This window comes from Lepidothrix coronata, unplaced genomic scaffold (assembly GCF_001604755.1).
Source record: "Lepidothrix coronata isolate B3197 unplaced genomic scaffold, Lepidothrix_coronata-1.0 Scaffold15, whole genome shotgun sequence".
NCBI classification, from domain to species: domain Eukaryota; kingdom Metazoa; phylum Chordata; class Aves; order Passeriformes; family Pipridae; genus Lepidothrix; species Lepidothrix coronata.
The window spans coordinates 2898203-2958851 of record NW_016690195.1 but is presented as its reverse complement, the minus strand read 5'-3'; the positions used below and the strand labels follow the sequence as shown (position 1 = coordinate 2958851).

Below are 60649 nucleotides of genomic sequence, written 5' to 3'. Positions count from 1 at the left end.
CACCTCCTAGATGGTAATGAAGAAGCGGATTATGGAAATTCTTAACTTTATTTAGATAACACCTGCTGTTAAGTTGGTAGCCTAGTTACCTTCTGGGGTTTATGTCGAGAGTATGAGCTGTCTGAAAGCTCCAGTCAAGTCACAGAATCACAGAATCATTAGGGTTGGAAGGGACTTCTGAAGATGACCTAGTCCAACCCCCAAGTCCTTGCATGAGAGGAGAGTACAATTTCTATCTCTGCTAACATAAATCCTGGCCTTAACAATTATCACAAGATTTCTGAGAGGCTTAAACCCTGATAAAGACTCCACAACTGAAAAAGAAACATTTTCAGGTTTTTAAATGGTTGTTATCCTGTCTTTGAAGTGCTGGATATCATGAGGGGAAAAAAAAAGCTAGGGATAGTTCTGAAAGTACAGGGCAGTGAGAAGAGTCTGCTAAAAAAGTTGATTCTCCCTCTAGCCACAGCAATAGCAGTTAAATTACTCCAACCTCTCTGGGCTTTGCTTCATAGCTGGGATTGAGATGGGATTTTTTCTAGGCTTGAACCACTGTGTTTGAAAGTTTTACACCCAGGGCTGCAGTGGAGGACAGACTGTTTGGGTCAGTCTGGCTAACATTCTGCTCCTGAACAATGCTGATCCTTTGCAATAGCATCCTGTAACTGAGTTTCAGTGAACAACTATTTTGAAGCAGGAGTTATAAAGACAGGTACAATTAACAGATTAAAGATGTACATCTTTCCTTAGGATGGAAATAGTAGAAACCTTGCCCTGTTCTGGGCAAGCTGGAGGCACTTTTTCGGTAGTGTGACTAAATATCTGGTCTTCTAAATGTACTCCTACACCAGCCACATCATTCTTTTGAAATCCTGTTGCAGAAATGAATCGGGCACATATTGAAACACAGCTGAGAGGAAGCTGAAGTAGCTAAACCTTTGAGAAGTTCATCCTTACATGCAGAAAAAGGTTCCAGCGGGCAATCCATATGGTTGGTGCTGCCCAGCTCACAGAGGCAGACCTAGAGGCTGCTGTGGTTGATGCAGTGCAGCATCCCGGGCAAAGTGAACTTACCGCGATCTTCCCCAGGTCGATGCCGTAGTTAAGTGCACTCCACGAACACTGTTTGAAGTTGGGTGTCCAGGACTCCTCGATGCTCTCACGCATGCACTCGCCCTTCTCCCCTTTCAGCCCATCCCGTCCTGGGATTCCAGGTGTCCCAGGGATCCCGTTGGCTCCTGGGTTTCCATCCCGTCCAGGAACGCCACTGGGGCCTTGCAAGCACATGCCATTATACTGAAACACAGAACAGACCTTGCTGCTTCCATCTCCCGACTCCCTTGGCAAACCAAATAAAATGCAAATGAACAACAAAACACAAAACCCTGCTGTGCCACAAATTAATGGGCTACTTCTGTATCACCAAGAAAATGATTCCATAGAAGAGGAAAATAGAAAAATGAGTTTTCAAAGATAAGCAACACCAGCAGAATTTGCTGTATATTAAGATGCCATTTTGTTATGAAAAGATACATAAATCCTAGAATTAAAACTTTACCTAGTCCAAGAATTAAAACCTGTTGGAACACATCAGAAGAGTCAAAACATTTCAATACTGAAAAAAAAAAGTCATATGTTAATTCTTTCTCCTAACCCACCATTGCTTGTATAATTGTCTCTGCTAATAAGATTTGATTATTATTTTTCCTTTTTTTTAAAATAGAGAAAATTTTTCATTCCATAGAGTGCAGAGGTTAACGCTGGTTTTCTTTCCTCTGTCGCTGCTCCTCTGGGACAGAACCACGTCGCAACAGTCAAGCCCCACAAGTCAGGCTCCAGAATGCACACACATCAGTGGTGATGCAGATGTGGGAAGCTGCACCCTGGAATAATCCTGAAGTCAGGATTCCCCCATAACAGTGGGAAGGCACACATGGGAGGATGCACAATGCACACTAACATCCTTCCTAACATCACAATATTATGAAAGGTCAAGTGTTGCTCTCCCAAACTGCACATTAACACGCTGCCTTCCTACTTTATGAAATTTGGGGTTGCCCTTCTTAGAGAGTAGGTTTGGGCTCCTTCCCCCAGCAGCCTGAGTGCTGGGATGTGGGAGGAGCACTGGTGTCAGCAGGCACGGAAATTCTAACCAGGAACCTGCAGGGTCTGGTGGTGGCTTCTACTTCAAGTGCTCTTTCCCATCTGGTGACTGACTGCTTGATCTAGTCTTCATCCCAAATCTTCACAGATAACCGTACTCTGCTCTTCCACTTTCTCACACTTTTTCATCTTCATCTTCTTTAAACCACCTAATCCTCCTCACCTGTTTCAAAAAGAAAGAGTGCTGCAACTATTGCCCCTCCTGCCAGCCATGCCCCTGCCTGCACTGCAGGAGCTGTAAACTACAGCCCCTGCCCTCTCTCCTTTGTCATACTGCTGAACTTTCTTAGTCTGACGTTGTGCCTTTTCACAGGCCTTGGTGCAAAATCCAGCATAGCTATCACAGGTTTGGCTGGAGCTGCAAAAATAAATCAGTGACTACATGGAGAGGTCTAGTAAGAAGTAAGATGAGAGCTGGACTAACAGTTGCTGGCTTTCCCTTACTACCTTCACCAAAGAACACTAGCTGGCTAAAAGCAGTGGAAACAGTGGAATATTTTAATCAAGAAGGCCACTTTTTAGAAAAGTTAGCTGAAGAGGAGTCTGGTTGGTAAAGCACACAGTGACCCAGGGGCCATTGGAATGATGGAATGGCATTTCTATTTCATGCAGCGCTGGTTATCTGCTTTTGCTGCTGCTTTCCCATTGGACTCTATTTGTAACAGTGACTGGCTCCTTCTTTTGCATGTGGTTACTCACCACAGAAGTCCTGGATGTGGAAATGGGCAAGAGCTGGGGAGTGGCCAAGGCTCAGGCCCGTTATCCCTCCCATCCCCAAGGACACCACAAGGGACTGGGCTGCCCTGACAGAGGGCCTGCCACCGCCGTGCCCCAGAGCTGCACAGCAGCCTTCCACGGAGAGCAGCTCAGCCATTGCACACCCCAAAAAATTGATGTGAGCACAAGAATTACCCAGGCTTTGGGCTCCATTCCAACTAAAGTCATCTGTCTTGCCAAATAAAGTCTTTTTCATGCTTTCTTAAGCTGGAAATGCATAAAACATATTTCAAAATGTCTGCTGAAGGCAGGATCCCTTCTTGAGCATACCTTCACTCTGTCCTGGCATGGCTTTAGCTGAAGCAGTCTGTACAACCGGGCGGTACCTGAGTCAGCTGCCATTGATTTACCTGCGTTTTGCTGCTCATTTTGTTACACCCAAAAGCATGGAGCAATGCCAGAGAAAAGAGAGACCCTCAAATACTGCTCCAACAGAAAATGTAAGCTCCTCAATGTGTACAGACTCCTTATTCTCAATACAATTCAACTTCCACAATGAAAGTGAAAAGGCAATGAAGTGGTGTGAAAGGGAAGGAGCTTTGCTATCAGTGGTGTTTCCAGCACATCACTTTAGGGGATCTCTCTGAAGATCATGAAAAAAAGGGGCATGCCACTGATTTTCTATAGGAGGTGAACAGCAGCCCAGCAGTTCACAGAAATACCTTCACATCTGCTTTCTACATACCAAGGACTGGAAAATCTCCCTCCTCTCAACTATCGCTGAGATAGGATAGTCCCAATGCATTCAGGTTTCTAGTTGCAGTGGAATTTCAAACAGTCGTATGCAGTCTCCACAGCCAAAGCGAGTAATGCATTCACACAACTCCAAGGAAAAGTGGGTTCGGGAAGCATGCAGATACGGTTTTCAGGGTGTCTGCTGAATAGCAGACCTTTTTTTCGTCTTGTTTTGTACTTCTCTCATTATTATTTATGCACTAACCCTTTAGGAACTAAACAGCATTTACTGCTTCTGTTGGAAGGGCTGTAGGATTTCGACGTTGCCCCTGCAGTGGCTGAGGGCAGGGTCCAGCCCACGGCGCTGCCTCGGGTCCCGCCGCGATGCCCCCCGGCACCGGGCACGGCGGGGAGCGGGGGCTCCGCCGGCTCCAGCCGCAGCCCCCGACTCTGGCCCGATGGGGAAAACGCCAAGACACGCACCCGGCCGCCGAAAACCTGCGGTTTCTGTCAAAGCCCGTCTAATCCCTTCTCGGCATTTTCCTGATTCAGCACAACCAGGGCGTAATTAACAGAACTCAAGAGAGAATTCCAGCGGCGCGGGACCAGCGCTGCCCTGCCCGGAGCGGCGGCGAGATTTTTCGAAACCCTCTGATTTTTCGCTTCTTTTCCCACATCTTTGCAGCAAACAAAAGCGTCCGCGCGGATCCTCCGGCCGCCGCCCCCCATCCGCACGGCGCCCCCAACACCTCCGTCAGCCGAGATCCCGGCCCCGCTCCCGGCCCCGCTCCCAGCCCCCGGCGCCGCCGCTCTCACCACGTCCACCACCTCCCGCTGGCGAAGCGCCTTCTGCTTCCCCTTGGGGCTGTCGGAGCCGGCGGGCGGCGGGGCCGCCAGCAGCAGCAGCAGCAGCAGCAGCGCCGGCAGCAGCAGCAGCGGCGGGGCGGCGGCGAACGGGGCGCGGGGCATCGTGCGGGGGGCGCGGGGTGGGAGGGGAGGCGGGGATGCGCCGGGGCCGGGGGGAGGCTGCGGCGCAGGAACCCGTGTCCGCCGCTCTGGGCGGCAGCGCGGGGATAAATGAGCCTTTCAGCGCGCGCAGCCCGAGCTCCCTCCCCGGGAGGCCGGGAATTTCCATCCTGTAACGGAGCGGGACGGCCAGGCAGAGCCATCCCCCCGCAGCCATTGGCACAGGGCCGGGGGCTCCCGCCCCCTCGGGCCGGCCCCGCCGAGCTTTCCCCGGGAGATGCTGGAGCCCCCGGGCGATGCTGAAGATCCCCGCGCCAGGCGGCGGGAGGGATGCGGAGACCCTCCCGGCTCTCCCGGAGCCCCAGGCAGCCCACTTCCAGGTCTTCAGGGATTTGCTCGGCAGATGGGAACTCCGTTCCGACGAAGGAGCTGTTTCGGTAAGAAACCGCGTAACGCCTCAGCGAGAGCCTGATGTACGTGAGGGGAAATGGTGTTAAAACAGCAGCTGGGCATCAATCACAAATTTCATTGTAACAGAAGTCAAGGTAAGGACACAAAATCCTTCTGAATAGCAGTGGATTTTGGACTTTATTGAAGAACCTAGTATTGTCAGAGTGAACATTGCCAATCTAATAACAGGAGGAAAGTTCTTGGCAACCCAGCGTAAACCATCTCATTTTGCTTTAATTTAAAATTTATACTTTACTTTTCATCACACCAGAAATGAAAGCACTATAAAATAAAGAATGCTGTATATCCTCAAGCATTCAAAATAGAAATAACATATATTTAATGGGTAGCTTCTGCATGCTGCAAACCTTGTGGGATTTGTAGAGGTAAAGTTTCCAGAAGGGGGAGATAAGCTTCAACACATATTTTTTTCTGAAGTATTTAACGAAACCACACATTTGTCCTGCAGGAAAGAATGCCACAAGACGTTGAGTCATTCACAATAGACTACACAGAACCAGATTTTTGTGTACATTAAACCCCTTCATGTGGCTCTGCACTTACTTGTCTTTCTTCCCTTTCCTTGTCTATACAGGTGGAACAATAGCAGTGAAGTGAGATTTGCACCCCAGGTCAGTCACACTGCTGTCATCAACCCTGTCACATGGTGTCCTGAGAACTGGGACTGACATCAGCCACGTTGCTGAGGTGAGTGTTCCTATCTTGAGAAGAAGGGAAACAATACACCCAGCCAACTTAAAAAAACAGCTGGCAAATAATAATGGTTCCCTAAACCAGCTGGGAAAATTTATAAAATTATGTAAATCCATAATTGCAGCAATTGCTTCAGTGACAGCCTCAGTCGACATCCATGAACATGCACACACAGAGGCTTCCTTGTGCAATCGTGCGTCGCTGCCAGCAAACCCTCCTGGCCCGGGCTGGTGGCAATACTGTGAAGGTGGTAATGTTTGTTTTCTGTGGCACCTGCGTGTTCACACAAGCATCGTTACCAAGGGCTGGGGATCCCCAGCATCAACAAAGGCTGTTGCTAAGGCATGTACCTTCACAGGCTGCCAAACCTATGCATTACAGAATGAATTTCTTCAGGCAGTCTGCAGTAGCTGAAGCACACAGCACAGCAGCACTGCATACCTTCGCAAGACAGTTGCTCGGTACTTTAGAGATAAAAAATTGCACATGCATCCGCATGCATTTCCCCACCTGGGTTTGCTCAGCCATTAATTCAAGTGTGGGTTAAAAGCTTTGAAATCAAAATTACTTTGCCAGGGGAAGCAAAGTGAGGAGTGCTGTAAAAGAATGTATTAGCAAACAATGTGGGACATCTTCTTTGAGCTCCAGTGAGAGCATTGTGCAATTCCTAGTTGACTTACAGCGTGTATTTCCATCTGGAAAACAGAAATGTCAACATCCTCCTTAGCCTGCATCAGTCCAAGCAAGCCTTGCCATCTGCTAGGTTTATGCTCTGTGGGCTTTTGATATATTTAAATGCTTCTGAGGACACCAACCATTGCTGAATGCTGGTGAGTTATTCAGATTGAATCAGAACTATTGATCTACTTTGCCTTAACTATTTCTCAGATAAAAGGAGCTGTGGTAATAAACTTGCCTGAGCATCCTCAGACCATGATCCATATTACATCAACTAGTGAATCCTTCATCTTACCCATACTGCCATATGATACAGACTTTATATTTTATGTGGCCTTACAAACACATCAGAAAAGATTATGAGTTGCTACCTCTACCACTTAAATGTTGCTAAAATCTCCCAGATGGTCAATCTGCTCCTGCACAGCCCAGGCAGGCTCACACGAGGTCACCGTGGCACTGCCAGCGCATCACACATAACAGATGTTTACACCACAAGGCTGATGCCATGAGTGCAATCTCTCTATTGCAGCTTGAGCTGTTTCCCCCTTCACATAACCTCTCACCATCCCAAAAATCCAGACACACAAGCCTGGAGAGGAGGATGTGCCCATACGCACACATGTTTCCATTCACCTCACATATTTAAATTCAAGGGACTGTCCACTGGGTCGTTGGGTCTCTCTGCTTTTCCTGTGCAAACTATTCCAGTTTATGAATACCATTTGTTAGAGCACTGGATGGAATTCAACCAGTAAATAATTGTTATTCAGTCCTTGGTCTTCATGGGGTGAAACAACTGCTGGGAACCAGGAAAACCAGACTTAGGGGTCTAAATATTGCCTGAGGTTTAAGGCTGAGGATCCTGAGCCAAAAGAGGCCCAGTAAGGTAAGTGCCAAGACCTGGACCTTTTGTCTGCTTTTAACTCTTATTGCTTTGTGCATTTCCCTGTTCTGGTGATGTCTGGGGATTTTGACTTTGGTTGGCAGCTCAATTTGTGCATAGCTTTGGGGAGCATGTACGCACCCCAGGGTAAGTAGCAGAGCTCAGGGGTAGCACTGCAGTGCTCAGCATCACAGCACTTGGGATCTCTGACAATCTATCCTCAGTGCTTTTAATTGTGGAGTTCATCATTTAGATCTTGTTCACGGTTACTGATATTTTAGGGTGAGTTGTAAGTTGGTGTAAAAGGCTGAGATCAGAGAAAATTTGGATTTCTCGAATGGCTATTTGCAGGCTGCCTGTCTGATCGAGGAGACAAAGAGCCGTCTGTACTGCTGTAGAAGAAAACCAAAGAACGAGCTATCGGGTAATTTATTACAGGTTTAAGAAATAGATTCCAGTTTCTTCCACAAAAAGCCTTTGGAACTGCATGAATATCAGTGGGATTGTGGCCTTGCCCACTTCTAACATCTTTTAATTTAAACATATGATATAGTATAGGATGTCTATTATTTTAAAATAATCCAAAACATCTCTCCCTCTGTTTTATTGCTATACCAGCACAGATACACCTATTTAAAAAAAATCTTCCAGTAGTTTCTACATAAAATGGTAAGCATTGTAGCCACAGCAGTGCTTTGCAGGTATACATATTAGCATTTGAATCTTAAAAACTCTTTTGGGGCCAATTTTTTAGTGGATTATAATATTCAGTGATGTCGTGTTTCTGCCTGTAAGAAAAGCTTAAAAGTGTAAATCGTATCAATATTCTCTTTGTTGAGACTCTACACCTTCAGGTGATACTCAGGTCATGCTAACAGTTCCCTATGCAAGCCATGAAAAAAATAATTGATCATCTGAATACCAGCCTGAAAAGACAGGCAGAGGTGAGAGCATAATAATGGAGTTGTCCAAGAGGGGCAGAACTGTTAGGAAAGCATGTGCTCACCCTTCAGATGCTTGTCTGCTGAAGAGAATTCCTACACCCATATACAGACAGATGGCATTTTTTGAGTGTGAGAAAAAAGGAGTTAAGCGTTAATTCTTTACTTCTGAATAAGCACATGGCAGATCTTAATGTTACTAGAGGCTATATTGTGTATTTGCACAATAGAAAACATTAGAGAGAGGATCAATGCTTTTTATTTTTCATATTAATTAAGTTTTCTATCAAGATTAATCCTTAACATTCTCTCCAACAAGTCAAGATGAGGACATAGGTCAAGTATCAGGAAGCTCAACTTACAGAAACAGCTCCTTCCATTGCCTGCTGGAGTTCCAGGCAGATCTGTTTTTTTCTGTCCAAGTCATCAGTTGACTTATAGTTGCATTTCTCTGCAGCTCCGTTACTACAATAATAATGGAAGCACCGAATATCTTAAACTAAACACCACTCACAGACAGTCAGACAGAGATAAACTTCAACAAAACTGTTTGGGAGAACAGTCTGCTCACTGATAAAGAATAACTCAGCACACACCCAGACATTTCCATAGTGTAAACATTATGATGAAAAGCCTGTACTGTTCTCATTGACTAGTGGTTGCAAATTTCAGACTCTGAAGGGGTCTGGTCTGTGCCTCTGCAAGTCTGCTCCCAAGAGCAGCTGGTGCAATCCTGGCTGCAGTCATGGAAACTTCTGAGTCTGAAGGGGCATCTGGACCACATCTGGTTGAAGCAGGTCTGCTTAGATTGGGTTATTCAAAGACTTGTGCATGTGGTAGAATGGGAAAATTAATTCAGTGCAGTTTTAAGTTAAATTCACTGTGCCTTCAGTGAATCATCATGTGCAAGGAGAGAGGTAAGGCTTAGGAGGAACATTTGCTCATTAATGAGTGGCTGTGAATTAATCAGTGGTAGGTGGTCTAGTGGTTAGGGTGCAGGACTCTCACCGCTGCGACCCGGGTTCGATTCCCGGCCCCCCGGGCAGATGGAGCTCGTTAGCCCTGTGAGGCAATCCATCTAAGAGAAGGTCACTCTAAACAAACCTATGTTCTGAGACCCTCACTGCCACTGTCTGAGTTTCACTCGGCCCCGGCAGATGAACCTCAGGATTAAAGGGTGGGCTCAGTTCAGCGCACGCTGTGTCTCACCTAAAAAAAAAAATCCACTGCGCAGGCTCGAAGGGTCAATGACCTTTCCCAAATCTTCGCTCGCAAAGACTGGCCATTATAAAAAGAAAAATCACTTGGCAGCCTCACGAATTCTCAATGAATAGACAGGCAGAACTGAAAAACTAACTTTCCTTAAATCCTGTGCTAATAAATGGTTATTAGGATGTGAAATACAGTGCTCCATTCAGACAGGATTCTTCAAATGAAGGGAACAATCACTCTTTTTCTACACCATTCATCAAGTGCACTACCACAGGTCTGTCCTTCCAGTTTTGGAATTAGCGATAATCCTAAAATTAAAGGAATAGACTCGAACTTTTAAATTTTTTATTTTATTTTATTTGTGTCCAACAAGCCCTTTGAAAAGGAGTTCCTCAGGATAAGCAAGGCAGCTATGAGCAGGGCTGAGGCAGGGCTGTATAGCCCTTCAAGGTGGCTTACAGAAACCAGAGGTCTGTAGCCACTGTAACAGGCACACACAAAATGCACAGAAGCCCATGGATGAAAGCAGCTTTGGTCTAAGAAGCAAACTAACTGGTCCAGGACACTCAACAGTTGCACAAAACTTCTGTCTCAGAAGAGAGAGAGAGGGGCAGAGCCACAACAACGAAGACGATGGAACACACAGTCACTGCAGTTCTGCCTCTTAGATGTAGTGGTGGAGCTTGAAGCCCATGGCATTCCTGAGATCCGGCTTCTGACACCCACACTGACCTCGGCAAAGAAGCACCACAGCTCGTGCCAAGCAGGGCTGTGGAGCCTCTGGGCAGCACCTCCTGCCTCTGGTCACTGATGACCCACTGTCATCAAAAGAGCAAAGGATGGACAGAGGCTGCCAGGTCAAGAGAGTGGTTCACCACAAGCAGTTCAGTGGGGGCATCCTTTAGCCCTGAGGATACTTCAACTCTTGCAATAAATTGTTTTATGTGCTAAAATAGGAATCTTATTTGATTTGCATCAACAACTGACTAGCGCAATGCTGCTGGAAAGGATCAAGCATCTGAATCCCTGGCTCACGGGGGGATGAAATTGTGTTTGGCCATAACAGCAAAATGTTCTGGTCAGGTTGCAAAATGTTCCTACCAGGTTGCTATGAAGAAAAATGTCTTTTTGAGTCCTTCTTTGAGTAATGTTTTTACAGCAGGTACTCATCTAACCACACTTTTGTGAGGCATTACTTTGTTTCTAATGTGGTTTCCTTCCTTCTATCCTTATAACTCTGCTGTAATTACAGCACCACTTGGTTGCCAAGTAGAGAAACTTTCAAAATGTGTGCCCTAAAAATATCGAATGCTGCTGAGGTTATATTAATTTAAAAGGCAGAGTCCTCCCTCTTTTTTTTTTTTTTTTTGGGTGTGCTTTCTTGTTTTTTTTCTACTGGTTGGGTGACTTTCCATTTCTCTTCGTAGGGAACCTCATCCCAATTATCAGCATCTCTCAGGGTCTTTTCTCACTGCCTACTAAATAATCTTGCCTACTAAAATCACATGTTAAGAAAAATAACTCAGATTAATTTCCATGGTGAGCCCTGACTTCAGCCAGCCCAACACATTTGCATCTTGTCTGCTCACTGGCACATCTCACCTCTCAGTGTCATTTCTTCACATTTAATGGAATGATATGTGTCTGGATTATTAATCCCAATAGTGCATTCACTTGTTCTTTAGTTGTAAGTCTGGATCACAGCCATGCCTGCAGGAATCTGGAAGGAGAGCAAGTCCCAGAGAGGACTATGTCCAGCAGGCAACATCAGTGACTCAAATCTAGTGCCAAGAAACCTGTTCAGCTGCTTCAGCATCCTCAAATCCTCCACCTTCAGTCATGCAAGAGTTGCACACAACCTTATACAGTAGGTATAATACTACTGAAGTTGGGCCTGGAGAGAATGCAGCTTAAGCCATCAACTAATTAACTAATTTATTAGTGATTTCCTCCAGGACCTTGCCTAGCAGTGATTTACTTCTGTACCCATGTAATTTCTTGTGATTCAGTTTCATATGATCAGGTAAAACATCAGGAAGATAAACTGGAATGCACATTCTCTTCATCATCCTTCATATACGACCAACATGGAACATAGTTTTTCTTGTTAAGCCCCCTTGGGTGGCTGTGTCTCATCATCCCACCCTCACCTCTGTAACCGACAAACCTACTCAATGGAAGTAAAATTGCTTCTTACTGTTTCTCTTCACCTTGTATGTTGATAGTGAGGCCCAAACTACCAGTGGTTTCCTCTTCCCTTAAAATACCTGATGTTCTCTCATGACTGTCCTGCTGTACCTGAGGGCGGCAGATCAGCGTCCCTCCACACCCCCTCCACCCAGTACCAAGGGCCTGTTTAGCACTTCCCTTCCACAAAAACTGCCTTCTTCCAAACAGCAGGAACTATTCCCCTCTCCAGCTCCTGTCTGTGCTAAGAAACCAGCTGTGACCCATTTAACGAAGGTAGACCTGTGTGTTTAAAGATCTCATTGGCCATCACTTCATTTTGAAAAGTAAGACCTGAAATAAAGCAAACTTTTATTTTAGATTTTGTTTCTGTGAACAAAGTTGAAATACAGGGAATAAGCATTAATGAAGAGCTTGGATATAAATGTCCTGGCATGTTTTTAATCTTTTAATTATACTTTGCATCTCAAATGGTTTTCAGTAGGAATTAAAATTCAGTTAATAAACAGAAATGGATTTCATGGTTGTACATCAGAAGTATACTCTGAGCTTCACTTCCAGATACAGAAAGCAGAGAGCTCACACACATGTGGTATAGGTTGCTTTAATTAAACTCTAGTCCATTAAAAAATTTAATTACGATAAGCAACAAAGGGTGAAAGAATAAGTGAAAAAAAAAGGTAATGCCCAGGAAATAACATTTATTCCCATGACACTCTCAAATACCTTTGGTGCCAGCCACCTCAATTACTGCAAATACCACTGGTTAATACTGGCAGTGAACTTTACCAGTGAAGAGAGCGCCAGATGCCTTCAAAGACTGATCCAACAAGCAGCCAGTGTGAAGGGAGGGATGTGGCATTTCTCCTTTGATATGCAGCCTTCTGAAACGGCACGTTGAGACTGGGTGGTCAGACTTCACAGGAAAACAGGGTTCTTCATCCTATTCAGCTACTGCAATTTTCAGTGTTTTGCAGAATGCTAAACTTATTTTCATTAAAGAAGCCCAACTTTTCATATTTGATTTCTTTTTCTATTTTGCTCTGAATTAAGACTGGATTTGANAAACCAAATATATTCTGCATCCTGTAAGGAAAAAGGAGATACAATCCTCTTGAATCTGTTGAACAGTTATCAAGGAGTCAGGTCAAAGAGTGCTAAGAGTTGGACTTGATAATCCTTATGGGTCTCTTCCAACTCAGCATATTCTGTGATTCTGCATTAATAGTACCTTTTAAAGGTTACAAGCATTATTTTGTTTATATTTGCCATGCTCTGGCTCAGATTTGCAAGCTTGGACAAATTTTTTTTTCAAATTTGTGCATAGATTTATACTCTGGGTAAACCTTATCCAGTTTTCACTAAAAGCATTTAGCAAAATAGGACAGTAAAATGCAGTATAAACAACAGGTACCATGAAACTACCATACTGCCAGTTTCAGGTGCTGTTTATATCACAAATCAAATATGATTAGGTATATTAAATTTATCTTGTCCTTTGAAAGATTTTATATGCAACTTGAAAACTCAGAGCAAAGCATAGTTTGAAGTGGTTTATGACAGCTCCAATAAGAGAAAAAGACCATTTGGCACACGCAGTTCCAGGTTTGCAAAAGTTGTCAGTATCCTTTATTCTAGCATCCTGCAAATAATGGCAGAAAAAAAACCTGAAATAGCTGTAGCCATGTAAATAGTTGGATTTATAGTGCATCTTCTAGAAGATTGTCAGCCTTGATTCAATGACTACAGCTAGTGGAGATGTCCCAGGGAGAAGTCATTGTCACAGGTTAAGAAAAGCCCTTTTAATATGAATGGTCTATTTGCAGTTTTAACTTTGGTCAGAAAACAAGAAGAAAGCAAAAAAATCCAAGTATCTTTTGTTAGAGAAGCTGTTTATGAGTTCTCCACTGCCCATCACTGTAAGGCAGTCAGTCTGCCGGGCCCTGACTCTTCTCTGAGCCCCTTTTCTTGCAGTTTCTTTCCCCCCACCATTTCCGAGAGCATTCAAATCGCTGTTTAACCTCCCATTTACTGCTGGGGCACTTCACGGTTAAAGCACCCAGAGATCACAGTCGCTTTAGTATAAGGATCACCCTGGGAATTCAGTCTGTTATTTCTGGTACAGCAGCAGTGGAACACACAAAGTGCTACAGTCTCTATCTACCACTGATGCAATTCACTGCTGGTGAACGTTACGATCACTGCTTCACATTTCCCACTTCTTTGAAAATGTATCTATTTTTAAGCCCACAGTATTGCTTTAACTTCAAAATTACTTCGCATTTATCTTTTTTAGAGCAAGTGACCACAAAAGATTTTTTTTCTGAACTACCTAAAAAAAGGGAATGACATTAAAAAAATTAAAAATCACTATTTAAAGAAGGTGGCAGCACAAGCACAGTGTGGAAATACGTATTCTATGTAACCTAAAGGAGGTCTTTAGAGGTCATGAAAGAAAGAATGCTCTAAATATTAGGATGAAAGAACAACTTCAAGTTTCTTACTCCTTCATAACTCTGTGTTCATGTGAACAATTCCCAGTGTTGTTCTGTCTCAGTTTCTCACATAGGAGGAATAAAAACATTGCAATACTTATTAACCCACAGAGCTCTACTAAGAAATACATTAGTGTTTTAGGTGCAAAATACTACAGTAGTAAAGTAACAAACATCTACACCTAGTTACTATGAAATACCGACTCGGAAGCTCTTACTATACAACAGTATATTTTATTACTAACAAATACAGTAATAACAAAACTACTGAACATGTGTATAAAGTTACCTGATTACAAACAGAATTAGAAAAATGAAGGTATTTATTGTGCATTTTCACAGGAGATTTTTCATCTTTCTCACTGTACTTCTCAGTAGCAAGAATTCTGTGTATTTTTAATGGAGAAAGTCTAAAAGAAAGAGCATATCCCATTTAAGGCAATAAGTTACAAATGCTAAAATGCAGATACTGTAATATAAAGACATTCCATTTTTAATGTATGACGGATAAAATCAGTAACTTTGGTTTATCAGAACTATAGTTCCTGTTGTTTCAGCATTTACATGCCTTTTGTACCATGCAATTTTCATTGTTCAAAGCATCACCATGAATGCTGCCCAAACTCAAACACAGTAATTTCCCTGCATACTATCAAAATATTGAGAAATATTCTTAGTTATCAAATGCAAGATGATGGACAGTCTTACAAAATGCATTGACATGTTTTGAAAACAGCACAATCCTGTTTCCAAATTATCTCAAGTAATAAATCCCATTGGCTCTTAAGAAATCTTGAGTCAATTGAAGCCAAGTGATGAAACTGTTATCCACATCAGTAGCTCTTGAGAACCACCCTATCATAAGAAAGGCTACATGTATTAAGGCCTTTTTGATTTAGAGAAAATACACTGCTGTAGCATATAGAAAACTAAGCTTTGTAGAAAAAGTATTAAGGCCATCTTCCGAGTAAACAGATTGTTAAACAAGTTTGCATATTAATAATACAACACATTATTTTCTGCAAGATATTTCTCTACAGAATATATAAAAAATTAAGTTACTCTCATAGAAACACCATGAAACGAGCTGTCACTGCAGCTCGGTACACAACCCCAAAGTGTGTGCTTCAGATTCTGCCCACCAAGGCCAGGGGTCTGAAGTGTTCCTTCGGCACAATGCTCTGGAACACCAGGCCAGCAGAGGCTCCAAGAGGCATTTTTCTGAAACAGTGCTGCCCCTGCTGCATCATCCCTGTGACAGGACACACAGGTGCCTGACCAGTGTCACCCCAGATAACGGTGCATGTCACAGATAAAGGTACAACCTGCTTTACTCAGAACTGACTCATGTTGTCTGATCACCAGGGGACACTCGGCTTCAGCAACCCCCTAACAGAAGCATGTGAACTTTCCCAAGTTTGTACAATACATACAAATACAGCAGTTCTAAAGATTGACCTTATGCAGTCAGTTATTTACAAAATTCATTTTTATGTACAAAATAAATTGCTATAATTCCAGATTCCCTTTCATATTCAGTGTACAAGCTACCATAAACCAGTGCTGTAATTGATACAACAGGACACAATTTAGAGAGTATTTATAAATTTGTGTATCCCTTATTTAAGAGACAGTAAAAAGACAAAAAAATTAACAAGTGTTAAAAAATATCGAAGAGGCGGATGGAATTTTTGTATCTTGAAAAGTAACAGTGCTTTCTAAGCATTACTTTAATGCAATTCATTATAAAATGTTTGTCTCTCATCTTTTTCTTACATTACTGCCATGTCCTACAGAACTTCAAATTCCATTATTCCTGGATAGGATTAAATACAGTACATTATTGTTAGCTGTTTCCACAACAAAACATACATTTTTTAAGTGCAAAGCAAGATATGTGTGTTTTTTAATAAGGCACAGAATATCCATTATTTCCAGTGTAACACAGAATTCATGTCAGTTTTATAAACTGCAAATGTTCATATAAAATTTCAATCTTTCAAGGATTTGAACTGTTTCCTGAATCCAACTCTCTTCTGGTGTCTGAAGCTGAGTAGACAAGTAGGGATATGGAAGCTGAGTGTGAGACATCAGGTATTTGGGAACAGCTGCTTTGTAGTGGAGGAGATTCACTAAAATCATTTTTAGGAATTATTCTGCAAGTAATGAAAAAAAACCACAGTAAATTTTAAGCACAGTGCATTACAATGGCAAAAAATTGAGCAATGAAATCATAATGTATTTTCAGTTGTATTCTTTTCAAGAGAATGCAATACAGTTCTGCAAACTTTTCCAAGCTTAGGGTCACTATTGTTGTTTTTCAGATCCATCACCATTGAAGTGCAGTCATAGATTTTTTGGAGCTGAAGCTCCAGCACTCAGCACTTACATGGAAAAGGAGAATCCTACAAATATACAAAATAGCCCATATGTTAAAGATACATGGCCACGTGGAGCAGTCTGTAAGTTCTCTTGACAGCTACTGTGGGTTAGCTGCATACTGAGAGTACACTGATTCTTCAGAGAAAAGGAACAGAAAACTTACAACAATAGTGGTAATGTGCATAAACAAGCAAATTATTGAGTTCAGGTGCCTTACCTTCCTTCACCTACTCTCTTCATACTCTCAGCCAAGCTACTCATATGACATGTGCTATCTGCTTTGTTTCTTCTTTCCACCTGATCCATGGTCAATTTAGAACCAGATAACATTTGATCTCCGCTGTTTTCACCTTCCTCGACTCTTCGGGCTGATGTTCCGTCTGCCTCTATCTCTTTCTCAGATGTCTCTGGAGAGGTTTTAATTTCTGCAACAGTTTCTTGGCTTAAGTAATCATGATTAGTGATTGCTACTGCAGAAGTTCCATGATTTGTTGCACCACCCGTACTGGTACCCATTGACTTTGAAATGACTTTAAGTCTGTGTGAAGTTGACTTGTAGTGCTTCTTTTTGTGTTTAACTTTGGAATTGTGTCTCAAGAAAAATTCACATGACTCTTGCAGCACTCTTCGACTCTCACTTATTGGACTAAAAGAGAACACAAGCAGGTAACTGAATGAAGAGGATAGCCTTGGCTATAATGTGATGAAGACTCAAACATAAAACCCTGACAGAACAGGAACCAGTGATGCAATCTGAGATGGATGTTAATGAACAAGAAAAAAAAATTATATGTGAAAAGAAGAGAAAAAAAGTCTGATCATAATAGCACCAAAGTAATTATGTTTGTCCAACAATTAAATAAAGCAGATTTCTACATATCTTACTTCTGCAAGTTGGTCTTAATGACTTCAGTACATTAATGATCTAAGAGAGGAAAGAAGGATTAGCTCATAAAGCAGCTACATTATCAAGTTAACTTTATATAAAGTAAACCTCATTCAAATGAAGAAAGGTAAGCATTATAAAAATTACTTCATTATTTTTAAATCCTTGTAACTGAAAGCAGTTAACATCTGAAATACAAGAAAAAATTACACAGGAAATGGAAAAAGAGGGTAGAGGGAAAGGAAGCCATAAGATGACCATTGAAGAATGTAAATGTAAAATAAAAGGAGCTTAAGGACTACTGCCTTGGGAAATCCAAAGAAATAAAACAATCTAAATCCACAGTATAATTTATAAGTAATAGATAATCTAAAAAGAAATAATCAAGGAATAAGAAAGAATTGAAAAATTACAACAAGAAATGGAGATGAAATTTATAAGTTGCTTAAATCCATAGATATAAATTTACTAAAATTAAGTAATAAAACTGAATACTTGTCTTTCAGAAAAAAATAAAGAACACTAGATTTTTACAATAAAAGTGACAGTAAGGAGAGTTCAATGAATATTAATTTTAAAACAAGATAAGCCTGGCAGAGAAGAAAAGCAAATGATATTATTATTGCACGACAGTAAACACCACGAAGTACTGTGTCAAATGAAGTGGTCACAACACATGAAAGGAACTAAACTGATGACTGAAATTATCTTCCCTCCTTCGACTCGAAACCAGAGATGTATTAGCCAATGCTAAACACAGCAACGTGCCTTCTGCTCTACAAAAGAGAAATCAGCAGAGGAAAAAAATTTCTATCTTCTGAGAATGTCAAAAAGTCACTGCATGTGTAAACCTTCCCCCGACTCCAATGGAATTTTGCTGATGCCCAAAGGCAGCATTTAAAGTCTGAAAAAGAAGTCTCAGGACAACATTTTGATTACCTGATCTATATATAAAGAAACATGCCTTAAAGCCAACTTTATAAGTATACACTTTAACAAACAGGAATAAAAAAATTTTTCTTACTCTCTTTTGCGGTTTCTGTTGAAGAAATTGGCCCATTCAGAACAGGTCTTTTTACTTCCCACCCAGAACACTGGAGATATGCCGACAATTAATGTCAGCAAATATTTCATCAGGAACAAAAATATTTCTGGTCTTGCCAGTGCCTTTGCCTAGAAGATAAAGTTTAATAAATGCAAAGAAAAAAATACACTTGTTGATTTACTTTTTTAAATGAAGAAAACAAATTACGTAAATGAGAGACCTTCTCCTTATGGCTGTTGCTCTTTGTTGAGGCTTGTACTGCGGGCAAATGTTAGACATGTACAGTCAAGTCAGACACGGTTCATGTCTACAGCTGAACACACACAGAGATTTTTCAGAGGGAAATATTTTTCTTTTAAATTGAAAGGAAAGGTAATTTGGGGAGCAATAATATTAATAAACATGTTCTTCAGAGGTAAGTATGTATATATAAGATTCATCCCTTCAACTTAAAAGAAACAGCCAGTGGATCACAGAATTACAGAATGGTTCAGATAGGAAGGGACCTTAGAGACCATCTACTTCCAACCACCTGCCATGGGCAGGGACACCTTCCACTAGACCAGGATGATCAAAGCCCCATCCAGCCTGGCCTTGAACATTTCCAGGGATGAGGCATCCACAACTTCTCTGGGCAACCTGTTCCAGGGCCTCACCACCATCAAAGTAAAGAATTTCTTCCTAATATCTAACATAAACCTACTCTCTTTCAGTTCAAAGCCATTCCACCTTGTCCTGTCACTGCATGCCCTTGTAAAAAGTCTCTCTCCATCCTTCCTGTAGGCTCCCTTCAGGTAGTGGAAGGATTAGTTGGGAGTTAATCAGATTAGACAGCATCTTCAAGGAGCCGCAGGGAACTACACAGTAGCTTTCTGTTTACTGCAAAATGAATCCACCTATTTGCAGAACTGTATCATAGGAGCTGAGACATTTAACTCAGTAAGAGATCATTATCTTCTGCTCCCATTCTGCAGATTTAATTTATGTTACCTGGCTTATCTGCCAGCCCATCTATGAAAGTCACTATTTTTGTTAGGCAGGTAACATTAGCCACTTAAACTGAAGTTTGTTTTCATTTGGTTTTGATCTGGCCAATGTAACAAGAGTCTACAAGCCAGCTCAGGTAAGCCAAAGCTGAGCATGCCACTTTAAGCTACTCCACAATTAGCACACACTGTCTACCATAGGGACAGATCCCATAAAACAGATCTTTGTTAACATTTCCTGTTGCTATTTCTTCTTTCCAATAGGCTAATTAAACGATGAAAATACATGCTCTTTCCTGTGTTATTATGCCAAGCTCTTACATTTAAGCACTACAAAACAATGTTGTTGATTTATTTTTTTTAACATAAGTGTCTTGTTTTCAACCTTGTATATTCTAAACCATTTAGGCTGATACAGAAATCAGAATAAAACCCACTGAAGTCAAAATATACTTGTTAAGAAACAGTATTGGAAGCACAAATAACCAAGTTGTCTGTGAACTGTGCTACTCTCAGCTTACACTGACTTCAATCCAGAGGATAATAAATAATGTTTAAGGATGTAAGAGACCAACCCTTATCATTTCATAATGCCTGTGTTTATATTCCTCATTTTAATGACATTTTATTGCAGCAAAAATATAGACGATAAGTGTAATGCAAAGAAAGATGACATGAGACACTTGCATTTCTCTTAGGGATGTTTGCTTGTATGTTTGTTCTTAAATGGAAGGAAACAAACCACAAATTACTTGTAAGTAATATTACAAATTACTTGTAGGTAATTTGTAATATAAAACTCCTCCCAATTGCAAGAGATTTAATCCACAGAGAGCACTGAACACAGGCAGATTTAATTTAAAAGCTTTTCCAAGGAAGTTTTTTAGGAGTCAAATATTAAATACAATCACCTCCATAATGTAAAGTGCTGTTGAGGTTTTTTTCTTTATTTGCTTTTTGTTTGGTTGTTTTTCATAAAGAATTCTTTGCATTTCTGAAAATCAGTCTGCAAATGACAACTATTGTGGAAAAAATATACTGGAAATTTGTTCTGTAATTTCAAGTGTTCTTGAACGCATTTCTACAGTTCGAAGAAAAAAAAGACAAAAGTGATTTTAAATCTCTGGTTATAAGCAGCACTTAAAATTCCATTTAGTCTGGATCTTCACGAATCACTATTTCAGCTTCAACGGAAATTGATGAAAATTCAACTTATGCACTTTGATACTGAGCTAGGCACCCAAGTACTGAGCAACTATTTAGGAACAAATATCGTGAAGAATGATCCTCCTCCAAGGCAAATTTGTAACATGAAGTTCAAAGAAAGGTTATATATTCTGTTAGAGCTGTGAGTTGGAATTTAATTGCTGAGTGCTACGAACTCAATTAGTGAAAATTTTCAAAACAAAAGTATCATTCCACTGATTTTGACTTAAAAAAGAATTAATCGCTCTATGTTCTTGAACTGATTACTAATGTGAAAATAACTTACTAATTGCATGGCAGATACAGTGAAGCATAAGGGGTTTTGTTAGTTAACTTTACAGTATTATTTATAAAGGAAACTGTTACTTGCCTGATAAGGACAAGGAATATGGTACTGGTCACAGTGGTCAAACACCCAAGTCGTTTCCCAGATTTTCCGGTTCACCAGTTCATAAACATAACATCCAAGAAGTGCTACCAGCGGCACCAAGTACAAACCACTAAAAACTCCAATTCTGATCATGAATTTCTTTAGCTTCTCCTGGTTCCTGCCATCGTGTTGGATGACTTGGCGCACGTGATTTAAAGAAATAATACCAGCTAAGAGAAGAGAGAGACCGAAAAACACACAAAGGCAAAGCGGCAAAAGCACAAAGTACAGAGAGGCATCCAGATCATAGAGACCCACAAAACAAACTCCACTGATATTGTCTCCTTCAACTTTGTTCATCGCAAGGAGCATAATGGTTAGAAAACCAGGTATTCCCCAGGCAACTGCATGGAACCACATGGCCTTCTGTGCAATAGCTTCACAGCTCCATTTTCTTCCCGCTGCAAGGAACCAAGTGATTGTAAGAATCACCCACCAAATAGTTCCTGCCATAGTGAAAAAGTACAAAACCATGAAAAGGACAGTACAGGCTTTGTTTTGGGAGCCAAGAACAACTGTTTCACCAATTTCTAACTTATCATCTGCCTCATTACAGGCAGTTTTGTTCCCAAGTAAAAATCCAATAAAGTACATCAGAGAGACTATGCTGTAACAGACAGAGTAATATATGATCGGTCTCTCCGGGTACCTAAACCTTTTAACATCAATCAGAAAAGTCAGGAATGTGAAAAGTGTAGCACAAAGACAAAAGATTGAAACTATTCCAATGAAGCTTTTTGCCACATCCAATTCATAATTTTTGAAGTACATATTGGGACATGGGGGTGCGCACTGATCGATTCCTAGAAACTTGTAGCCTTGTTCATTGGTAGTGTGGAGGTGCCGGGGACACCAGAATCCATAATCCCTTCGGATCTGGACTGGGGTCTTCCGAGTTCCATGTACGTTTGTGGTTACAGCAGCAGTGGCAGGAACGGTCTCATCACAATTAGTTAGTCTGAATAAATAAACAGAAGAGGAAATATCTCAATACCCCTCATTCTCAACTAGAATTACTTTCTAGAAATATGAAAAAAATCTGATTCTAAGCATTGTTAAATTTTACAGATAATGCAAACGTGCATTATATGAAAAAATAAATCAGATGGCACTATAAAAACCAAACTTAAAATTCAGAAGACTTCAAACACATTTATTTAACTGTTGCTCTGCAGCTGTTGTTTCATAAGCTATAAAACCACTACTCAAATTGCAACCATTCTTTTAGAGTTTTATATTCTATTGAACTTCTACATACTTATATCAAATGTATACAGCAGGGTTTTTTTTAAATTTGGATAACAATAGACTGTTGCAGACGCAAAAAATCTTGTCAAAACCCAAGCTGCAATCAATCAAGGAAGAAGGTTGACATCATTAATTGATGACTAGTACGTGATCATTATTATAATTTTTTGTGTTATACTGCTATCTCATTGTCAACAACAATAAAATATCTAACTGAAAAAAATATAAGTAGAAAATACAAGCACTGTAAAAAATTAACAATATTTTAGCAATTTTATAGCTCTATGATGTTCTTTTAAAAACTGCTCAAGACTCAATTGCTCCACAGTTTAATTTGACACAAGAGGTCATCTTTTTACACGGATAATATCATATTAGCAGTGCTGGACATATTCAGACTAGATTATATAACTCAAGCAGGTCAGCATTTGCTTACACTGGGATTTATGCTCATATGCATTCCAAGTTTAAGTGCACGTTTAAAAAGAACAAGTTTTGCATTCTAGCTTTTAAAGTAAGATTCTGTTATCTCAACAGTCTTTGTCAAACACTATTACAAGACTCAATTCAGTTTGCAAGCTCAGCTTGAGCTAAAAACCCCGTCAGTTCTTTGTTTCTCTGCATTATCATGCCATCCAAGTAAATCCAGCCTAATGAAGAAAACTGATTCTGTGGCAGACTCTTTCATTAACCACAGGCCAGAGCATGATGCATGGACACATTCACCCATGTCTTAATTGGCATTATGTATGTCTGTAAGAAAAGTACAAAGATCAGTGTTTACAGAGCCATTGTGCTGTCTACCCTCTTACGTGGTTCCGAATCATGGGTCATCTACTGTCACCACCTGCGACTCCTAGAACGCTTCCATCAACGCTGCCTCCGTACAATCCTAAACATCCACTGGTCAGATTATGTGACTAATACGTCTGTTCTAGAACAAACAGCAGTCACAAGAATTGAGGCCGTGTTGCTGAGAACGCAGCTGTGTTGGGCAGGGCATGTCTCCAGGATGAAGGACCACCGCCTCCCTAAGATCCTGCTCTATGGTGAACTTGCCACCGGCTGCTGCAAGAGAGGAGCCCCGAAGAGGAGATACAAGGACTCCCTGAAACAACATCTCAGCCTTGGCCATATTGATCACCACAACTGGTCTACTCTGGCCTCAAATCGGGAGGCCTGGAGACACACCATCTATAACGCTGCCGATGCCTTTGAGAACACATGCAGGATCACTCTCGAGGAGAAAAGGCAATGCAGAAAGAACCATGTTTTGCAGAATATACCACCTAAGGAGTCTTTCTGCTGTGCCTTTTGCAACCAGATGTGCCTGTCTTGTATCGGCCTTTTTAGCCACCAACGCGCTTGTAACAAACGTGGGTAGAGCCCTTCCCAAATCTTCATTCACGAAGCCTAGCCATGATGACTGTAAGAATACAGAAGTGTGAATCTCACTATTCCAGTTACTTCCCATCCTCATACCAGAAGGCTCCAGCAGCAGAATCTCTGCTGCTGTAACACCCTGCATTTCACGGACTTCTCAGTATTGGCTACCAGGGAGACATCCACTTCACATATGAACAGAGAAGCTTCATTTTCAGTAATAAAATAATTTAAAGCTGCAGTAAATCCAGCAAAAAAACATAATTTATTTTAAAATACCACATCTTGAGTAACTGGATTAATTTGTAATTTTCCTGATTTATCAAAACAATCCTTGAAGATATTTGCTGTGCCCCTTCAGGGCAGTACTGTTGCACAGAAGCTTACACTAGATGGGAAAAGTTGATGCCTTCTTGTTTTAAAACCCCACAACTTCTATTTTTCTGCAGAATTACGGGAAATGGCATTAATGCCACTTGTCATATTCACTCCAATACTGATTTCTATCACAGGTCATGCACAGGACTACTGTCCCAGCTTTCCCTCAGCCTTACCACAGATTAGCAACTGCATGGGGATTAGAAAAATTATTTGAGTTTCCAGTCTCTGCTCCTTTCCTTTACCTCTTGACCTGATGTGTGTTAAAAAAAAAAAATCTGGCCTCGATAATTTATAAATATCCACAGTTGAAGGTCAGAATCTCAAGAAAATTGCACTGGGGTGCTTTCAGTGGTTTCCATTTAAAATATATAGACATCTTTTCACCAAATATTGTATTATCTATCTGAAAAAGACACATGAACACCTTTGAGAAATAGCTGAAATTTTAAAAGAGAGTTTGGGCAGGCAGTACAGGAAAAGCAACACAAGATTAAGTTTGCACATTTAAGCAGCTAGGAGTGAGATAAGGCTTCTACTATTTAATGCTCAAATACAGAATATTCTGTATTTCATTATCTTACGAGCAGTTACTTCTAAACTCCTTAATGAAGTAAGCATGATCATCCCTAGTTTAGAGATCAGAAACCAAAGCAAAATCTAGGCGGTAACATATAATATTTTAAACTTTCAGAAATTTACAGTAAAAAAGCTTCCTTTTGCAGGGATCTGAATACTGGACTGTTGCAGAGCTTTGTTGCCAAAAAAGTCACAAGCAGAAAATGCAGGTGATCATTTGAATAATGAAAAAGTTTTAGTGACGAAATGGTCCCATGCATAAGCACTGCAGGGTCAGCGTAATAAGGAAGTTACAGCAAGGTGATATTTAACATTCTGCCTCAGATTTTAAACTCAGTCCAGGTCAAATATGAAAGTATCACTCCCACCACCTGTCAATACAAGAAATACCCCACCTGGTACATTCCAGCTCTTCAGGCCACGCAATTCCAAAAGTGTCCATCAACTGCTTACAGTCGGAATACACTTTCTCACAGAGGCTTCGACAAGGGTGAATCACATGAATTTGATCCAGGCAGGCAGGGACAAAGGCTCTACACAGAAATGTGTGGACGTCTGGTGAACAGTGAAGATTCATAAGAATAAGAAAAGGCTGCAGGGAAGAAAAAGGCTTTGGTTAGCAATCTAAAAAAGATAATTCAAGGCATTAAAACTAACTTTCATCACTGTGGCTCACATTTGATCCCCTGTACGTTTGAAAAGATACTAGAAAATAGTGTTTGTTCAGCAATTGCGAAAAAGCAAAACCTGCTGGTCTGAATAGCAAGAAGCTTCATTAGCACTTCCAGCCCAGCCCTTGCCCCAGGAATCTTGGCCAATCTGTGACTATTCCAACCTAATTTTTTCTACTTGTCAACATTAGAAATCTAAAAGGTATTGCGAAAGCCCAGGATTTTTAAAAAATAGGGTAAAACACTGAGCTCCTTTGTACACCAGTTAGCTTCTAAACAAGTGCCCTGAGATTTTTAAAGGTGTGTCTGTTCCAGTAGTTCCTGTTAGATTACATTTTCAGTCCTAAGTGCTGCGTTGTACTCATCTTCTCTCATGCTGGAGAAGTTTGGGGTTTTTTTGATTAATGAGGTCCAAATATCATTATTTCTCATTTTTGAAACATCTCATTTCAAATCTCTCTCAACATGACTGCAGTGAGTAACTGATGACTGTTCTTATTAGAGAATTCATAGAATGAAATTTAACCCAACCTTTTTCTGTCCAATGCATTCAATTCATTATTCACAGTCAGAGAGGTTTTTAAGGAAAAAAAAAAAGCCAACCTTCCTGCTCTACATTTTATCAGTTTTATTATTAGGGCAAATTGTTTTAGCCAAAATACTACCATGTGGTTAAATTTCAGACAAACCAGGAGTTGGTGGTCATTTTTGCAAGTGCTTCTGAGTTCAGAACAGCATCTTCACTTCCATCAGCTTTTCAGTATCCCAAACATACGCTTACCTGAAGAGCAAGTCTTACTACTGAACATGCAGTTTAAAAGAAAAGACATTGACAAATAAATTTACACTTTCAAACTGGAGTATCTACAAGTCCTCAAAGGACCTTGGTAATAAACACACGAATGTGTGGGGAGAGGGGAAGAAAAGATCAGGCAGAGCAAGAATGACATAAAAGTGCTTTATGAAAAAAAAAACAAAAAAATTGTTGGCACTACCCTTCAGAGCACTCCAGCTGTGTTCTGCATCTGCAGACGCCATGACAGCAGGCACACAGAAGTTTAATCCCCTCTCTGAACGTCTGCTCTGGAGCTGCCTTTGTAGGAACCCAAGATCTGAATATTTCATGACAAGGAGAGAAATGTTGCCCTGGTATACTGTGTTCCAGTTCTGTAAGTTGGATTATTTCCTCAACACTGCATGGCTTCACAGGAAAAAGTAGTCAGGCGCTAACCCTAAATGAATTAAATTCCCTCTGCATAATTATGATGCTTCTTTTCTTTTCAATTGTTAATTTATATTTGCTCTGTTCTTCCTGGCACTTAGGATAAAATAAAGACAATAGCCTAGGTAGTCATATTCAACTCCTATAGAAATTTTGTTTACTTTTGACATTAAGTCTTGCACAGATTGTCTTGATTGTTTTGAATTCTTTCTTTTTGTCACCCATAGTTCATCTCAGTTGATAAAATGTAATTCTCTAGAGCAAGTTTTGGGCTGCCAGTCAAAAACTTTCACAGAATTCAGTAAAACAGAAATACCTTCTCTAGAAAAGTAAGGATTTTTAAAAAACACAATATTTTTATCTATAAAAACAATTTTACCAGCTCTTTTCATAAGCAACTAACAGTTTTTAAATAGAATTTTCCAACATAACTAATACAGCTATGTATTGTAAGCTCGCTCCTTTGATATAGAAAATGAGTATAAAGAAAGCATTGGCTGGTAAAGAAAGTCAGGGCATAAAACCAACCTTTACCATTTTAACAGAGTTTCTGCTGTATAAAGCCACTTAAAAGCTAAAATATCACAAGAATCACTACACAGTGATACTGTATATCAGAGGTAGACAACGACAAGCAAAAATAAAACGTTTCCAAGACTTTTACTAAAGCATGTTGTTATTGGCTAAACACTGCTGTTTAAAGAACATATTTTATTTAAACCCAAAACCACCTTAACAGATAAGTTGAAAAATGCAAATTTTTAGGAAGAAAGCTGTGCTTAGCCTGTAATGTAATCAGAGTAGAATTCCGAGGACTCAGCTGCCAAAAGTAATTGTTGTTACAATGTTTCTTTCAGCTAAAAATACTTACCTTTTGACACCTGAAAGTACAAACACAAGAGCAAGAAGTCTGATGTTCTGAAAACACAAGCCAACCTTACAAGTCAGACCATTTAGCTGGACACCCCATTCTCACCCTGTCTGGTAAAAAGGGGGATGTAACCAATCTGACATCTCTCCCAGTTTCCTACAACCAGTGGTTTAGGAAACAAGCTGCAGATTATAACACGACCACTGTGTTGAAAAGACATTCACAAACCTTTCTTCCTGAAATGCATCTAATCCCTTTTTCAACCATTTAAGCTTAAACATTTTGTAAAATATAATAGTAGTAAGTTATCTTGCATAATTTAGGCAGGCACCGCTGAAAGATACTGCATTTTATTTGTTTATTGTAACTCTTGGTTTTGCAACCTAATTTGTGTTTTGACAAACAGCTAACAGATTGCACTCTACTTTTTCCATATATTTATACGTTAGTATAGTAATACTTTCAGTTTTGATTTCTATTCCTTTCATATTATACTCTGCCTTCTATTTACTTTGACTACATTCGAAGACTGACCTCACATTTGTACACTGACAAAAACTCTTTCTGAGTGACAGCAACCAATTTAATACTGTGCCCACCCACTTGTACAGATAGTGGGAGTTCTTTTTCCTCATACTTATTACTCTGGGAGTAATTTTTTTCCCATATGCATTACTCTGCATTTTCCAACCCTAAATCCCACCTACCATTTTATTGTCCAGTTGAATCTAGCAGATTCAACTGCTGAAAGAATCTGCAATTCTTTCACCAATTTTGTTTTCTCAAAATTAGGGATTATCTATCCCTCTTCTAGGTCCATTTATGAATTAGCTGTGTATCAGAGGTTTCTGTACAGATAAGTAGGGGGAACCACTCTAGTTACTTATTTGGTATAGCATGAAACTATCAGCTCATGATTTAATAACCCTTACTGTGCAAAAACATTTATTTATTCATACTTTTCTTCTTAGGCAGGGAGGCATTGGAAAATAAAGTCCCCAATGGGTTACCAGCAGAGTTTCTTTAAAAAAAACATAGGTTATGACCATGTCAAAACCTTTTTGAAAACTGAAGTATAACATACTGTCTGAATTACCCCTTTCAACAAATGCATTGAGTCCCTCAAAAAACTCTTAACAGATTTTACAGCCAATGAGTTCCCGCAACCAAAAAAAAACCTCTATAAAATGTAAAACTTTGCCTCAAGCACACACAAATGGGATTTGTAAAATACAAATTTATTTTCAGCAACAGCCTACTTTTACCATTTAAGAACAGCAGAAGTAGTAGGGAACTGTGTCTGGAACTCTGCTAACAATGAGGTATCTTTAAATGTGGGCTTCACTTCCAGTTGGCCAATTTGGAAAAGTTTCATCAGAGAAAATAGCATGTCTGCAGTTCCTGATGGACCATAAAAGCAAAATCTTACCAAAACCAAAGTATTTTCTCCCCCAGCTGCATCGTTTGGAAGGAAAAAGTGTAAAGCCAAGATCACAAGCTCACTGACAGTAAAAGTCAGTTGCTTCAAGACCACTTTATCTGAACCATGGATGTCCCAACGACAAACCATTTTTTATCCAAGTGATTAGCTGGGTAAGCTGCACGCATGCACACACTGGTGTCCTGAGTATTCAAGTCTGGGATTAAACTCAGAATCTTGTACCATAGTCCTCCCCTCTTCAGGAAGTTCAGGGTCTGCCCGTGGCACAATCAAACAACATAGGCTCTTTCAGGAAACTAGGGCACTTGACATTTCTAGCATTAGCAACCACTGCCCTGTCATATGAAGAAGAGAGATGAAAATCTGCAGATTTGGTGATGGCAATGCTAAAAATAGAGTGAAGGCAGACTCTTTAAAAACCAGAAACACGGCTAATGTAAGTCCTAAAATAAAAATTCTCATCTTCTTAACAATGGGAAACAGAACTCAGTAAACATAAGGCAAACTAGAATATAGCAACAATCTAAAACCAACCAACCAACCAAAACCCCAAACAAACAAAAACCCAAAATCCAAACCAACAAACTAATAGCAACTGTAAAGTCAATGATGATGTAGTCTTTAACAGCAGGAGGGGCACTGCCTCAAGCAGTATTAGTGAAGAACTGAGGACTGTGGGACGCAAACTTTCCACTAACAAAAGTCAACATCTGACTTAGTAAATTCTAGATTCCTTATGAGGTGTGTCTATGTTATATCTTCTCCAGAGGCAAAGCCAAACTATCTCAGAAATCCAGTTACAGTGTGGTCCTACAAACAGTAACACAACTAAGACAAGCAAAAACAAATGTTACAAAATACAGAATAAAGGTCTAGGTGCAAACGTGTTCTTAAACGAGCTTTACCAACAAGCAAATTGCAATCTAGAACTGTACATGGATCTTGTACTCAGGATGCTTCTGTTTTGTGCTTAGCAGACTTACAATTCCAAGACACAAGAAAAACAAGCTCATTATTGCAGGTAGACAATGAAAATGCTCTCTTGTACCTCATTTCAGTTTTATCCTGGAGAAAAGCATTACCAGAAATGATCGGACGTCTCTGGGGTTGGGATGTATGATAACTACCAAGATATGTCAAAAAAAGTAAGGGAAAATATTCTTCTGTACTCTGCTGATTAATGTCACAGAGATACTCAGATAATATAGAAAACATTGGATCGAAATATCAAGGTCTTTGTTAGAATCAGCCACAGCAAACCCTGATTGTAAGAGACAGGAAATATCTTGAATTGCTGAGATATACAGAGGATTAGAGCCTTTGTTCAGCCACTGGAGCCAGGTATCTAAGAGAGTAACAACCTATTTTCCTAACTACTGAGGTCTAACTACAAGTTAAAACATTTAGCTTAGTTAACCCAGTTAACACTGAGGTTTAGTAAGTTAAACAAGGACAGACACCAACTGTCTCAGTGTTAAGCAATGTCACCTCTTTCTTGGTTTCATACAAATCTTGTGACCTAAAGCAACAGCATTACAACCTTGTTGGTTACATAACCGTGTATTTCAGCCTCTGAAGCAAAGGCAGGCTTCAATCTGTATTTCTACAATTATACTACACTGTGTACCAGAGATTCCTACCTATATTAAAGATACACACTGTTATTCACGAAACTGTATATCTGCTTTACAGGAAATAACACCTACCTAAATAATGGAGTCATAGAGTATCTCAAATTGGAAGGGATGCATAAGGATCACCAAGTTCAACTCCTTTGCTCCTCACAGGACACTTTCATGATTAATAATTAAAAATTAATTATTAATAATTTACAGTACAAACACGCTTACTGTCTAGGAAGTGTCACTATAGAATTGAAGTACAGCCCCAAGCCCCAACCCAAGTATATGTGTATACATATATGTTTTCAGATGTGATAGTTAGGAAATACAGCCACTGTCAATCATAGTGTACATAAATGGTCTCAGAATAAGAGACGGTAATTACTCTTTATATTCACAGAACTATACTAACAATTAATCTTCACAGTATCCCTAGTCACTTTTACAATGATAATCTGTTTCAATTAAAAACAGCAGAACAAGTATGGCACGGTTGATTTAATCCTACACTGTTGTTACAACAGAGTTATTCTGGACTGGATGCAAACAGGATTAGCATCATGCCCAGAGAGATTAATGCCTTCATATAGTATTCCTAGATGGGCTGGCAAGGGTGGCAATTTGCTGATGGTCACAGTGAATCACCTGCCAAGAATCTCTGACTCCTAGTTCATGCACAATTAACTAAGTCATGATAAATAAACATCCCAACACATGAAATTAAATGAAGGATGAAAATTTCAAGTTCAATTAGATTCAAAGCAAGGTTGAGAAAAGAGTAGGTTCTTCCCATTGGAAGTTACATTGATGGATTTAGATCAAAGGCAAGTTAAAGACACTTTTAATTTCGTATGTAAGGATTTTGCAGGAGGCCAAGGCAGTTTAAGTGTCAGTGTCTTGTTGCTACATGTCTGCTAAAAGTTGCTACTTAACAGCAGAACCGCAAAACAGAAACATGGTGCGGCTCATGAAAGTTAGTGCAATGTCAACCATCCTTTAAATTACCACGGAACATGGTATAAACTCATGGGGGGGGGGCATATATTCCATGTCCTACCTGAGTTGTGGGTAATAATCAACTACTGCTGGCAGCAGCAAGTATCACTCATAATGTATGTTTTACATGGGTAAAACAACAAAAGTTTTCAGGACTAAAATTCACTGACAGGAACAAAATATTTTAGATATGAATATATAAAATATATACATTATAAATTTGAATATATATAAGCTTAATATACATTATTAGCGCATCCTAATTTGACAGAAGTGAAAAAAAAACAAACATTGAAAGCACATGAATTTGACTTTTATTTTAATAAGCTGCTTTTAAACAAAGCAGCAATACTTTCTGCAGCTTTTACAATAGAATAAAGGCATATGAAGTCGTGTTTAATTTAAAAGCTTGTCAAACATTTTTAAGACGTAAGCAATTTAACATTTACATAAATAAGAATGAAGTATTCTGTTAAAGTACAAAGTAGGTTGCCTCGTAGTTTAAAAGAAAAAATAGTTCAATTTCCTAATCAAGTTAAATCTAGAGTTTAAGGAGCTGGTAGAGGATGACGCAGAGAAAGAAGATAGTAAACAAGCAAGTGGGCCAAACAGTGCTGCTCTGCAATGAAAGATGTTTGCAAAGATACGAGCCTATTTTTGTCCTTCAACTGAACAGCAAAGCCAAACATGTACTTGGACTTTCAAAGGGCTCTAAACAAAGCAGCTCAACATGCAACAGCTGATAAGCCAGACTGTTCCCAGCAGTCCTCTCCTCCCACAGCCATGTGGGGCAGGAGCTGCCCACCAGTCAGCACCTGAAGCATCGCTGTTTAGAAGGCAAAGTAGGATGGCAGCTGATCTTAAAAAAACCCTGTGCTATAAACTGCAGAGGCTCGGGGACTGGCCAGCAAGCAGCCAGGTGCCCCTGCTTGGTGGGCCTCAACTTCATCACTTCATCAAGCTGAACTATCCAGGCAACAGTTCAGATCCCGGGCTGTGCAACTGCTGAGGGAGCTGAATTACTCATCACCTACATGTTCAACATACTTGCAACAAGAACAAATGTATCTGCAAAGTCTTCACCATGCAAGTCTTCACCCCTATACATGCAATAAACATATATATATATACATATATACACACACACATATATATGTATGCATATACAGATATATTCAGGTCTGAACTTTCATACTAGCTTTTCAAAGTTGAAGGGAATATTAATCAGAAATCCAAAGAGGGTAAGGAATAAGGCATGTGGGGGAAGGATTTTCAAAGGTCAGTAGGATAGTAAAACTTTAAGGAAAAAAATAAAGCAAACTCCAAAAAACTACTCCAGCACCACACCTGGGCACTAAACTTGCCATTGACAGTATAAACAAACACAGACAAAGAAATATAAAGAAGGCTATTCTGCTTTTTACTTTATCTATATACAGTCAGAATATTCTGAGTTGGAAGGGACTCAACAGGATCATCAGATCCAACTCCTAAGTGAATGGCCCACACGGGGATCTAGCAACTACAGAATTCCTTTCTGTAGTAAAACAACATAGTTCCATGCTTCCCCTCTAAGTATTTTCACGTGCAAAATAAAAATACATATATCTGTGTCTTTTTTAACTGTAAAAAAGGTTATAAACAATGTAACAGGAATATTACATCTCACTAAGAAGTTATTCTGAAGCAAACTAAAGTACAAGTATTCCCAATACTTTCCAAAATAGCTTATTACCAAAATTCACTGCATTTTTTTGGTTCTAACCTAAATTATAGCTTGACCTAAATTATAGATATTCCAGCCTCTGCAATCTACAGTCCATAACAAACATGAGAAAGTTTTCCCAAGTGTTACAGAACTGAACTATTTATACAAAGTTTTCAATTATATATTGTATCTGGTTTAGGTTTTATGTATACTATACAGAGCACAACAGACAGACAAATAAATACATGTTAACTGAAGGAAAGTATACTGCAGGCCCTCAAACATCTGAAGTCTAGACAGAGCTTCATTGTATCTGGACTGCGGTAGAAGAAGAACGTCAATCTTAAACTCTCCACCTATTTGCCATACATTACAGGAGTAAATGGATTTATTGCTGAACCTTCTGTGCAGAATCCAATGAAGAGGATTTCCCGTAACAATGTTTATAGACTGTCCATTATCTTTAAAAAAGCCCCCCATTTAAAAAAAATTCCAGTAGAAGTCATTACAGCTCTGGTTCCAAAAGAGTCAGGGCAGATTCATGCTTCCCACTCCTCTCTGTGAATGTGGAGACACACTTCAGCAGAACAGCACCACCCAACTTACCAGAGTAGCAACCCTGCACCATTTCTTTCTTGCCTACTCCATGCATTTTTAAGCAGTCTTAAATGAAAATTTAAACCACCTCAAAAAATACCAACTTTGTTGTGAAGTAGGAGATGTCAGCCAGGCATGCACAAGTTATTTGACTATGCTGAACCCCATGAAGCTGCAGTCATCTATCACAGCACCTGCAGTTCTTACCTCTGTCTTCTGCTTTCACTGTTTCCAGTTGGTCACACTGAGATATTCCCCAGTTCTGAACACCTGTATTAGACAGTGTTTCCTTATTGTTAGCCCACAGTACTTATTTTGGTGCCCTTCCCCACCATTATCTTCCCTCTTTCTCCTGTTTTAAAAACTCAAAGCCACCTTTTCTTCCTCTCTCTCATCTTATGATCTGTGGTCTGTGTTAACCTTCAGCATATAATGTTTACTTTCAAGCTCTACTCATACTCCCAGAGAGATCCCACACACAAATGGATTCTTAAAACGGTGCACCTTGTACCTTCCTTGCAAGAGCATTATCTCATGTGAAGCATCATGCAGCTGGGACATGGTGCCTGGACAGATGGGTATTGCTAGGTCACCATGAGGCTGGATGGGTACAGTCCCTCTCCAAAAAACTGCTTTTAGTTTCTGCATGCAGGATAAATATGTGGAGAGTTTGGTCACTAAGTGCTTTGTGGCAGTAGCTACTGAGACTAAAGAAACCTGGTTATGCAGGCCCTCCAGGGAATACAGCATGGGCCAAACTTGGAAGGATGTGGTTATTCTTTGAAAGAACTTGATCTACCAGAAGTTTAAGTACAGGAAAGATGGGTGATCTTTTTTTCTCCCAGGAAGCTCTCATCTAGAGAAGCAGGTATCTTTGGTAAAAGCACATCCTTTCCGTCCTCTAAAGACCGATTATCCAGCCCTATCTCCCCCCATTTACAGTAGCTACTTACACACTCTTATGCACACCTGCACACCTCCCCTTCTTCTAATGGCTAAGCAGAAAGCAAGCAAGTCTCCACTCATCTCCACTTCGTGGTTCAGAAGAACAGGGCAGACATATGCACCTCTTCCTCTGGCAAGCAAATTAAGACTGTGTTACAGCAATCACAGATGCACACAATACACAGAAAAGACCCAAAAAGGCAAAAAAAGACCCAAAAAGGCAAAGTGGGATAAAGGAACCATGTTTGCCCCTAAGGGCTGGTGAATCAACAGTCAACAGTGAGAGAGAGAAAAAGCCACCAAGTTCTGTGGTGCAGATATTCCCAACCCCTCCTCTGGAATGGAGTAGAGAACTAAAGGGATGACACAACACTAGTTTTAGAAATTGTTGTATTTAATCACTGCACTGTCAAACTAGAAATAAAAAAGCATGGACATTTGATCACATTCCCCATCTCATGTGGTCCTTTCCTGGACCATTTGCTTTTTGTGGTCTTTATCGGTGAAGACACAGGCAACACCTTGTAGCCAAGCTGTCACCCTGAATATCACATCCATCCTCCATATGGAAAATTAAACCCACTGCTGGCTTTTCCCATTTCCAAGGATGATGTGTTCCTCCCAATCAGCTCAGCTACCAAGCCCTAACCGCCTCCCATTGATGAAGGCAAAGAAATTCCAGACTCAGTAGCTCTGTTTCTGTTTTCCTTCTCAATACAAATAGCTTCAGGGAAGCTTGCATGACTCCATTCATCCACAGGTGTCCTCCTGGAGTAGGTTACAGCCACAGGACTAAGGCCATCACTCCACACTTAGAGTGCCTTGGTTTAGCCAGTGACCACATCTCACATAAGAGTATGGATCACGGGGAATCCAAGATGCAGTCTGGACAGGGAGACTAAGAAACCAGCACAGCAGCTACAGGTGAACACTAGCCAGGGCACCGTGAAAGGGACAGACATGCGCAGGAGATCAACAACAGGATATCATGGTATTTCCCAGAGGTCTTGTGTTGAGAAAGATCTGGAAGACAGCCTTCTGTAGGCCAGCTTCAGACCTCCTGCACAGTGGGATGGGCCTAAATTTAGCCCAGAGTAAAACTCCTCAGTCTCATGCAGCCGACAGGTAAGAAATGTGCTAACAACTTCACGTAGTGATCCACTCCTGTAACACAAATTACTTGCCAGTGTAGACATAGCCTCTTAAAATGGATAATGAGGAGGCTCTTGGAATCACTCTGTCAACACCATCTCCATGAACCCCAGTTACCATCTCTTCATCAAACACGCATCACTTTGGACCCCCGTGCATTCTAAGCAACATCCTTTCAGAACAAAGAGCAAGGCAGTGCTAGTCACATTATCCAGCAACAAGGAATGCTGTTCAGAGAAAGCAGCAGCAGACTTTGTGAATGACTGATACGCTTAAAGCCAGTGTAATAGGATTACACACATTCACCTCTCTGGTTTCAGGCAATTTGCACAAGCTAATCATGCTTGATAATGGGCCTCAGTACTGAAGGTAACAAACACTTTTTTAATGGCTGTAATTTACTGCACCCACAGGAATCAGCAAAAACTGCTTATGAATGCGTTGCTGCAAGAACCACTGTAAGAACTAAAGATGGTGGATGTTTCTTGGGAACACCTGAGAGCAAGAGAGCACAAAAAATGAAAACAATTTAGTAAATTCACACCTGTGCTACCTTGCAGGATATCCCAGTAATAAGCTTTTTACAAAACAGTACTTATTTCCCCAAAACTCCCAACCTACAGAGGTAGACAGGTTCCTCCTTCCTGTGTATATATATAAACACACACGGACACACACATGTACCAATTTAAGCTTGCAGACAACAGTTTTTCAGGGTTTTTTAAGTATTGTTTTATTGAATTAACTGTAAATTTGTATTTAGTGGAAGCAAATTAAGCCATTACATTACAAATTTTAACTCATGCCATTTCAATATTAAGCTTTTGAAGGTACTTCTTAAACCCCTCTAAATGGTTTTGTTTAAACTGATCCCAGTTCTCACACAAATTTCTGCCACTGCTGCAGCCGGTTGCACTTAATTCTCCATAGACACACACATATTCTGGCACATGACCATGAACTCAGAAGTGAATGGAAAACTCACTCCTGAATCATTTTTCCAGTCTCTCTGAGGTATTTTGTTGTTCTCTGTGGGATATTTTCCAGTGTTTTCCACAGTCTGCTTTAAAAAGTCACTGGCAAGCCTTTTCCCTTTGTACTTCTATAGACCTGTGGATCTTACCCACGTCAGGAAATCTTAAGGGTTTGTCTCCTGTGGACACATTCCAGAACTGCAGTAGAACAGATTAAGAGATATGAACATAAGTTACGACACAGTAATATTCTTTGCCTTGCTGGAATAATTCCTTATGTTGACAACCAGGATAGTTAAAAGTAGGAATTACTCTGGAATTAGAGGTGACTTGATTTTGTGGATGACCACGAGGGGGAGTTAACACCTATTTAAGTACAGCTGTAATGAACCAGATCTTCTGCTGGGTCCATCTATTTGCCTCATCGGACAAACCCTAGATCTTCTGCCTCCCAATCTGAACTAGTAGTAACATGAGCAGTGTTACTGTTAAACTGCTTTGAGATACAGATATGGTAGGCATCTGCAAACAATTCCACTGTGATGCAGCTGTTTAGCTAACATACACAAAACTTCACACCACAAAGTCATGCGGTTTTACTTTACTAAAATCACCACTTGTTGTGTAAACAGAACTAATCCAAATATAAAGTAAAACTCTAGAAGCTAAAACTCAGCCTGCCAAATTGAAAGCTCGGAATTAAACTAAATAAATAAATATGTGAATGGAGGGAGCAACTGGAAATTACATCTTTTTTATTACAGAAAATAAGATCCCAGAGGGACTATCATCACTAGCCAAAACATCCACAACAGAGGCCCTAACACTGAGTTAGTAATTTTCCTGCTCTCAGTGGTTCAGTGTTCTGGTTTATAGCACATCATTACAAACAGCTGATACACGAGGCAGAATTGAAAGACCATGTATCAGCTGATTTCCTGGAGGGCAACCACCACCTGAGACAGTAGCTCCACATCATCCTCTCCTGGAAGATTACTATGAAAACACCATCCAGAAATACCAATTTAACACCTTCCCAGAAAGCACAGAAACTGTACAGAAGACTTTGCACACCAGCAGATGGAAAGCACAGCTCTCCTGGCTGTGCTCTCTAACACTCTCTGAAGCAGAACACACCTGTAGAGCCTTGAGAATGGGACATCACGAGTTACCATGGTTCTGGAGAGTGAACTTCACCTTGAGGTGACACTTGTCCCCTTGACAAATCTTTATCCTTTTTCGGAGTAAGCACTCCCCAGAAGTTTTCAAAGGGAATAGGAACATAAACTGGCCTAACATCACAGCTCTTTCTGCACAAAATACTTTTGATTTCTTGAAGAAGTCTTTTCCCCTTTTCCTTGAGATTGCATGATTAAGCAGCTTACTCAGAGTTAGTTAAGATACGGTGAGCAAAATACTGCAAGCATCAGCCTCAAAACCCAGTGAGACCTTACATCCTAAGATATAAGTCTAATGCCCAGTCTTGAGAACAGGCCATGGGGAGGGGAGGAGAGGGGGAAGAGCAAGATAGAACTAAAAACCAAAGCCTTTAAGCATTCCTACTGAGGATCGAAAGAAAGTTTTAGCCAATATACTATTAAAATTCTTTCTTTGGTATGAATGAAGTTTGAACTGCCAATTATAGAAAAATTCAAGCTCTTGAAACAACAGAAGTCTCCTCCACCTCCCAACCCACTGCCTCCTTATGGCTGCAAAGTGAAATTAAACACTATTCCGAAGTCAGTAACTCCTCTCCCCCTGCTGCAACACCAAGTCCCCAGAAAAGCAGAACACGGTGACAATCCTGAGAAGGTCCTCTGTTGCAATCAACTAGGGACAAACTGTGCTGGTGCTGTTAGTGACACAGCGTAGAATCACACCAAAATGTGTAAGTGACACTGGTACACACTGGTCTCTCAGAAAAAAGGCCCAGCAATGAACCACCTTCATTCCAAATCTAACTGCTAGCAACAGATTCAACACGAGCTACAAACAGAATGGGAGGAAACTTCCTGACCCTTTCACCAGGATAGCAGCTGTCTTAAAAATTCACTTTGACTAGGTAGTCCATCAGCACTGCTGGATGACAAATAAAGGCAGGCAGACCACTACACACTAGGCAGTTTAGAAATGTCTGCACAGCACTACAGTAATGAGGAATATCAAATTAGAGGCCAGGTACTAGGAATGACAGGAAGCAAATGAACCAGGGTAGGGAAATCAAGTGCTAACAGACACCGTTGTTCCCCATAGCCACCCAGTCAGTTGGCTAAGCAGTGATTGACCACTGCAGTAGTGGTTATAAGGGTGACAAGACGGAAAAAGAGGAAAAACAACAAAAGTTCTCACTACCTCACAATTTTTTATTAAGTAGCTATATAAGGACAGATGAGCCATGAACCCTTTCCAGAAGGAGCTCGCTCCACACATGCAGTAGGCACGAGTTACTGACAGTTCAGAAAAGTCAGTCACAGCAACCTAATAAAAATGGCTCTGTGGTCTCTCTGTCCCAACAACAGCATGACTGGAAGGCACAAATACTGACAAATGCTGGCTCAATGGTTGCAGTTAAGACACACCATGTAAAAAGCAGCAGCATACCTGAGGAGATAAAGTGGCAGACACTGCAGGAAGCATTCCTGACAAATGACAACTAGAGAAGGCATTGCACAGTTCACAACTGAAGCCTACAGCCTGACTACCAGTTTAAAAGCTCACAGTTTGTCAGAGATCTGTAGCTAAATTCAGATGGCTTAACATTCAATACCAGAATTTCCCACACATTTACACCAGGCTGACAAAATCAACGCAAGACCAAAGCCTGTGCCATTCCAGGCTGGCAGCTGGAGGCCAAACAGGGAATCCTGATTATCCCAAGCAACACTAAAAACATATTTTGGCAACTGAACCAAGCTCCTCCTCCAAGCTCAGTAAAGAGTATGCAAATAAGATTTTAGTAACTGTAATCACCTCCAATACCACCTATAACTTTTTTTTTTTTAAAAAACAGAAACCTAATTTTAAACTCACTTGTGTTTCACTTTCTACACAGTAGAAGACACTGAGCTTTTCAAGATGTGTGTTAAGATTTTCCCCCTTCTCTTACCACTGAAAAAGCCATTATTAAAACAGGTTTAAAACTTGTTTTACAAGCCTCTCACCCAGAGAGGCTCTTGCCCTTTACAGGTATTGCTATCGGCAAAGCCTTTCCACAAGGTAGCATATTCTCAAGGGAGCCACACTTACAGTTCAGGTAAGAAAAGTGCTTATTTTGAGTCAGAGGAAAAAAAAAAAAGAGTAAAGTTGCTCTTTCAGTCAGAAGCTTCAGCATCCAATCAGAAGACAACAGAATGCAAAACCTGCAATGGCCAAAAGGACTAAGAATAAATTTAGGTGCCTCTCCTTAGTAGATAAGTAGATATAAGCTGAGAGGTGCAATGAGCAACTTCCGAATACGATTTTTGCACTGAGTTCAGGCAGGCCAGGATATCATTAGCTATTTCCCCAGAGAATTTCAACAATCGCTCTGTTTAACAGTAAGGTGCCTGGGCTTATGTGATCAGCTGTGCCAAAATGCTCTGAATAGCCACATTGCTATGCTACACCCATTCCTCTTCCACTCAGGATCCAAGGCGGGGTGAGGGAAGGAAGTCTGTAGCTCCCTTACACAGAGCTTATACAACCAAGGAGCTCCAGCACATACTGAAACACTTAAAGAAACGTTACTAACTAAACATTATCTGCTTTGTCACTAAGCATAACAGGTATCCCAAATAACTTCTTAACGACAAAAAAAATTGTTACATACTACAGTAGGAGGGAGAGAACTTACCTCCATTTTGCGAGCAGCTGTGTCCTGATCATAGTGTCCCATGATGTTTGGGAAAAAAGTCATATTGTAAGGCATTCCTGAACATCTGGAGATAGTAACTGGCTCACATGTAAATAAACTGTGCCCTCGCACGAGGGCTAGAAGTAAACTGCAAGTCGCAGAGAACACAAGTGCTCCCATTTTGTCAGGATCTCCAATTTCAGTACATGGCTTTGTTCAGCAGTTAGACATCCCGGCTTTTCACAAGGATAAAAACACACATCTTCCTCTGCTGGCTCCAACACACGGCAGTAAGGCACACACACAGACTCCTCACAGGTGCTTTAGGCGTTGCCCCATTTTGGCTGACCGCGATTTTACTAAATCCCTTCTTCTTCGAGCCTGTACGTGCAAAGACGGAGCAGAGCAGTGAACAGCAGAAACAACCCGAGGGCGACCGCCCGGCCTCCCCGCCGGCCCGCAGGGAGAGGCAGCTCGGGCCGGGCCGGTGCTCCCGCAACCCTGCCCGGCCCCACACGCACGCGTGGCCGCGGCTCGGCACAGCCCCCGCTCCCGCCGGGCCCCGGAGCCACCGCCGCACCCAACGTCCCGTTCCCAGCCCCGCCCTGGGAAGCGGCGCCCGCGGGCCCGGCGGAGCGGTCGGCCCAGGACCCGGGGCTCGGCGGGAGCGGCCCCGGCGCCACATCCCCGCCACGCCCGGGCCGCGCCCCCGCCGCCCCCTCACCGGGACCCGCCTCCCGGCGGCCACCCCGCAGCGCCGCCCCGGGTCGGAGCCGCTGCTCCCCGGGACAGGACGGGACGGGGCCCGGCGCGGTGCCCGCCGCACTCACCGGCAGGGGCCCCTCCGCGATGGCCGCCCCGCGGCACCTGCAGGATGTGGCGTCTGGCGGGTGGGGCGGGGCGGCCGCACCTTCCCGCCCCGGCGGGGCCGGGGCCGGAGCCGGTGGTGGCGGGCAGGGCCCGTCCGGGCTGCGCGGGGCTGCGGGGCCCAGCGATCCGCCTGGGCTGTGCCGCCGCGGCCTCGGGGCGGTCCGCGCCCCCTCGGGTGGAGCCCCGGCCGAGAAGGGCCCCGGGACTGTAGAACAGACACAAACGGCGCGAAAAACCCCTCAAACAGACCCGACACTTGGGTTCTCGTGAACATCTCGGTATTAAATTCTGCAGTGCGCTGTATAAATGCTGAGGCAGCTTACAGACTTTCAAGTGTTGGGACAGGAGCGTGTCCTGCCGGTGGAAGCGATCCCGAGGATTGTTTCTAAACGCACCGGGGCCGCTGCCACAAGCGGGGACGCGAGGGTTCCATGGCAGAGGGTGGCCGGCTCTGCGCTGCCACCCGCAGTGCCACCCGCAGTGCCACCTTCACTGCCACCCGCAGTGCCACCCTCAGTGCCACCTTCACTGCCACCCTCAGTGCCACCTCACTGCCACTCACGCTGCCACCGTCCTGCAAAAGGTCCAAATCCTCACATGACGGGTATGGGCACTCAGTAGATGAGGCTACAACTGAGGAAGATATTAATATTGGAAATCGATGTTTAATGATTCAATTTAATGAAGGACAGGGAAGTGATCTGAAGTGTTTGCTGAGGAAAGGGAAGCTGTGGTGAGAACAAAGAGAAATGATTGTTAAACCAAAGTGACTCTGGTGCTCAGGCTACCACCGTCTTCCAGAGGCCTGGCTCGAGGATGTGTGAACTGTCCTCCCCCTGCACCCACATCTGCTGGCTGAGACCACACACACCACAAAAGGACTGTCCAGTAGCGCTCAGCCATGTTCGCAAACACAGAGCTGAGCTAATGAGACCTAACTATAGAAATGCTGAAGGTTACTAAGCAGAGGCGACCAAATTTCTCAGCATGGAGCCACCCAAGGTCTCATCAGGCTGCTGTTCAGCCATGCAACTTGCTCCATGCTCCAGGACTGGAACAGGAAACACCAGATGCCGAGACATGCAAACCAGATTTAGAAATGGTTTGACAACGTTCAGGCAGCGCTGCCTCTCTGCTAATGAGCCCTGAGATAGTCTGTGCAGGCTGGTGCGTTTATCCAGAGAATCCATCCATGGATGATGGAGAGTGTGAAATTGCACCTGGTTATTCAGAAGACAACAAACATCTAAAAGCTCTCTCTTCATGCAGATATTTTATGTGTCATTGCCGGTGCCACTCTACAGAAACACAAAACTCCTTCAGATTCCCTTACCAAAACCATTTTAGCACTTCTGTGAATCATGAGGAGGATTATGCCTACCTGCTGCAGATCCACATAGCCCTGCCATTTGAGCAAATGGAGTAACTTGATAGCTGGAATTAAATTTGCAGCTCTTCCCATCCTAGAAATATTATATTTTTCTTTTCAGGAGCTCCAGGGGTCTGGCAGCAAGAGCATCAGGACTGTGCAATGGGAAGTCTCCCTGCTCCACTTCTGCAGAAGCTCTTCAAGATCTTGCTCAGCCCTTGATAAAGTTGCAGAGTCGCTCTCAGCTCTGGGATCACCATCAGACACACTGAAAACTTGCGGGAACAAAACCTGTTCAGTGCAGATTCACACTCCAGCAAATTTCAAATGAACTCTCTCCTTTCTAGTTCCATTGACTAAGTCAATTTCCATGCCATTTCCATTTCATGGAAATGGCAGCACAACTATGTAGGGATCTATACCAAGGGTATCTATACCAAAGGAAAAGTCTCTACTTCCCAGTATGTAGCGTTGGAAGATTCTCAGACAAGCTTCTGTTATAATTTTAATATGGGAAAACCTGTATGTCTTGCATGATTTTAAAGAAAACTTAATATGAAATTTTTGTGAAACAACCAGACAAAAATCCAAAGTGTGCAAATTTCAGCCAAACGACAGAAATTTCAAAGATAGTCTGTCGAAGTAACAAGCACCTGAAAATAGGGTCTTGTGCAGAGTTTTGCAGCCTTAGCTGTGAGCTCTACTAGTACCATATGAATATGTCATTATATAAGGTGAAGGCTTAGTTTGTTCCATCAGAAAGCACTTTCTTACATAAATCTCTGAAAAACAGATATGGCTAAGTAACATTCTTTTCCTTCCTAAAGACTTTCATGTTTTTGTTAGATGATGGGAAAAGACAGAGAAAAGGAAGCACACTATTAATATACTTTCTTTGCTTACAACCTAGTTGCTAGGCAAGTTATTCCAGAGGTTTGTTCTCAGAGTCATAATCTAAATACATTTGTTTCTGGCTCTGTTAAAGTCTTGACTAATGAGAGTGGGGAATGTGAGCACTCTCACTGGTATCTAGCAAAGCACTTTTAAGTATGATTAAGTATTTTAAGTATGTGCTCAAATATATTGCTCATTAGGGATGCAACTACTTGGATGTGTAAGTACTTTTCTCACCTGTCACTGGAGATATTGTAAACATCTCAGTTAATGTAATATTAATGTACTGATCTTTCCCTGGCACTGCTTCAATATTTAGCAATTTTTATTACAACGACTTTAAGTGATTTAAAGCCTAGGTCATCTTCAGATGTTTTTGAACAAATATAGCAGAAGGGGATTCAGCAGTGCTGGACAGCAGGTCCCTTCCAAGCTCTGCTTGCTCATACTACCCTTGCAATGGGTGTGGTGGAACAGGCCGTGTGCCATCCCCTCCATGCCCATGCTCCCTCCAACTAGCTTAAACCCATCCTCAGCAGAAACATTCACAGCTTGCCTGGGCTATGAGCTGAAGCACCATTTTGTCCTTCAAATTTTTGTGGGGACATCCCTCCAGCAAAGGCAAACAGCAGTATGACCATGTTTACCTGCTGCCTGAATGTGCTAGTGCCCCACATACTCATACACTAGGAAGGAGGGATCTGAAATGGTTGGCAGTTGTCAGGAGGAAGCCTTCCTCTGAGACAGAGGAGTATATCTGTGGCTTTAGTGTTTGGAGTCTTGTATACAAGCAGTTGTACACTGCCTTGAGCTTTCTCCTCCTGGCACATCTAAAAGCTTTGTAACTGAGTTACACTGTTGGGACATTGTGCCAAAGTTTGACTTAATGTAATTTCAATATTACAGATTTTCCAATTACATAGTTTGATATTGGCTGATTCAGTTGTAAGGCTCATAAAGTTCTTATTATTCTGCATTTAAAACACATTATTCATAATTTGTTGAAATTTAAGAGGACTAAATAGCCAGTAGATGGCACCAATAAATCCTGTTGTGAGGCTTAAAATTGAAAAGTGTAAGTCTTGACTTTTTCTCAAATGCATTTTGGAAATGAAAGAAACTAGATTAAACAGTGTTATAATTTATACTTTTTACTTTACAGTAATAGTTAGGGAAAGCGATCAGTTTGTAAACAGAATGTTTTTCCGAAGTCAAAACTCTACCATTTAATTGAATACATTAACCCACAAGAAAGAACACACAGATGTGTTACAGTCATTTCCTAGGTATTTAGAAAATCCAGTCATTTATGAGTTAATTCCTTCTGAGTACTTCTCCAGTCTCATGCAGCTGTGTCAGCTTAAACCTTGTTTCTAACACATTTTTTCCACAAAGCCTTTAAACTGTAACCCACCCACCTCAACCCACTACAGCAACAAAGCCTGGAGAAGGAATCATATTGAGAAAGCCAGAATGTTGATGCAATGCCTTGTGCTAACGGCATTACTGGGTTCTTGGAACCCATGTCATCTTCTTCCCTGAAAAAAGCATGACCTGTTTACACTTTAGTCCTTCAAAATATTGTGGCTGTGTGGGTTGTGGCACCCACACATAAGATGTTGATTCTTTTATGCTAGAAGGATATCATCTTTCATTTGTCTGTAAATGACAGCACTGTGCCTTCACAGCATCACTTAATTAAAATGGTGATTATGTTACTAGTATTTCTTTCCCAACAGGTTACCTCACCTAGCCTTGGATATTAAGCACAATGTAAACTACAAAGGAAATACACTTGTAAAGGGTAAACTGTCCTAACAATTGTCAAGGATACCTCATTCTTTGTGGACTTTCAGCAGCTGCCTTCACTTCTGATAAATCTGCAGCCTGTCTGCTTGGGTGAGAGTAACAGTAGCAGCAACAGGGAGTGTTCTTCTTGACAGATCCACTCTTATCTCCTTATTTCTGTGGCTGGAGTGGTACTTACTTTAGACAATGTCACAAAGGGTGGGGGAAAGGCAGTCTGTGTTTTGGGGCATGAGTCATTTCCTATGGAAAACACTTGTACAAACCAAGCACTCTGTTAGAGTGGACAGACAAGGTGTAGTTGATGCTGACAGCAAAACAGAAAGTCCTGGCTTGATGAGGTCTGCTGTAGCTTTGCTTTTTGCTCCCTCCAAAACATTGATGCATTAACTTGAGTTGAACTGTCCTTGTCAATAGTATCTGCAATTACCAAAGCAATATTGACTTCACACACATTTCAAATACTAGTTTTTAAGTTGGTAATTCAAGATACTTATTGAAACATGGGGATTCTGGGGACACAAGAAAACAACAGTTTTGGAAGCTCAGGCACTAACTACTATGAGGTGGTTCATGTCAACCTGTCAAAGGCAGAGTAACGAGCATTCACAGCACTGTTCTTGTGTATTAGTAATTACGCTCATCCCATACCCAGCTAATGCATATTCTCTTCCCATCATAACAATCCTGTGCTGCAGGGACTTCCCAAGTTCTGGGGAACTACATAACAGAGTACCTTGTACCAAAAAACCCAGATCTGTCTGTAAGTACATCCTCCCAACACCTTCTCCTCGTGAGATTTCTGGAGTGGCAGGTTCACTATTTGCTAAAATGAGAAGTAAGAAGTTCAGATAGGAAGCACAAATTTTTTGTTTTCTTTGCTTCACAATTTCTTTAATAGCATTTCTTTTAAAGCCCATAAAGTTATTGTTAAGAGTGAGAAATTATTTACAAAGTGTCATGGTCACTGTATCCATTATCTTTACAAATAGAGCAAGTTGTTTTCTGTCTTTTTTTTTTTGTCACTGTTTATGATAATAATGCTTTTTCTAAGCCTCTTCATGGGTGCTCCTGAGCTATTACAAATGGAAGCATCATGCAGAATACTAAATATGTTTTCAGCTGAGACATACAGTTTTGCCCAGGATTAATGCAGAATACGAAAATGAGTCACACTTTACATCTTACAGTAAATGTAACCACATAAGAACTAATTTCTCAGGTTAATAAAATCTACTGCACTCCAGGATTTGTGTCAGCTCTACTGTTTTAAACCAGGATTTGCAATATATGCTTCTGGAACCAGTTATACCATGTTCTGGGAGATAGTGCTGACCACTGTTAAGACTTCCAAATTATATGAACCTCATTTTCTTAGTCTTCTTCCGTGTCTTTTTATCCTTGCTGTTTAAGATCAACCATTATATCACCAGTCAATGTCTGGAAATGAAACCTTTCCATTCAGGTATTTGTAGTCAGATTATGGAGCCAACTCTGTGAGAGTGAAAGCATTTCAAATACAAATTATGGCATAAAAATAAAATCATAGAATCATAGAATGGTTTGGGTTAGAAGGAGTCCTTGAAGACCATCTAGTTCCAACCCTCTGCCATGGACAGGGACACCTTCCACTAGACCAGGTTGCTCAGCCCCCCACCCAACCTGGACTTGAACACCTCCAGGGATGGAGAATGTGGAATATTGTCAGACAAAAAAATTGAAACAGACAAAGCCAATAATGAATGAGAAAGAAAAAGTTTTAGGATGTGTCAGTAGTAATCTCAGTAGGTCATAAACAGAAAAAATTGCTTCATTAGCAAGGGATTGAGTCTAAGCACAAAAATGCATTTTTTTGACTACATCTAGTTAACATTCAAATTTGTCTTCCCACCTGGCATAGCAGAGTTTCAATAATTCACAAATATCATCAACTATGACTGACAGATGATTTAAGAGAGGAGGAGGCAGAGAAGGGGCTAACCACCACTCCATTATGTATGTTTCCATGATTTTTGTACAAAGTGTCCTGGTTTCATGTTTGTGCCTTCATTTTCTTTCTTGGACTTTCTGCCATGTAACTGCATGTGTTCAACTTGAACAGGAAAGAGGAGGACAAAACACAAAAAGCAAAGCTTTAAATAGATAAGAAAGGCCAGAATGCAAGGGAGAAGGGACAGAGGGACAGGATTATTCCAAGCAGAGGGATGAGAAGCAGAGGAGAAAGGCCAGGAGGCTCTTTGATTCTCTCAGCAGGGTGGACAGGAGGCTGGGTAAGAGTTTATTTGCTGGTTCAGGATGGGAGGGATCTTACAAAGCATCCAAAATGGCAAAGCAAAGCAAATATGTGGCATATAAGCAACAACAAAAGGGAAGCCTTTGATGCTATGTGGGATTTATGCCTGTCTGTGACAGAAATCCTAACCCACCCTTCTCACAGCACCGGGTTTTCAAGGCCTGTGGTCTTCCTTTGCAAACTGGGAATTTAGCTGAGAAATATCCATAAAGCATTCCCTCTTACAAAGGGAAGGTGGAAAGCACTCATACCATCAGCTCCTGGAGAGCTTCCGTGAGAAAAAAAGACACTTGGGGTTCATGGGAAACTTCTCTGGCTTTCCTTGCCAACAGAAGCCTAATCACCATTGTTTGTCTTTGTCCTCAGAGGACCCAAACTGTCCTTGAATGACAGAGATGTCCATGTCTCCTTCCAGAGAGACACTGATGTACATGGTGTGATGCCCTTGTCCTGTAACAGAACACGGCTCAGAGCCTCCCAGTAGCAGAGGACAATGACTTAGCAATGGCTAAGTGTTCATTATCAGGTTTGACTGTTTTGCAAGTCTGACTCAGGGCTTTAATTTTAGTACTTCACTGCTATAAGTTGCATTCTACCTCTGCTGGGCCTTCTGGGCACAAAAGACCACTGCGAGCCACCCTGTGCCACCAGCTGTCACCCCATGCACTGATGATCCTTTACTCAAACTTTGAGGCCGTCTAAGAGCCATCTGAAAGGTTCAGCTGGGAATATGCAGCAAGTACACATTCTCTTGGAACACTCTTTTTCATGGTTGTATATAGTGATAAGTTTGGAACAAGGCTGTAAGTCTGGTCCAACATTTGCAGTGGTAACATGCTGTGGAACTGATAACTTTCATGGTGAAAAGTGAAAATAAGCAAAACTATCCCAGCATAACAGTAGAGGCCATAGGTCTACTGGGCATTTAGATGGAGAGGCTGATCATGTCTCAGAGCTGTTCCAGACCTAAAGATACTGACAGCACTTAAGGGAGTAGGCCAGCAAATCCATCCAAGTCTCTAAATAAGGGAACAGAGACATCCAGGAATGGCAAATGGCACCCCTGTTTACAGAGGTCAAAAAAAGAAGGAAATTCCATACTAAAGGTACTGTAATGCACCACATGGGACCTTTTTAAAATATCAGGAGAACAAAATGGATAGACTAGACAAGATAAAAATCAGTTTAACTCAACCAACTCGATTTCTGCTGGAAATGCAATTGGAATAATGTAACTAAGATTTGTCAGTCTGGCCCTTGGATTCATAAATCCTTCATAAATCCAATTGTACTGTCTCTTTTTTGTGCATCAAATGTCATAACAGCTCACATAAGTACCTAGGAACTTCACTCTTCACCACTCAAGCAGTTATTTGCTCCTGCACAAAGGGAATGAAAATAAATAACAAAGACAGTGTTTTGTTTCTATTCTCCTCTTTGCACTTGCATTATCCTAACACGTGTGTGATTATATTTTGCACCAAATTAATTCAACTTCCTTTGAAAAACCCAAATGAAGATGTTTAAGCAAGTGTTGTGGAGTAATTTATACTAAAACAGATACTAAATTTTAATAGAAGACAAAAAACAAGTTCTGTTATCATATCCAAAATTTTAATGTATGAATTGATTTACACAGATATAACAAGCATTAGGATTTAATCCAATGGACTGAGATAATCCCAGAGTTCCATAATTCCATAATCCATATGTTTTCCTTGTTCCATTTTTCTCCATGTGCCTTTTCTGGCAAGCTATAAAAGTTTCTGCATCTCTGCCAATTGCGTTGTGTTTTTTCTTCAGCCACCAGCAAATACAAGGTTTCTACTCTCCTGGGAGTAAAGTGAATGATTCAGCTAAGCTTTTGTTTGAGCTCTACGAGAACTGTGTTAGTGAAGCTGTTGAATGAAGGAACAAACTCTCAAATTTGGAAGAATCTAAAGTTGCTTTATATTCAGGAGCTCTAGCTGTGTCAGTTCTAAGTGCTGGTTTTAAGCTGTTTCTGAATTTGAAAGCAATAAAAAGGGAAGAAAATTAAACCATTACTGGAGCTTTCTACTTTCATACTGATTTGTGGTAAAGCGGCACCGTTTCTTCTGGATTATGGACTATTGTGGCAGAACAGCAGCAGCATAATACATGTTGACTTAATGAAGAAAGAGGCTGTTTTCACTTGTGAACACACAAAAGTAATTTTTTATATTGTACAAACTATATAAAATTAATTTTTATATTGCATAAATTATATAAACAAAAATACAAACACTGATTTTTGCCCACAGTTAAGTCACCTTATATCACATTGCTCATATAAAAGGATTAATGAGAATGTGCAACACACACTCATTTCAAAGTCTTTATGTTAACAAAGTAGACAACGTGCTATGCAATGGTCTTAGAAGTGAAAATTAGTGTCACTTGAATCAAAACTTACCTTTGGTAGGTGCAACTGAAATGGTTAATGGAGGAAGAAAGATGTCACACAAACCTATCCCCACTGAGTTATAAACTGCGATTTCAGATATATGGAAGAAAATCTTAGAGTAGAAACAATTTATACTAAATTGCACTGGTATGACTAAGCAAAGCTTGAACTTGTCTGTCATGTGAAGAAGGAAATCATTATTTCTTTTGACCTCAAAGACATCCATGCCAGCAGGGATGGAAGGTGCTATTACTCTTCTAAGAGTCAGGCAGGCAGTCTAAAAGCAGTGTCAAGATATATTTCATTGTGCTACTCATGTCAGAAAAGTGGTCATCTGGGCTTGCTCAAGCAAATCTCCAACAGGTTTTTTGAAAAGACAGGAATATATCTAAGAATTCAGTAGCACTGACTGTTCAAGTATGTGAGATAAACCCCATTTGAATTTGACGAGGAACAGTTCAAAGAACTGAGCAGATGTGAAAGAGGATATCCTGAGCTAATAAGAAAAGATCATAAATTTACAAATGGAGAGGTCCATAAAGTGATGATAAATGTGGTGGATAAGAACCAAGAGTATCTCCTCTTGGAGAGCAGCCTTCCAGCTGCCTCAAAAGCACGCAAAATAAAAGCCTTCAGTTATTAACACCTATGAGAGTGGACTTGCAGGACACAATGCGCTTGAGACAGTGGGAAAGATTTCTCTGTTAATCTGAGTGAATAATCACAAGTAACCACATGCATTTGAGAAATTACCATTCCTTGATTTTGAATGATTGACACCCCACCTGACAGAGGGTGACTGACCATCTCTGAGGTAACTTCTCGTTGCTTTGCAATGTAACTCCTGGGCTTAAACCACCAGTGAAAGGTTCTCTGATACATGAAAAAGCCAAATTTGAATCACTGCTGGATCTTCCATGGAGGATAGAGTGAGTATGGATCACCTGCTTCCGTCATGAGATATGCTTAACTTGAAGGGCATTGAGTCAGGGAAACAGTGCTGACATGGCTGGGAAAAAGAGCTGAGACAAAACTTTCCAGCAATTGTTGGTCACAGAAGTGCTTGGAGACATTTGAGAAATTATCTCCCTTTGCTTGCAACCTGACTTTGTATGCTGCTTATAAATAAACAGGACTACTTCAGAAATATCTGGATCTGTCATCAAAATGTCCTCCTAAATGAAATTAATGTGAATTGTGCACTTTGATTAAAAAGGGGTAAGTTCTGGAAGGTGGTCATGGTCAGTTCTGGAAGGATTAAATTATTGATTTTCCCAGGCATACAATTAAAAGCATCTCAGACTTTAGAAATTTATAGGGGTGGAGATAAATGAAAAACTTTGCCTTTCATGTGAGGAGTATCATATGAACTCTCCTTAGTCCAAATTCTGTCCAGATCCAAGTTCAGTCATGGGCAGCTGGCAGCTATACTTCAGAAGGCATCAGCCCCATTGTAGCTTATCTTCAAAATGCTTCAAAATCCCTTCTAGAGAAGGCAAGCTGCATCCACACTGCATAGCCAAGGAGCTTGCTTGGTCTGTATCCAGCAGGCTTTCCACCAGCTCACCCCTGCCCTTTTCTGGTGTGCTGTGTATGGCACTTTCCTGCCCAAGTATGGCAAATGACCAGGATAATGGTGTTGCTGATGGGACCAAGATGTGCTAGGGCCATCTGGGATGATCAGGGTTGGATACCAAGTTCTTGTATGGGGGAGCATCTCCAACAATTGATGGGGGTGGCTGGCAGAAGCCCATGGCAGAGGACAGTGCTCTGAAACCTCATCACCCTTAAGACTGCTGATTTATTGCTGATCATGATGGAAGTATTTGAAGCCATAATCCAGATTGTTTCTCCTTAAGTGTACTGAGTGTGTTTGTAAGTTGGTGACTTACCAGTGATATTACCACAACTAGTAGATATGGAGTATTTTGCCTGTGTCTGTGTCTGTGTGTCTTCTGCTGGGTTGTTCTAGTTGGAAAGTGACAGAGTAGGCTCTAAAGCAAGGGTGTGTATGCAAGTAGGTTGTGCTGATAAAACATTCATTAGGTGATAGAAGGCTACAACTTTATAGTGGTTGAAGGGAAACAGGATTGTAGCAGGGTAAGAGTAGAGGCATTCAACATGCGAGTGCAGACGGATATTAAGGATGCCAGGACTGTAAGCGCAATTCGCACATGGTCAGTTATCAGTCACTAGAGAACAACCCTGTGGATTGGATTAAATCTGTTTTAGGGATAAAAAAAGAGAACAATGAGCCTCCAAAATCAGTAAAATATGCTGTATATAGCAAATTCAGACAAATCATGGAATTGCAAACCAAGGAGGAAGGAGCAAGTTAGCAGATGTGTTGGAAAACATAAAAACACCAAGGGGCATTCTGAGGCAGAGTTATAGGTGTGGTGTGTGTTACTGATTTCCCCTCCCAATTTTCAGGAATTTGCTGAGACAGCTAATGCATATGTAACACTACTAATGTATATGTAACACAACTAATGCATATGTAACATTGTGTCACATAAAAAAGGCTGAACCAAGGCAATAGGTGTGCATGTTTGGCGAGATTACTCCCCGTGCACCCGGCGCTGTAAATAAACACACCTGCTTCAATACTCTTTGTGAGTTTTGGGGTTTGTTTCTGCAAGTCGTGTCCCAAGTGCACAGAGAAGCCAAGCAGGATGAGGACAGCCCCAGACAGTGGGGTGGGTGCTGAGCAGTGGGTCTCCATCCTGGGAATAGGCTGTAATAACTGGACAATTTGGACTATCCGTATTAGTAAATTGCTGTATAACCAGACTGATAGCAATTACTTAATTGGACTGTTAGCATTTTTATTAGACTAATAATAAATTCTTGGCTGTGCATATAATAACGTATTTCTTTAGCCCCTGTAAATTGTACTGACTGTCCTGGAGCTCTGGCAGCTACACTTCGGTACAGCCACCAATACAGACAACCCTTCCGAGAGCCCTGTGGCATTTTTGTGAACAGCCCGAGGCTGCAGTAAAGACACAAGGTAACAACTTCCTTTACCCAGACTGTAACTTCTAATGCAGTGGAGAAGTACTTGTAACTTGAGCACAATACCCGGTGTAACTGAGGGGACAGCAGTCGGTATGTAGAAGGCCAGTAATGTGGAAAGAGTGGTGCATTGCAGTGAAAGGGGTAAACATGGTAGGTACCAGGAGGGCTGAGCCAGGGGTGGAATGAGGAATGTGTGCAGTATCATTCTGTCTGGAGAAGGAGGAGGATGGATACATAAAATCTGGGGGTTTGGGCTGCTGTTAGGCTGCCTAGGTGTTATTCCCCAGGAAGCTGGAAAGGAGGAGCTGATGAGAAATGGCTTTCACGATGTGTGAGAACACCTTCCCCAGAGCACTTAAAGGATTGCTCTGCAGATCACAAAAGCTGTTTATAACACGATGCCACTGCTTTGTGAGACGTACCCTGGGGCATAATGCAAAGGCATCCATGTCCATGGTGTGCTGGGATGCCAGTGGGGTGGTACCGGTCTCCGGTCTCCGTAGGGCAGAGACACGACAAAAATGGTGCTGTCTGCAAAGAGCAGCTCCTGGGCCAGCTCGATTTTATCGTAGAGGGAACTGGTTGTTTTGTTCTTGTGTTCACCAGGAGTGAACACGCACATGTGCCCTGTGTGCAGAACAGATGGTCTGGGACTAGGATCCAGGAGCAAATATTGGAGCTAAGGGATTCGGCAGCGGAAATTCACCCCATGATAAATGTGCATTTGTAACATGAAATACCAGTGAGACCTTATTAGACAGAACTGAAAAATATCTGTATAGTGCAGGCATAAGAAGCTACTTTCTTACCACAGATGCAAGTAATTAATACATTGTAAGAAAAGACAGCAGGCAGACAGATAAACAGCAATGATGACAGCAATTTCCTGGTGGAAAATGTGGCCCAGTATATGTTCTAGAAGTTATTCTGTTGTATTTGTTAATTAATCTTCTAAATTGTCAAAAGACTGCCATGATATCAGGCATGATCAAGGGACAGAAAATCCTTGTTAGGTGTGAAATCTCAGCTAGATTAGTAAACTACTGCATTCCAGGAGTAGGTGTAAAATGGTTGCCTCCACAATGATTTTATATGTTAGTTCATCTGAAAGATGCTTTTGAATTGGAAACATGAATAATGAATATCATTTGCATAGAACACGATGTGTGTCCATTAATATTGAACTCCCTACATCCCAACAGTTCCCAAAGGTGATGATACTACTTGAGTGGAGTTGTGGCTGCTCAGTGAATTAATGAGAACTTTGCTCCCGAGTTTGTCAGCAGCTGTGATCATGAACTGTAGCTTCACAGGGTCCATGTCTGAATTGGTAAAATTATGCTCTCAATAATATAGTAATGTATCTAATAATGTGCCAAAAAATTATGTCATATTAGTAGTCTGAAGTGGAAAAACTGTTCAGGAGGACTAATTTGAGGGCAAAGGAAATGTCACTGCACTGCAGAAGGTCTATTTTAAAGACATGGACAAGCCACAGAACCCAACATTTTAGGTTCAAATCACCTTTCATCCCTTTAGTCAGGTAAACTGAACATTAAGCCACTTACTATATGTGACCTGGAAAGTTCTATCTGCCTTGCATAAACAAGCCCAATAGTTTAATTTCCTTGTAAAATCAGATATAGATGACTATAAATATTTTCATGCCTTTTGTATTTGACAGTTCCTCACAGCTGATAAAGAATAGGCTGCTACTTAGATATGGTGCCTTTTCTTAAGCACTTTTTTTGCTGTGAGCAAATTGTTCTTTCTGTCGATGCAGTAATACCCATGACATATTTCCCTATATCCAAACATGTGGATGTTTTGCAACGGTTAATGGAAACTAAATTAAAGCTGAGTAATACTGACTATAATGCCAGAGTGTGCAGGCAAGGCTAATTAATACAACTGGAAGCATGGCTCAGTCCTGGCCTGTGACACCACTCTCTTTCTTTCTCCCTCAATCTTATTTTTTACCTAAGCAGGTACCTACAGCACCCTAAAACTACTTGTTTTAAACAGTCTTGAAAGGAGAGATTTATAGCAGCATCCCAGTTTTTTGCACTCAAGACTTAAATGATATTGAATCCTCTAGAAAGCAAAGAAAAGCTGTTGTATTATGCCTTCTTCCTTCTTGCTTATCAACACCCTTCTATCAGTAAGATTACAGTATTTCCTAGATTTCAGTGTTTGCTGAGTTCTTCTATGCAAGGAGCTGTTGCAAATAAACTTGGATTTTATTTCAAGTGGCATATGTCAACAAATGTCTTTTCTAGTGAACGAGCTAACTTTTTATGTTATATTAATGATCCAACTTTGCCATTAGTTTACTGATGGGCAGGAGAACAGCTTTTAACTCTGGTTATTATGCATAGGGTACCTGAAAAAAAGTCTGAAAAGCAGACTGGAGGACTTGAAAACATGAGGGTGATAACAGGACAGAATGAGATCTGGCATCCCTGCTTCTTAGACCACCACATCTTATTTATTGCTGGTACCTTTTTCACATGCTTCACTGAGACAATCTGGAAAGGAGGCACCTGGAAAGGCACCAGTGCAACAGGGGATGCTTGGCCTGAGGACTCTGAAGGTTTAGTTTTGAAACACTGCAGTGTATCAAGTTCTTCAAAATATTTGCCTCACTGTGAAATGAAAACCTACTGTGGACTCACTGTGTACACATTGTTGTAGCTCATGTAGCACCTCCCAAGCACTAATTTTAGAAATGCTACCTCACCCCTCCCAGAGGCAGAGAGAAACCAAGTCCATTAAACCTAAGCTTTGGGAGCTTCACTTGCAACAAGGCCCCCTCCCCCCACCCTGCCAGTCACTTCTTGCACCAACAAGGGTTCTGCTTCTAAGGCACAGTCTGCTGACCTTGGAATCATCCCATTTGCAGGGTTCCCCTGGGCTCTTACATGCCTGACTGAGGGACTGTGGCTTCCTCATGTCCCCAGATCCTTTTTCTTTTGGCACATCTGAAAGCCATTCCTTTGTTACTATTCTTCCTTTTCCACAGGAAACAAACCAGTTCCTGTGTCAGCATCCTGGCCAGGAATCAAAGAAACAAGCTACTTGTCAGGCAACACCCGGGGCACAGGCAATTAGGATGGGGATGGTATTTCAGCAAGAGCCTTTCTGGCACTAAGGAAAAATATCATGTAAATTTACTGCAATTTTGGAAAAAAAAAAGTGCTGTGTGTAAAAGTTATGAGTTTATTTCTATGGCACGGATCAAACAACACCGTAGCTCCTTTTCTACCCTGTGCCTTCCGGTTCAGGCAGGAGTAAAGAACATTTTTTTATTTATGTATTCTATTTGCCTCATAGTTGCCTTATGATATCTTACTAGAGAAAATGTCTCAGATTCCCAGTGTCTTCCACTTTAGCTATGACAGCAACCACAAATTCTCAATCTATAATTACAGAGGTACAACTGCATTTTGACCTCACAAGCCCTCCTTGGCAAATATACTGATTTCTTATGGGGAATACATGTATTTTACCTTCTTTGATTTGACCACACAGTCCATGAGTCACAACATGAGGACATCAGATACAGAAATATTCTGATTCCCTGAGGAGGTGGGAACCATTCGTTATACCTTTGCAGTCTTTGATCTCAGGTCTGGAAGATAAATTAATCACAAACACAGGAATGTCAAATGAGTGAAGTAATAAACAGACACTTTAAAAATTTTGTTTATTTTCATTTTCAATTTCAAGGTCAATCTTCAATAATATGCAGCTAAAATGAGAGTACAAAAATGTTCCCATTAGTCTAATTTGAATTTAGACATATTATTTGCAAATAAAACTAAGCCTGCTTTTTTCAAATACCATTTCCGTGCACAAACTATATAACTCATTCTTTTCATAAGGCATGTAGAGCAGATTTCAGTTCAAACATTAAAATATTTCACACTTGGGCATCGGAATTTAAAACAGAAATTAAAGGTTCTCAAAAAAATGTGCCTGAACTGCAGAAGTACACACTACAGACATTACCATGTACTCATGCAGAGACATGCACATATGAATATCTATGTATATGAACATACTAGGAAGATCAAAAATACCTGTTTTCTGTTTTTTAAGCAATCTCAGTCATTTAACTAACAAGAATGCATGTTTAACCCAGTATTCATATATTGCTTGCACAATAATTATATTTTCCTATTTTTTCAGTACAAAATCATTTCAGTCACACAGTAAAATTTTGTGTCTTCCAGTCAATGTCCTGCAGTAATGCTGAAATTCTGAAATACATTAAGGAAGTATAAGGGAGAAGTTGAAGGAATAATGCAAGATAAAATTGCACTGAGTCTTTGAGAAGATTAATTTGCCTAATGATGAATTGGTAACTGTAAATCCTTGCTCTTCTTTAGTCAATGGAAATGTTCACTTTCTTTTGAGTGATTTCATTTCTCACATAGTGGAAGAAGATGTATTTTACAGGTATACAAACATCAAAGGAAAATCCTATATATACATTGTATAGGAATTATGGAAACATGGAAAAGTTCCTTTCTGTTTGAAAACTGAACTCAGGTAAATCCTAAAAACTCACCAGCTTTTGGCAAATCATTTCAGCAGAAAGCGTGTTGTTACAGTGTACCTGTAGAAATCCTCATGTGCAGCCAAGGGACTTCGAACAAATTATGTCTTTGGGGAGAAAATTATATTTCAAAAATCCTGTCACATAAGAAGACAGAAATGCCCGCAGGTCCTTTATCTGAAAGTCCATGTCTTTAAACATGGTTACTTTATTTTATGTATTTGAGCCTTTTATATTTGGAAGATATTTCATTTGCTACTCAAAGAACAGACCCTGTAAATAAGACTTCACTCCCAAGATGGCCACCTGTCACCCCAGATGATTCTTTGAGCTTGCCTATTCCACTAAAACCAGGACAGGAACCTATTTTTAGGACTTTACATTGTCTTAGGCAGTATAGATTAGATCCTGTCACCCCAATTACACAATTGGTATATTATTTTACAAACAAATTGCTTGTTTCTACTGGTGGTTATCTCTAGTAGAAGGAAAGTAAACATAAATACACATTTCTAGAACCTACTTTGAGTTTTATTAAGGTCATTGGAAGCTTGCACACTAAGAACTAAAAAGCCACCTGGGAAATAATATAATTTCAATTACAGCCTAATGAATAAGAACAGTAATGTATTACATGAGGAGAGTGTATAATATCCCCTCTACCCTTTAATGCATCAGCATCATTATTCACTTTCTGTAGTTTTCCTGTATCATGCAGGTTTATACTGCACTCTCTCTGCCAGTAAATCCTTTAAAAATATGCTATGGTCTGCAAAAGTCTTGCACTAGTTCTGGATTTCAGTTTGCCTTTTTGTTAGAATAATTAATAAGCAATTCCAATTGCATAGACTTGTTGTACTACATGGAAAGTAATAAGTACTCACACACCTAGCAGCAAGCCATTAAAATGATCCTAATATGGAATAAATTGGGGTTCAGTCCCAGAATTCTATTTATACCTGTTTGCTCATGAAAAGGACTTTTTACCATTCATACATGGATTTTCTTCCCAATGCTATCTATTTGTTATGAACAACTTTTAAAGAGTTCTTATAAATGGCCCTCTAAGGATACCCATATATATATATATATGTCTATGGGGGAGGCAAATAAATTTACCTCTTTTGTCTTATAAACATGCAAACCCACTGAGAATATATATTATTATTTCTATATTGAGAAGTAATATGTTGAATTAATTCCTGGACTTTACTACAATGAATATTTATATTTCTTTTAGATGTATATTCATGATAATCGTGGAGCACTGTGATACAGGATGCTTACAATGCAATTAAATAATTTCTGAAGAGCAAATTAATTATATCTTAAAATAAAGTTAATTTTTTGAGCTGACATTACAATATGGCTTTAAGAATTATGGTTATTTTCATGAAATGTTAATGACAATCTTTTTCTAAGTCAGTCTGAGCCTCAACATAATTAAAGGGCCATATATGAAAACTAAGTAGCCATAGCTCTACTTGCCAGCTAAGACTAAGAACTTCATGTAAGGCTGGTCAACATGAAAGTTACTGTTTTTAAGACCAAAATTATGTCAGTACAGACAATAAATTAAAACTAGGTAATTGAAAGTTTAATATATAAAAAGGTTACTGTATGACTTGACTATATATAACCAATATATATAGTTGAAAACAGATTTAGTGGAAGTCACCTGTGTGTCACTTTCTGAGAAGTCTGGGTTTGAGTTTTTTGAAAGTGAGTGCTTTAAAAGAACTCTGTGGGTTTGAATGTGCACACTCAAAAATCTCTATGACTAAAAATGCAGATTCATTTGTTCATTTCCTGATTTTAATTGTGATGAGCTGTACCTCTTATTATCCAGCCTGATCTTAATAGCAATGCAGAATAGGACATACCCAAGGGATAACACAGAAGTTAGTGAAAAAGAAATGGCACGAATTTTGTTGTATGTCTGTGTAGTGCCACTGCTTTAGATAAATGATGTCTAAAGATCCTACAGTGTCTGCAGCTGGTTTCCACAAACCCTGCTTCTGAAGGCACTCAACAGCAGCTGCCTGCTATATTCAACCTGGAACATCTGGAGATCTTCACATCTTCAGCGACAGATGACATTTAAAGTGTAGTGAAGCATTGTTAAATCCATCCTCACCTCCAATTTTCTTTGTCAATTGGCACAATTCTTTGTTTTCCTTCTGTCACTTTGTCTGATGCTTTTTGTAACATTAATGGCAACTTCTTTTGTGGACATTTTCTGTGGGTTCCATTTACTCTGTAAGAGATTTAAACAGTACAGTGAATTCAATGACACTGACAGCAGAGTCATTGGCAATTACCTCCTAACTTATGAAAACAGTTCTACTTTATAAACAGAATGCCTCCAGCATCCTTCACACGGAACTGTGATGCAGAGCAACTTTCTCATTCAGCAGGGACACAAGTTTTTATAACTGCTATACAGGCTGTGGACGACAGCAGACTTTGGATCAACCCTCTTGACTATAATTATGATCTCTGCATGTGTGTACTCTAAAAGCAGAGCAAATAAATCTGGTTTCAGTCCAGAATTGAAAATTAGAGGTTCCTTTTGATGTCACTGGGAGCTGTGCATCACTAGCCTGTGGTGGTTTGGACCTTGGTTTTTCCCCCAGAGGCTGAAAAAGTGGTAGACCCCAAGGGGTGGAAACCCCTGGATGTTTTGAAGTTTTGCCCAATGGGCGCTCCTGC

The 60649-nt window shown here is 40.8% G+C and overlaps 3 protein-coding genes across 4 annotated transcripts in view; all 3 read right to left on the bottom strand.

The window, feature by feature from the left end:
- The window catches only part of CTHRC1 (collagen triple helix repeat containing 1), a 7017-nt gene extending 2497 nt beyond the window's left edge, over positions 1-4520 (bottom strand). The window contains exons 1-2 of the mRNA XM_017806530.1: positions 4432-4520; positions 1075-1296 (exon numbers count right to left, since the gene is read on the bottom strand). Coding sequence (XP_017662019.1) covers positions 1075-1287 — 213 coding nt within the window. The 5' untranslated portion in view covers positions 1288-1296; positions 4432-4520. The remainder of the gene's footprint in view (positions 1-1074; positions 1297-4431) is intronic.
- Positions 4521-14358: 9838 nt separating this feature from the next.
- FZD6 (frizzled class receptor 6) lies at positions 14359-41607 on the bottom strand. The gene is made up of 7 exons (XM_017806520.1): positions 41529-41607; positions 40699-41079; positions 25063-25259; positions 21020-22037; positions 18437-18585; positions 16744-17172; positions 14359-16300 (listed from the first exon to the last, which is right to left on the bottom strand). The coding sequence occupies exons 2-7, from the start codon at positions 40876-40878 to the stop codon at positions 16144-16146; spliced, it is 2130 nt and encodes a 709-aa protein (XP_017662009.1). The 5' UTR covers positions 40879-41079; positions 41529-41607; the 3' UTR covers positions 14359-16143.
- Positions 41608-49570: 7963 nt separating this feature from the next.
- The window catches only part of BAALC (brain and acute leukemia, cytoplasmic), a 36472-nt gene continuing 25393 nt past the window's right edge, over positions 49571-60649 (bottom strand). The window contains exons 3-4 of one of the 2 annotated variants that reach the window (XM_017806536.1): positions 60075-60194; positions 49571-52578 (exon numbers count right to left, since the gene is read on the bottom strand). In XM_017806536.1, the coding sequence (XP_017662025.1) occupies positions 60090-60194 (105 nt within the window). In that variant the 3' untranslated portion in view covers positions 49571-52578; positions 60075-60089. Of the gene's footprint in view, positions 52579-57073; positions 60195-60649 lie in introns of those variants that run through there. The other variant, XM_017806535.1, reaches the window with a different exon arrangement.

Excerpts from the sequence above, each read along its gene's own strand:
- FZD6 (XM_017806520.1), bottom strand. The coding sequence starts at position 40,878 with ATGGGAGCACTTGTGTTCTCTGCGACTTGCAGTTTACTTCTAGCCCTC. Across the intron at positions 25,260-40,698 it reads CAGCTGCTCGCAAAATGGAG|CCTTTTCTTATTCTTATGAA; the intron begins GTAAGTTCTCTC and ends TCTTCCCTGCAG. Across the intron at positions 22,038-25,062 it reads GAAGAGCTGGAATGTACCAG|ACTAACTAATTGTGATGAGA; the intron begins GTGGGGTATTTC and ends TTATTTATTCAG.